The 72,089-nt window shown below is 44.3% G+C and overlaps 1 protein-coding gene across 2 annotated transcripts; it reads left to right on the top strand.

The window, feature by feature from the left end:
- Positions 1-35,457: 35,457 nt before the first annotated feature.
- Positions 35,458-71,670, top strand: LOC123427232 (beta-glucosidase 16-like). 2 transcript variants are annotated; one of them, XM_045111229.1, is made up of 12 exons: positions 35,458-35,619; positions 35,705-35,771; positions 64,929-64,990; positions 65,092-65,167; positions 65,274-65,348; positions 65,518-65,605; positions 65,739-65,991; positions 66,103-66,218; positions 68,994-69,246; positions 69,338-69,440; positions 69,571-69,673; positions 71,292-71,410. In XM_045111229.1, exons 1-12 carry the CDS (start codon positions 35,467-35,469, stop codon positions 71,317-71,319), a joined length of 1,377 nt encoding a protein of 458 aa, XP_044967164.1. In that variant the 5' UTR covers positions 35,458-35,466; the 3' UTR covers positions 71,320-71,410. The 2 variants fall into 2 exon arrangements, with proteins under 2 accessions (XP_044967164.1, XP_044967163.1); XM_045111228.1 differs by having other exon boundaries at positions 35,459-35,619; positions 71,303-71,670.
- The last annotated feature ends 419 nt before the right edge of the window (positions 71,671-72,089 follow it).

Here is a 72,089-nt window from a genome sequence, read left to right as displayed (position 1 = left end):
AAGGCTCCAAGGCCACGGGGAAAATCCTTTGCATATTTGCCTAGGAAGTCCCTTAATGCGTAGCCGTAGCAGAAGGATTCCTAGTGCCGTAACACGCCTATTTCTGGCGCTATTGGAAGGTCTTTTGTTGCAGTAGCAGACATCACTAGTGAACGTCATGTGACTCCGCTCCATATCACCATCATTGTTTACACCTCCATCATTTACCGCTTTCATTTACTTTTCTGTTGCAATCACTATTACCTTCCCGCTTGTGTTTTGATCCTTTGCAAACTACAAGGCCGAAGAGATTGACAACCTCTCTGTACTCGTTGGGAGCAAAGTTATTTGTTGTGTGTGTAGGTCCATGTCTTCTACTAGCGCCAGGGTGGAAGACACCTACTTGTTGAGCCTAGGAGTCCTCCTTGTTTGATAAACCTTACTGTCTCTATGTGAGGGAAGTTTGCTGTTGACTACATCCCCACCTTCCACTTGGGGTAACCAACGAGGGGAGAGAAGTATATACATCATCTCGTCATCACTACCCCAACAGTGCCTACTACTACGTGAAGGCCGCTGACAACCAAGAGTAGTTTAAGAGGTTCCCAGGCAGGTGGCCTCGCCTCTTTTGTGCTAGCCTTCTTTAAGGGATGACCTTGTTTTATGTCTGTATTCACATATTTTTGTTTCGATGATGCGTATGTTTCTTGAGCTTCTGTATTTTATCCCTCGAGGCCCGTGGCTTGTAATATGAAGCTTGTATGCTTTTATTTGTGTGTAGAATTTTTTTGTGATATCTTCCCATGAGTCCCTAATCTTGGTCGTACGCATTGCGTGTATGATTAGTGTACAATCAAAATCAGGGGCATCACAAGTTGGTATCAGAGCCGACTACCTGTAGGTATCCCCATTTCCAACTCCTTGGCTAAAGTTGAGTCTAGTACTTGAAAAACATTTACTAACTTTGTTGTGTGGCTTACGGGCCCACATCTCAATTGGGTGGTATTAGGATATTTTACTCCTCTTCTATACTCCCGATTCTGATCTCTCTTCTCTTCCGTGTTAAACATTTTGCTAACTCTAACTCTAGGTTCTCGTAAATACTTCCTCCCGTGGAGCCCCTCATTCCAGACGATGGCTTTATTTGTGAGAAGACTCTAGAGATACTCTCTGATGTTCTCTCGAGAACTTGTGCTCATCGTTTTGTGTGATTCCCTTCCATCGTCAACCCCTATGGACGATAGCATACAATTGTCGCTCAAACTTTAATTTTTTACTTGCTCTTGTTATTACAGGGTACATTAAATTATCCTATCAGGGATCCATTCATCCTTAGTTTTCATGGGTTTTGCGAGTCCTTTGAATTGCTAATTCAATATTCCAAAATCCTCAGTAGCCTATTCTCTTGACCTTTCTCACCTGCTTGCATTATGGTTAATTCCATATGTCTAGCAACATTCATTAAATCCTTTGTGATTGTCCTTTGATCTTATTGATTTAATTTTTCTGTGAATGCACGCAATCATCACTTCATCCTCATAAATTATTTGTCCGTCTCTGACGATTTTCGAAACATGAGTTGGTTCTCGACAAATCAACTTTGGTTGATTGTCCATGTAAGTCCATTCAACTTACTTGTATTTGATCGGAGCATCTGATTATATTACACCAACCTGGGAATCATAATTCCTTTGGTATTTAAGTAGCAAAATTATTCAAATGTTCTATAATCTGATGCCTTGCATTATATCTTCCTTTGATTGAGTACCAATACTCACATCAGGTCCTTTGTGGACTGCCAGACCCATTGTTGGGTTATTATCCGATGGCATCCCTTACGTTAAAAATTCTTGTGATATTCTTCCTATGATGCATGATGCCATTTGGTACATTGTGTCTTCTCCCTCTGATAAATTGTATCTTATGCTTTTGTCAGCCATGCTCTTCAAGAATGTGTTAATTACTCTTGAAGTTTGTGGTATATGTTCATAAGATGCCCCGACGGGTTGAACCTATGCCTTCCTAAATTCGTGTGATCCCAAGAGTTTTCATGAGTCTTACTCTTCTCGTGTTTTGCTAGGTAAACTTTCAAAAATACAACTTCATTAAAGGTGAGGATTAAATACTAGCCGATACATTGATGAAGTGGGAGTCGACCTTGAACTTTGTGTTCATGCGCAAGGACCCGATGCATGACTTATCATGGAAGCTCCTCGTAACAATGAAATTCCCTAGGTATAATTTCATCTAGCATATGTGATCTTGTCCTTTTCAATTGTGGTTCTGACCATGTTATTCTACCTTGATTTCATTCTCACACGAGTTAAAGTGCTTGTCTTCCAGAGATCGATACAATAATCTAACCTCTATTCTAATCTACCTCCGAGTATTATCCCTGGTATCTCGAGAATATCACGGAGCTATGTAACTTGTTGTGAGCTCCTCATCCACTATGATATTTCGTTTATTCTACTTTCCTCGTGTTTTGAGTTGTTGGACACTCAAGGACATCGATAACTGAATCGAGTACACATTACGATTCAACAACTCTTAATAATATTCTTTGATTATGAGTTTCTACTTATCATGTCATTCCAAGCTGTTAGGCTACATCATCATCATCATTCTAGAGCTTGGCCATCCTATCTCTGTCCATCATCCCCTGAACATATTTCCAACTCTGTGTTAAGCTTACATCGAGCTTTTGACACCATGTTTGTTGTCTTGAAAAGCAATTATGATTCTGAGCTAGCAATCTTATTTGTGGTTCCAACAACCTTTCTCTTCACCATTCCTTTGCTTGATGTCGTCGCTGATCGATTACATCTTCATGAAACTTCTCAATAAATGTGTCGTGGTTATCATCAGCATTCTGAGCTCTTCTCGCATATCGATCGAGCTCATGATGAGAAATACCATCCTTTCCCCTCGATGATTAGTATTGTCATCAACATCCTTGTTGCCTACCCTCCAACACAAACGTGTTCATGTTTTGTTTTGTCCCTTGAGTTCCTTGCTATTTAGCTTATGTTATGTTCTACCTTGGAGTATTAATATCCTTTATGTCAAGAATGTCGTGAGGATTGCACACGTTTTAAGAATTCTTGATATAGTCATACGTTTCTCCATCACCATTCATTTCTTGGTCCCCATGTTGTTTCTAACTGGAATACCGACAAGTGAACTCTGAGGTGTGATTCCAATACTTCTAGCAACCCTATTGCTTTGAAGTTAATAACTGATTGTTTCATTCTTAGTGTGTTAGTTGTTGACTCACCACTTTAGCCTTGGTCATGCTACTCAGTCTGTATTTTTGAGTGCACCCTTCGACCAATTATTAATTGTTGATGTTCCCTCGAGCATACGTCGTTATATCATTTGATCAGACAAATGCTATCTCCTTATCCGTATAATTTTGGAAATTCATCCCTATCTAAATCTTGAGGGATTGTTGTTGAGCCCATCAGCCAAACCCTCAACTTCTCCTTGTTCCATGATGAAGTTATTGAAAGCATTTTCTTTGTGCCTAGCTCATGAAGGATAAGTTTGATAGGAGATGTTTTCCCAAAGTTCACGTGCATTCTCTTCGTCGTGAATGTGAGAAAGTTTTGTTTCGCTACCTCTAGGGTCTGTTGGAAATATGCCCTAGAGGCAATAATAAAATGGTTATTTTCATATTTCCTTGTTCATGATAATCGTCTATTGTTCATGCTATAATTGTATTAACAGGAAACAGTAATACATGTGTGAATAAATAGATCACAATGTGTCCCTAGCAAGCCTCTAGTTGGCTAGCTTGTTGATCAATAGATGATCATGGTTTCCTGATCATGGGCATTAGATGTCATTGATAACGGGATCACATCATTAGGAGAATGATGTGATGGACAAGACCCAATCCTAAGCATAGCACTAGATCGTATTGTTCGCATGCTAAAGCTTTTCTAATGTCAAGTGTATTTTCCTTCGACCATGAGATTGTGCAACTCCCGGATACCGTAGGAGTGCTTTGGGTGTATCAAACGTCAGAACATAACTGGGTGACTATAAAGGTGCACTCCGGGTACCTCTGAAAGTGTTTGTTGGGTTGGTACGAATCGAGATCGGGATTTGTCACTCCGCGTGACGGAGAGGTATCTCTGGGCCCACTCGGTAGAACATCATCATGAGCTCTATGTGACTAAGGAGTTAGTCACACGATGACGTGCTACGGAAAGAGTAAAGAGACTTACCAGTAACAAGATTGAACAAGGTATAGGTATACCGACGATCGAATCTCGGGCAAGTTCTATACCGACAGACAAAGGGAATTATATACGGGATAGATTGAATCCTTGACATCGTGGTTCATCCGATGGATCATCGTGGAGCAAGTGGGAGCCACCATGGGTATCCATACCCCGCTGATGGTTATTGGCCGGAGAGGTGTCTCGGTCATGTGTGCCTATCTCCCGAACCCGTAGGGTCTACACACTTAAGATTCGATGACGCTAGGGTTAGAGGGAATTGTTATACGTGGTTACCGAAGGATGTTCGGAGTCCCGGATGAGATCCCGGCCGTCACGAGGAGCTCCGGAATGGTCCGGAGGTAAAGATTGATATATAGGATGGATGGGTTTGGACGCCGGAAATGTTTCGGGCACCACCGGCAAAGTGCCGGGACCACCGGAAGGGTTCCGGAGGCCCACCGGGAGGGGCCACAAGCCCCGGAGGGCTACATAGGCCAAGTGCGGGAGGGAACTAGCCCCTAGGTGGGCTGGTGCGCCCCCACACCCAGCCCATGCGCACCAGAGAGGGAGGGAGGGGAAACCCTAGCGCAGGGGAGGCCCAAGGCATACCTAGGGCGTCGCCCCCCCCTTTCCCTGCCCTAGCCGCCGCCCCCCTCTCCCATCTGGGCTGTCGCACCACCTAGGGTGGGAACCCTAGGGGTGCCGCACCCCCTCCACTCCTCCTATATATAGTGGGAGTTTTGGGGCTGTTTCGCACACAGTTTTCCCTCTCCCTCGGCGCAGCCCTGTCCCCCTTCTTCCTCCTCTCCCACGGTGCTTGGCGAAGCCCTGCCGGGAGACCTCGTCTCTCCATCGACACCACGCCATCGTGCTGACGGAGATCTTCCCCAACCTCTCCCTCCTCCTTGCTGGATCAAGGTGCGGGAGACGTCACCGGGCTGCACATGTGTTGAACGCGGAGGTGCCGTAGTTCGGCACTACATCGGAATCACACCGCGATCTGAATCGCTGCGAGTACGACTCCATCAACCGCGTTCTAGCAACGCTTCCGCTTAGCGATATTCAAAGGTATGAATATGCACTCACCCCTCTCTCGTTGATGTTCTCTCCATAGGAAGATCTAAATATGCGTAGGAAATTTTTTTGAATTTATGCTACGTTACCCTACAGTGGCATCTGAGCCAGGTTTTCTATGCGTAGATTCTATGCACGAGTAGAACACAAAAGGTTGTGGGCGATGATTTGTCAATTCCTTGCCGCTACTATTCTTATTCTTTTCTGGCGGTATTGTGGGATGAAGCGGCCCGGACCGACATTACACGTATGCTTACGTGAGACTGGTTCCACCGACAGACATGCACACCGTGCATAAAGGTGGCTAGTGGGTGTCTCTCTCTCCTACTCTAGTTGGATTGGATTTGATGAAAAGGGTCCTTAAAGGGTAAATAGCTTTGGCATATCATCGTTGTGGCTGTCACGTAGGTAAGAAAGCGTTCTTGCTAGAAACCCAAATCAGCCACGTAAAACTTGCAACAACAATTAGAGGACGTCTAACTTGTTTTTGCAGGGTTTGACATGTGATGTGATATGGCCAAAGTTGTGATGTTGCATTTATGATGTATGATATGATCATGTTATTGTAATAGGTTTCACGACTTGCATGTCGATGAGTATGACAACCGGCAGGAGCCATAGGAGTTGTCTTAATTTATTGTATGAGATGCAATGTCATGTGCTTACTACTTTTACTTCATTGCTAACGGTTAGTGCTACTGCAACAAAAGACCTTCCAATGGCGCCAGAAATAGGAGTGTTGCTTGATACTCCTCAGCAACGGCACCAGGAATCCTTCAGCTGCGGCTACACCTTAAGGGACTTCCTAGGCAAGTATGCAAAGGATTTCCCCCGTGGCCTTAGAGCCTTGCGTTGGTGTTCCCTCGAAGTGGAAAGGGTGATGTAGCATAGCGGTGGTAAGTATTTCCCTCAGTTTGAGAACCAAGGTATCAATCCGGCGGAAGAGTATCTCAAGATCCTGCATAAACACAAAATCTTGCACCCAATGCTATGAAGGGGTTGTCAATCGCTTATAGATTGTTTGCCAAGTGAGAACTGAAAGCAACAAAGTAACAAAGCAAAGTAAAAGCGGAGGTGTAAACGATGGATGTGAATAGACCCGGGGGCCGTAGTGTTTACTAGTGGCTTCTCTCATGAAAGCAAGTAGACGGAGGGTGAACAAATTACTGTCGAGCAATTGATAGAACTGTGCAGAGTCGTGACGATATCTATGCAATGATTATTTCTATAGGCATCACGTCCGAAACAAGTAGACCGATACTGTCTGCATCTACTACTATTACTCCACACGTCGACCGCTATCCAGCATGCATCTAGTGTATTAAGTCCATAAGAACAGAGTAACGCCTTAAGCAAGATGACATGATGTAGAGGGATAATCTCAAACCAATGATAAAAACCCCATCTTTTTACCCTTGATGGCAACTGCTTGATGTGTGCCTTGTTGCCCCTACTGTCACTGGGAAAGGTCACCACATGGCAGAACCCAAAACCAAGCACTTCTCCCATTGCAAGAATCATAGATCTAGTTGGCCAAACAAAACCCAAGACTCGGAGAGACTTACAAGGATATCAAATCATGCATATAAGAAATCAGCAAAGACTCAAATATATATCATAGATAATCTGATCATAGGACCACAATTCATCGGATCTTGACAAACACACCGCCAAAGAAGATTACATCGGATAGATCTCCATGAAGATCATGAAGAACTTTGTATTGAAGATCCAAGAGAGAGAAGAAGCCATCTAGCTACTAACTAAGGACCCATAGGTCTGAAGTGAACTACTCACGAGTCATTGGAGGGGCGATGATGATGATGAAGAAGCCCTCCACCTCCATAGTCCCCTCCGGCAGGGCACTGGGAAGGGTCTCCAGATGAGATCTCGCGGAAACGGAAGCTTGCAGCGACGGAAAAGTATTTTCGGGGCTCCCCTGATTTTTTGCGGAATATTTGGGAATGTATAGGCGCAAAACCTAGGTCAATAGGCGGCCAGGGAAGCCACAAGCTTGCCCACTGCCGCCTCCCCCTGGTGGCGTGGTGCAAGCTTGTGGGCTCCCTAGGGCCCACCTGGCTTGGCCCAAAGGCTCCCTGGTCTTCTTTCGTTCGGGAAAAATCATTTCGGGGATTTTATTCCGTTTGGACTCCGTTCCAAAATCAGATCTGAAAAGAGTCAAAAACACGGAAAAACAGGAATTGGCACTTGGCACTGAATCAATAAGTTAGTCCCCAAAAAGTTATAAAAAGGTACATAAAACATACAAAGAAGACAAGATAACAGCGTGAAACCATCAAAAATTATAGATACGTTTGAGACGTATCATTAGCTATAATATTAGTGATAGTAGTAGTTGGCGTGACGACTTCATGGAGACACGATGATGGAGATCATGGTGTCACGCCGGTGACAATGATGATCATGCGATGCGTGAAGATGGAGATCGAAAGAGCAAAGATGATAATGGCCATATCATGTCACTATATGATTGCATTGTGATGTTTATCATGTTTTTCATCTTATTGCTTAGAACGACGGTAGCATAATAAAATGATCCCTCTTAAAATTTCGAGAACGTATTCCCCTAAGTGTGCACCGTTGCGAAGGATCGTTGTCTGGAAGCACCACGTGATGATCGGGTGTGATAGATTTTAACGTTCGCATACAACGGGTGTAAGCCAGATTTACACACACGAAACACCTAGGTTGACTCGACGAGCTTAGCATGTACAGACATGACCTCGAATACAAGAGACCGAAAGGTCGAAAGTGAGTCATATGGTTGAATACGATCAACATGAAGTTGCTCACCATGATGACTAGTCCGTCTCACGTGATGATCGGACATGGGATAGTCAACATGGATCATGTATCACTTAGATGACTGGAGGGATGTCGATTTAAGTGGGAGTTCATACTTAATTTGATTAAATGAACTTAATTGTCATGAACTTAGTCTAAAAGTTGTCTTTATAAATATTGTAGATGGCCAACGTCAACCTCAATTTCAACACATTCCTAGAGAAAAACAAGCTGAAAGATGATGCTAGCAACTATGCGGACTGGGTTCGCAACTTGAAGATCATCCTTGAAGCAGCTAAAAAGGTTTATGTCCTTGATGCACCGCTAGGTGACCCTCCCGCTCCCGCAGCAGCCCAAGACATTCTGAACGTCTGGCAAACGCGGAGTGATGACTACTCTCTGGTTAGGTGTGGCATGTTATACAGTTTGGAAACGGGGCTCCAAAGGCGTTTTGAGCAACACGGTGCATATGAGATGTTCCAAGAGCTGAAGCTAGTTTTTCAAGCTCATGCCCGTGTTGAGAGATATGAAGTCTCCGACAAGTTCTTTAGCTGTAAGATGGAGGAGAACAGTTCTGTCAGTGAGCACATACTCAAAATGTCTGGGTTACACGGTTGTCTGACTTCACTTGGAGTCGAACATCCGGATGATGCTATAATTGACAGAATCCTCCAGTCTCTCCCACCAAGCTACAAAGGTTCTGTGCTGAACTACAACATGCAAGGGATGGAGAAGACCATTCCCGAGTTGTACTCGATGCTCAAGTCTGCAAAAGTAGAAATCAAGAAAGAGCATCAAGTGTTGATGGTCAACAAGACCACTAGTTTCAAGAAGGGCAAGGGTAAGAAGAACTTCAAGAAAGATGGCAAAGTCGTTGCCGCGCCCGGTAAGCCAGATGCCGGGAAGAAGAAAAAGAATGGACCCAAGCCTGAGACTGAGTTCTTCTATTGCAAGGGAAAAGGTCACTGGAAGCGGAACTGCCCCAAATACTTAGCGGACAAGAAGGCCGGCAACATTAAAGGTATATGTGATATACATGTTATTGATGTGCACCTTACCAGCGCTCGTAGTAGCTCCTGGGTATTTGATACCGGTGTTGTTGCTCACATTTGCAACTCAAAGCAGGAACTGCAGAATAAGCGGAGACTGGCCAAGGACGAGGTGATGATGCGCGTCGGGAATGGCTCCAAGGTCGATGTGATCGCCGTCGGCACGCTACCTCTACATCTACCATCGGGATTAGTTTTAAACCTTAATAATTGTTATTTAGTACCAGCTTTGAGCATGAATATTGTATCAGGGTCTTGCTTAATGCGAGATGGCTACTCATTTAAGTCAGAGAATAATGGTTGTTCTATTTATATGAGTGATATGTTTTATGGTCATGCTCCGCTGGTGAATGGTTTATTTTTGATGAATCTCGATCGTGATATTACACATATTCATAGTGTGAGTACCAAAAGATGTAAAGTTGATAATGATAGTCCCACATACTTGTGGCACTGCCGCCTTGGTCATATCGGTGTTAAGCGCATGAAGAAGCTCCATACTGATGGACTATTAGAGTCTCTTGACTTTGAATCATTTGACACATGCGAACCGTGCCTCATGGGCAAGATTACTAAGACTCCATTCTCCGGAATAATGGAGAGAGCAACCGACTTATTGGAAATAATACATACTGATGTGTGTGGTCCAACGAATGTTGAAGCTCACGGTGGCTACCATGTTCTCACTCTCACCGATGATTTGAGTAGGTATGGGTATTTCTACTTGATGAAGCACAAATCTGAGACGTTTGAAAAGTTCAAGGAATTTCAGAGTGAGGTCGAGAATCAACGTGACAGAAAAATTAAGTGTCTACGATCTGATCGTGGAGGAGAATATTTGAGTCACGATTTTGGCATACACCTAAGGAAGTGTGGAATCGTTTCACAACTAACGCCGCCTGGCACACCGCAACACAACGGAGTGTTTGAACGTGGTAATCGCACTTTATTAGATATGGTACAATCTATGATGTCTCTTACCGACTTACCGCGATCATTTTGGGGATACGCATTAGAAACTGCAGCATTCACTTTAAATAGGGCACCGTCTAAATCCGTCAAGACGACACCGTATGAACTATGGTTTGGCAAGAAACCTAAGTTGTTGTTTCTCAAAGTTTGGGGCTGCGATGCTTATGTGAAGAAACTTCAACCAAAAAAGCTCGAACCCAAAGCAGAGAAATGCCTATTCATAGGATATCCTAAGGAACCTATTGGGTATACCTTCTATCTTAGATCCGAAGGTAAAACCTTTGTTTCCAAGAAGGGATCCTTTCTAGAGAAAGAGTTTCTCTCGAAATAAGTAAGTGGGAGGAAGGTAGAACTTGATGAGGTAATTACACCCCCTCTCGAACAGGAAAGTAGCGCAGCGCGGGAAATTGTTCCTGTGTCGCCTGCACCAACTGAAGAGGAAGTTAATGATAATGATCATGAAGCTTCGGATGAAGTTACTACTGAACCACGAAGGTCCACAAGGGCACGCTCCGCACCAGAGTGGTACGGCAACCCTGTGATGGAAATCATGTTGTTAGACAACAGTGAACCTTCGAACTATGAAGAAGGGATGGCGGGCCCGGATTCCAACAAATGGCTTGAAGCTACGAAATCCGAGATAGGATCCATGTATGAGAACAAAGTATGGACTTCGGTGGACTTGCCCGATGACCGGCGAGCCATAGAAAATAAATGGATCTTCAAGAAGAAGACTGATGCAAACGGTAATGTAACCGTTTATAAAGCTCGACTTGTCGCAAAGGGTTTTCGACAAATTCAAGGAATTGACTACGAAGAGACTTTCTCTCCCGTAGCGAAGCTGAAATCGGTCCAAATCATGTTAGCAATTGCCGCCTTTTATGATTATGAAATTTGGCAAATGGACGTCAAAACAGCGTTCCTTAACGGGAACCTTAAGGAAGAGTTGTATATGATGCAACCAGAAGGTTTTGTCGACCCTAAGGGTCCTAACAAAGTGTGAAAGCTCCAGCGCTCCATCTATGGGCTGGTGCAAGCATCTCGGAGTTGGAACATTCGCTTTAATGAGGTGATTGAAGCGTTTGGGTTCATACAGGTTTATGGAGAAGCCTGTCTGTACAAGAAAGTGAGTGGGAGCTCTGTAGCTTTCCTCATACTATATGTGGATGACATATTATTGATGGGGAATAATATAGAGATGTTGGAGAGCATAAAGGCCTATTTGAACAAGAGTTTTTCAATGAAGGACCTTGGAGAAGCTGCATACATATTAGGCATCAAGATCTATAGAGATAGATCGAGACGCCTCATAGGTCTTTCGCAAAGTACATACCTTGACAAGATATTGAAGAAGTTCAATATGGAAAACTCAAAGAAAGGATTCTTGCCAGTTTTGCAAGGTATGAGATTGAGTAAGACTCAGTGACCGACCACGGCAGCAGATAGAGAGAAGATGAGTACTGTCCCCTACGCTTTAGTCGTAGGCTCTCTAATGTATACCATGCTGTTTACGAGACCTGATATAAACCTTGCCATAAGTTTGGTAGGGAGGTACCAAAGTGATCCCGGTATGGAACACTGGACAGCGGTCAAGAATATCCTTAAGTACCTGAAGAGGACTAAGGAGATGTTTCTCGTTTATGGAGGTGATGAAGAGCTCGTCGTAATAACACTAGGGCCATTGCCATAGCCAAGGAGCCCAGGTTTCACCGGAAGACCAAGCACATCAAATGCCACTACAACTCCATCCAGGACCATGTCTAGAGTGGGGTAATAGAGATTTGTAAAGTACATACAGATCTGAATGTCGCAGACCCGTTGACTAAACCTCTTCGACGAGCAAAACATGATCAACACAATAATGCTATGGGTGTTCGATACATCACAATATAACTAGATTATTGACTCTAGTGCAAGTGGGAGACTGTTGGAAATATGCCCTAGAGGCAATAATAAAATGGTTATTATCATATTTCCTTTTTCATGATAATCGTCTATTGTTCATGCTATAATTGTATTAACAGGAAACAGTAATACATGTGTGAATAAATAGATCACAATGTGTCCCTAGCAAGCCTCTAGTTGGCTAGCTCGTTGATCAATAGATGATCATGGTTTCCTGATCATGGGCATTAGATGTCATTGATAATGGGATCACATCATTGGGAGAATGATGTGATGGACAAGACCCAATCCTGAGCATAGCACTAGATCATATTGTTCGTATGCTAAAGCTTTTCTAATGTCAAGTGTATTTTCCTTCGACCGTGAGATTGTGCAACTCCCGGATACCGTAGGAGTGCTTTGGGTGTATCAAACGTCACAACGTAACTGGGTGACTATAAAGGTGTACTACGGGTACCTCTGAAAGTGTCTGTTGGGTTGGTACGAATCGAGATCAGGATTTGTCACTCCGCGTGACGGAGAGGTATCTCTGGGCCCACTCGGTAGAACATCATCATGACCTCAATATGACTAAGGAGTTAGTCACATGATGACGTGCTATGGAACGAGTAAAGAGAGTTACCGATAACGAGATTGAACAAGGTATAGGTATACTGATGATCGAATCTCGGGCAAGTTCTATACAGACATACGAAGGGAATTGTATACAGGATTGATTGAATCCTTGACATCGTGGTTCATCCGATGAGATCATCGTGGAGCAAGTGGGAGCCACCATGGGTATCCAGACCCCGCTGATGGTTATTGGCCGGAGAGGTGTCTCGGTCATGTGTGTTTGTCTCCCGAACCCGTAGGGTCTACACACTTAAGGTTCGATGACGCTAGGGTTATAGGGAATTGTTATACGAGGTTACCAGAGGATGTTCGGAGTCCCGATGAGATCCCGGACGTCACAAGGAGCTCCGGAATGGTCCGGGGGTAAAGATTGATATATAGGATGGATGGGTTTGGACGCCGAAAATGTTTCGGGCACCACCGGCAAAGTGTCGGGACCACCGGAAGGGTTCCGGAGGCCCACTAGGAGGGGCCACAAGCCCCGGAGGGCTACATAGGCCAAGTGCGGGAGGGAACCAGCCCCTAGGTGGGCTGGTGCACCCCCCACACCTAGCCCATGCGCACCAGAGAGGGAGGGAGGGGAAACCCTAGGCGCAGGGGAGGCCCAAGGCCCACCTAGGGCGCCGCCCCCCCTTTCCCTGCCCTGGCCGCCGCCCCCCTCTCCCATCTGGGCTGCCGCACCACCTAGGGTGGGAACCCTAGGGGTGGCGCACCCCCTCGCCTCCTCCTATATATAGTGGGGGTTTTGGGGCTGTTTCGTACACAGTTTTCCCTCTCCCTCGGCGCAGCCCTGCCCCCTTCTTCATCCTCTCCCACGGTGCTTGGCGAAGCCCTGCCGGGAGACCTCGTCTCTCCATCGACACCATGCCGTCGTGCTGCCGGAGATCTTCCCCAACCTCTCCCTCCTCCTTGCTGGATCAAGGTGCGGGAGACGTCACCGGGCTGCACGTGTGTTGAACGCGGAGGTGCCGTAGTTCGGCACTAGATCTGAATCACACCGCGATCTGAATCGCTGCGAGTACGACTCCATCAACAGCGTTCTAGCAACGCTTCCGCTTAGCGATCTTCAAAGGTATGAAGATGCACTCACCCCTCTCTCGTTGCTGGTCTCTCCATAGAAAGATCTGAATATGCGTAGGAATTTTTTTGAATTTATGCTACGTTACCCAACAGGGTCATCCCAAATCATTCACGCATGTGTGAGGTGTTATATGTTTTTAAGATTGCTATATTCACTTCATATGACTTCTCTTAGCACCCCAAGCCACTGACTGATTTGATCATGGAAAATAAGTTCCTTCATAAGAGCTAACCCAGGCTTACACAAGGACCTTTATATCTTGGATGATGGTTCCTAAAGTAGAACTCGAATGCATTTCATGGTAAGAATCCCACGTGGGAACGAATGTCTTGACATTGTGTTCACGTGTCTTACAATACAATTCAGTATTCAAGACTTGCTACCGTAATTCATATCCCGAGAATCCTGCATCATCATCTCGTCAATTTCTTTGTTGCCCCCTTTTTCTTCTCAGACATCCTGAACCTGAGGTGTCTTGACACCAATCAGATTTGAATCTCGGGAATATATAATGGTTGGAACATTTTCAAATAATTATAACTTTGGTATTTATGTAACATAGTATGGTGATGTCTTGTCTAGCGCACCGGGCTGAAGGACCTATTGTTACATTATCTTCCATATGTAAGGTTATACATTCTTTCATGTGGAAATTGTACGAGTTAAATTATAGGTTGTTCATGTTGGATCCTTTGTGCACCCATAGTCCGACCTGATATGATGACCTTGTCAATGCTACCTCGAAGCATGAATGTCGTACTTCAAATTTCAACAAGAACATTGGAAGCGTCATGGTAAAATGTTCTTTGTCAATTATCCAAATAGTGTTGTATGGGTAAAGATCATGATTCTCCTTGCCCTTTTACCTAAATGATTATCTACTTGATATCCTTTCATGGACACCATGCTCTGCTTGTCCTTGAGACGGTTATACTCGTGATAATTTTGTTTAAATGCAATTCCCCTTCCATTAGTTTGTTTAACCTATCTTGAAATCTAAACTTATGTGAGGAGTGGTAATTCCCTGCTTTGGTAAAACCCTCTGTGTCACAACAGTCAGTAAGACCCTGTTATTATTGTGGATAACATTTCGGTAGCAGTTGGTGGACGAGAACTTTGCCAATTGGCCTGCCTCATTTCAACGAGCAGGAAAATGGTTCTATTCGTCCCCCGCCCTTGGTACCGACATTGTTGCCGACATAACTTACACGCTATCCTCTGACATGTCTTGCTACCAAGACCATACAAAATGTCACCGCTCTGCCTACCCATAACCCACATGGTGGGCCCATAAGCCAAAGTTCCACACGATCAAAACCTGACTCTCATGTACACCTTTTATTCCAAAAGTATCCTTTGCACTTGGCTTCATATGTAATTCCCGAGCCACCGCCCAAGTAATGGTCTATTATTTTAATAGGCACAATATTTAATTTCGTTGCCCTAAACCCCTTTTCACCTTGGTTTAGGCATCAACGATTGCCTAGCCATTTGAAACCTTGCTGCCATCGCACGTTACTCTCAATAAATTCCGTGAGTTACATCTTCAGGAATAATTGATGTCCTCTTCCTTGAGTTCGCCATCAGATGCCCAATATTTTGTAGCTACGTTCTTCAAAGTTTTCCCTATTAAATAATTCGTAGGACGATGAAGATCCCGAAGGAAGGATGACGAATTCATCAAGATAACCTGAAACAGAGAATTGAAGACATCAACAATAGGGATCAACTTCTTCGAGAAGAGAAACGAAGACCGAGGTGACTCGTGAGAATTTCGTAACCAAACGTTTCACCCTTAACCCTACCTCTTAATTCTCGGGATGATAATTTCTTTTAGTGGTGGAGTAGTGACATCCCCGAATCATGCTACATTAATCATCGTAATCAAGCTACAGTAACAGGAGGACTAAGCTAATCCAAATATGATCACTGTTGGAATCAGACCCTAATTCAATTTATTTTGCAATTCAATTCATTTGAAGATTTTATAAAATTGCAACTCATAATTTTGTGAAGTGTTTTAGTACCTCAAAATAAATAAAATAGAGACCAATTCATTTTTGTAAATACCCCTTTTGAATTATGTGGTTTTCAAATAATTTCAAAAGAACCCTAAAACATTTGTGGGAGTGTAAAAATAAAATGGCATTAATGGAGCAAGTCCCATATTTTTACAAAAGTATTTTCTGGCTAAAATAAATAAAAACGGGAAATAAATTACCCCCCTCCTTGGTGGGCCTCGGCCCAGGTAGTCGGCCCACCCGAGCCACCCACAGTCATCCCCCCCCTCGCCGGCCTCATCGCCCCCTCGCCAAAGGCTCCACCGAGCATCGCCGCCCCTCTCCTCAGCAATGCTGATGAGACCCGGCGCGACCCCCCTCTCCCATTCCCCTTTGGCGAGCCCCGACCACCCCTGCAATCTCGAGCCCCTCTGGCTGGCCCTACCAAATCTCCCGCGCGTCAGCCGCGCCCGGCCCCGTGTGATGTCGCTTTAACTACATCGGTATTTTCCACAAAGAGGAAGGGATGACGAAGCACAACAACCGTAGGTATTTCCTTTAGTGATGAGTTCAAGGCTATTGAACCAGTAGGAGAATCATGCAATACTATGTAGACGAAGCCTGCACACAAATAACAAACACTTGCAACCCGATGTAAGAGAGGGGTTGTCAATCCCTCACGGGTAAAAAGATAGATAGTTTGATGATGGTTTGGTTAAATAGATATCTCATAAATGCGAAATAAAAGAAGTAACAAAAAAGTGCAGCAAGGTATTTTTTGTGTTTTTGATAATATATATCTGAAAATAAAAGTTGCAAATAAAGGAAAAGGCAAATAGCAACATGGATCTGAAAGTATATAATGATGAAATAGAAAATAGCAACGGTGGGCGAACAAATTACTGTTGGGCAATTGATAGAACAAAAAATAATTATGACAATATCCAAGACAATGATCATGTATATAGGCATCACGTCCAACATTAGTAGACCGACTCCTGCTTGCATCTACTACTATTACTCCACACATTGACCACTATCCAGCATGCATCTAGTGTATTAAGTTCATGGAAAACGGAGTAATGCAATAAGAACGATGACACGATGTAGACAAGATGTATTCATGTTGTTGGGGAACGTCGCATGGGAAACAAAAAATTTCCTACGCGCACGAAGACCTATCATGGTGATGTCCATCTACGAGAGGGGATGAGTGATCTACGTACCCTCGTAGACCGTACAGCAGAAGCGTTAGAGAACGCGGTTGATGTAGTGGAACGTCCTCACGTCCCTCGATCCGCCCCGCGAACAATCCCGCGATCAGTCCCACGATCTAGTACCGAACGGACGGCACCTCCGCGTTCAGCACACGTACAGCTCGACGATGATCTCGGCCTTCTTGATCTAGCAAGAGAGACGGAGAGGTAGAAGAGTTCTCCGGCAGCGTGACGGCGCTCCGGAGGTTGGTGATGATCTTGTCTCAGCAGGGCTCCGCCCGAGCTCCGCAGAAACGCAATCTAGAGGAAAAAACCGTGGAGGTATGTGGTCGGGCTGCCGTGGCAAAGTCGTCTCAAATCAGCCCTAAAAACCTCCGTATATATAGGTGGGAGGGAGGGGGCCTTGCCTTGGGGTCCAAGGACCCTCAAGGGGGTCGGCCGAGCCAAGGGGGAGGACTCTCCCCCCCAAACCGAGTTGGACTAGGTTTGGTGGGAGGGAGTCCTCCTCCCTTCCCACCTCCTCCTTTTTTTTTCTTTTCCTCTTGATTTTTCTTCTCTTGGCGCATAGACCACTTGTGGGCTGTCCCACCAGCCCACTAAGGGCTGGTGTGTCTCCCCCAAGGCCTATGGGCTTCCCCGGGGTGGGTTGCCCCCCCCCCACCCGGTGAACCCCCGGAACCCATTCGTCATTCCCGGTACATTCCCGGTAACTCCGAAAAACCTTCCGGTAATCAAATGAGGTCATCCTATATATCAATCTTCGTTTCCGGACCATTCCGGAAACCCTCGTGATGTCCGTGATCTCATCCGGGACTCCGTACAACATTCGGTAACCAACCATATAAGTCAAATACGCATAAAACAACGTCGAACCTTAAGTGTGCAGACCCTGCGGGTTCGAGAACTATGTAGACATGACCCGAGAGACTCCTCGGTCAATATTCAATAGCGGGACCTGGATGCCCATATTGGATCCTACATATTCTACGAAGACCTTATCGTTTGAACCTCAGTGCCAAGGATTCGTATAATCCCGTATGTCATTCCCTTTGTCCTTCGGTATGTTACTTGCCCGAGATTCGATCGTCAGTATCCGCATACCTATTTCAATCTCGTTTACCGGCAAGTCTCTTTACTCGTTCCGTAATACAAGATCCCGCAACTTACACTAAGTTACATTGCTTGCAAGGCTTGTGTGTGATGTTGTATTACCGAGTGGGCCCCGAGATACCTCTCCGTCACACGGAGTGACAAATCCCAGTCTTGATCCATACTAACTCAACTAACACCTTCGGAGAAACCTGTAGAGCATCTTTATAGTCACCCAGTTACGTTGCGACGTTTGATACACACAAGGCATTCCTCCGGTGTCAGTGAGTTATATGATCTCATGGTCACAGGAATAAATACTTGACACGTAGAAAACAGTAGCAACAAAATGACATGATCAACATGCTACGTCTATTAGTTTGGGTGTAGTCCATCACGTGATTCTCCCAATGACGTGATCCAGTTATCAAGCAACAACACCTTGTTCATAATCAGAAGACACTGACTATCATTGACTAACTGGCTAGCCAACTAGAGGCATGCTAGGGACAGTGTTTTGTCTATGTATCCACACATGTAAATGAGTCTTCATTCAATACAATATAGCATGGATAATAAACTATTATCTTGATACAGGAATTATAATAATAACTATATTTATTATTGCCTCTAGGGCATAATTCCAACAGTCTCCCACTTGCACTAGAGTCAATAATCTAGCCCTCACATCACCATGTGAATTACATTGTAATAAATCTAACACCCATACAGTTCTGGTGTCGATCATGTTTTGGCCGTGGAAGAGGTCTAGTCAGCGGGTCTGCTACATTCAGATCCGTGTGCACTTTGCATATATTTACGTCCTCTTCCTCGACGTAGTCGCGGATGAGGTTGAAGCGTCGTTTGATGTGTCTGGTCTTCTTGTGAAACCGTGGTTCCTTTGCTAAGGCAATGGCACCCGTGTTGTCACAGAACAAGGTTATGGGATCCAGTGCACTTGGCACCACTCCAAGATCCGTCATGAACTGCTTCATCCAGACACCCTCCTTAGCCGCCTCCGAGGCAGCCATGTACTCCGCTTCACATGTAGAATCTGCTACGACGCTTTGCTTGGAACTGCACCAGCTTACTGCACCCCCATTAAGAATAAATACGTATCCGGTTTGCGAATTAGAGTCGTCCGGATCTGTGTCAAAGCTTGCATCGACGTAACCTTTTACGGCGAGCTCTTCGTCACCTCCATATACAAGAAACATCTCCTTAGTCCTTTTCAGGTACTTCAGGATATTCTTGACCGCTGTCCAGTGATCCACTCCTGGATTACTCTGGAACCTACCTGCCATACTTATGGCCAGGCTAACATCCGGTCTAGTGCACAGCATCGCATACATGATAGAACCTATGTCTGAAGCATAGGGGACGGAGCGCATATGCTCTCTATCTTCATCAGTTGCTGGGCACTGAGTCTTACTCAATCTCGTACCTTGTAAAACTGGCAAGAACCCTTTCTTGGACTGTTCCATTTTGAACCTCTTCAAAACTTTATCAAGGTATGTGCTTTGTGAAAGTCCTATCAGGCGTTTTGATCTATCCCTATAGATCTTAATGCCTAGAATGTAAGCAGCTTCTCCTAGGTCCTTCATAGAGAAACTTTTATTCAAGTAACCTTTTATGCTCTCCAAAAGCTCTACGTTGTTCCCAATCAGTAATATGTCATCCACGTATAATATTAGAAACGCCACAGATCTCCCACTCACTTTCTTGTAAATACAAGATTCTCCAACCACTTGTATAAACCCAAATGCTTTGATCACCTCATCAAAACGTTTGTTCCAACTCCGAGATGCTTGCACCAGTCCATAAATGGATCGCTGGAGTTTGCACACCTTGTCAGCATTTTTGGGATCGACAAAACCTTCGGGTTGCATCATATACAACTCTTCCTTAAGGAAACCGTTAAGGAACGCCGTTTTGACATCCATCTGCCAGATTTCATAATCGAAAAATGCAGCTATTGCTAACATGATTCTGACGGACTTAAGCATCGCTACGGGTGAGAAAGTCTCATCGTAGTCAACTCCTGGAACTTGTGAAAAACCCTTTGCCACAAGTCGAGCTTTCTAAACGGTCACATTACCGTCAGCGTCCGTCTTCTTCTTAAAGATCCATTTGTTCTGAATAGCCTTGCGGCCCTCAGGTAGTATCTCCAAAGTCCACACTTTGTTCTCATACATGGATCCTATCTCGGATTTCATGGCTTCCAGCCATTTGTTGGAATCTGGGCCCACCATTGCTTCTTCATAATTCGCAGGTTCATTGTTGTCTAACAACATGATTGATAAGACGGGATTACCGTACCACTCTGGAGCAGCGCGTGATCTCGTCGACCTGCGTGGTTCAACAGAAACTTGAACTGGAGTTTCATGATCATCATCATTAACTTCCTCCTCAACCGGCGTCGCAACGACAGAGGTTTCCCCTTGCCCTGCGCCACCATCCAGAGGGATGAGAGGTTCGACAACCTCGTCAAGTTCTATTTTCCTCCCACTCAATTCTCTCGAGAGAAACTCCTTCTCGAGAAAAGCTCCATTTTTAGCAACAAACACTTTGCCCTCGGATTTGAGATAGAAGGTGTACCCAACTGTCTCTTTTGGGCAACCTATGAAGACGCACCTTTCCGCTTTGGGTTCCAGATTTTCAGGCTGAAGCTTTTTGACATAAGCATCACATCCCCAAACTTTAAGAAACGACAATTTTGGCCTCTTGCCATACCACAGTTCGTATGGTGTCGTCTCAACGGATTTTGATGGTGCCCTACTTAAAGTGAATGCAACTGTTTCTAATGCATAACCCCAAAATGATAACGGCAAATCAGTAAGAGACATCATAGATCGCACCATCTCTAACAAAGTACGATTACGACGTTCGGACACACCATTACGCTGTGGTGTTCCAGGCGGTGTTACCTGCGAAACAATTCCACATTGTCTTAAGTGAGCACCAAACTCGAAACTCAGATATTCACCCCCACGATCAGACCGTAGGAACTTGATCTTCTTGTTACGATGATTTTCCACTTCACTCTGAAATTGCTTGAACCTTTCAAATGTTTCAGACTTGTGCTTCATCAAGTAGACATAACCATATCTACATAAATCGTTAGTGAAGGTGAGAAAATAACGATATCCACCGCGTGCCTCTACGCTCATTGGACCACACACATCGGTATGTATGATTTCCAACAAGTCACTTGCATGCTCCATTGTTCCAGAGAACGGAGTCTTAGTCATCTTGCCCATGAGGCATGGTTCGCACGTGTCAAGTGAATCAAAGTCAAGTGACTCCAAAAGTCCATCAGCATGGAGTTTCTTCATGCGCTTTACACCAATATGACCCAAGCGGCAGTGCCACAAAAATATGGCGCTATCATTGTTTACTCTAACTCTTTTGGTCTCAATGTTATGTATATGCGTATCGCTATCAAGATTCAATATGAACAATCCTCTCACATTCGGTGCATGACCATAAAAGATGTTACTCATAGAAATAGAACAACCATTATTCTCAGACTTAAAAGAGTAACTGTCTCGCAATAAACAAGATCCAGATATAATGTTCATGCTCAACGCAGGCACTAAATAACAATGATTTAAGTTCATCACTAATCCCGATGGTAGCTGAAGTGACACTGTGCCGACGGCGATTGCATCAACCTTGGAACCATTTCCAACGCGCATCGTCACTTCGTCTTTCGCCAGCCTTCGTCTATTCCGCAGTTCCTGCTTCGAGTTGCAAATGTGAGCAACAGAACCGGTATCGAATACCCAGGCACTACTACGAGAGCCGGTTAAGTACACATCAATAACATGTATATCAAATATACCTGATTTTTCTTTGCCCGCCTTCTTATCTGCCAGATACTTGGGGCAATTGCGCTTCCAGTGACCCATACCCTTGCAATAGAAGCACTCTGTTTCAGGCTTAGGTCCAGTCTTGGGTTTCTTCGGCGGATTGGCAACAGGCTTGCTGCTCTTCTTCGAATTGCCCTTCTTGCCTTTGCCGTTTCTCTTGAAACTAGTGGTCTTGCTCACCATCAACACTTGATGCTCTTTACGGAGTTCAGACTCTGCGACTTTCAGCATCGCAAACAACTCGCCGGGAGACTTGTTCATCCCTTGCATGTTGTAGTTCAACACAAAGCCTTTATAGCTTGGTGGCAGTGATTGAAGGATTCTCTCAGTGATAGCTTCTTGCGGGAGTTCAATCCCCAGTTCAGCTAGACGGTTTGAGTACCCAGACATTTTGAGCACATGTTCACTGACAGACGAGTTTTCCTCCATCTTGGAAGCATAGAATTTATCGGAGGTCTCATACCTCTCGATCCGGGCGTTCTTCTGAAAGATAAACTCCAACTCCTGGAACATCTCAAATGCTCCATGACGCTCAAAGCGACGTTGAAGTCCCGGTTCTAAACCATACAAGACTGCACATTGAACTATTGAGTAGTCCTCCTTACGTCCTAACCAAGCGTTCTTAACATCCTGATCAGCCGTAGCGGGTGGTTCATCTCCTAGCGCAGCATTAAGGACATAATCCTTCTTCCCAGCTTGTAAGATTAGCTTAAGATTACGAGCCCAGTCTACAAAGTTGCTTCCATCATCTTTCAACTTAGCTTTCTCTAGGAACGTATTAAAATTCAGGATGACAGTCGCGTGAGCCATGATCTACAACACAAATATATTCAAAGTGGACTTAGACTATGTTCAAGATAATTAGAGTTCAACTTAATCAAATTATATGCTAAACTCCCACTCAAAAAGTACATCTCTCTAGTCATTTGAGTGGTTCATGATCCACTTACACTATCCCAAGTCCGATCATCACGTGAGTTGGGTATAGTTTCAGTGGTAAGCATCCCTATGCTAATCATATCAACTATATGATTCACGATCGACCTTTCGGTCTCATGTGTTCCGAGGCCATGTCTGCACATGCTAGGCTCGTCAAGCTTAACCCGAGTGTTCCGCGTGCGCAACTGTTTTGCACCCGTTGTATGTGAACGTTGAGTCTATCACACCCGATCATCACGTGGTGTCTCGAAACGACGAACTGCAGCAACGGTGCACAGTCGGCGAGAACACAATTTCGTCTTGAAATTTTAGTGAGAGATCACCTCATAATGCTACCGTCGTTCTAAGCAAAATAAGGTGCATAAAAGGATTAACATCACATGCAATTCATAAGTGACATGATATGGCCATCATCACGTGCTTCTTGATCTCCATCACCAAAGCACCAGCACGATCTTCTTGTCACCGGCGCCACACCATGATCATCCATCAACGTGTTGCCATCGGGGTTGTCGTGCTACTTATGCTATTACTACTAAAGCTACTTCCTAGCAAAATACTAAACGCATCTGCAAGCACAGACGTTAGTATAAAGACAACCCTACGGCTCCTGCTGGTTGTCGTACCATCGACGTGCAAGTCGATATTTCTATTACAACATGATCATCTCATACATCCAATATATCACATCACATCGTTGGCCATATCACATCACAATCATACCCTGCAAAAACAAGTTAGACGTCCTCTAATTTTGTTGTTGCATGTTTTACGTGGTGACCAAGGGTATCTAGTAGGATCGCATCTTACTTACGCAAACACCACAACGGAGATATATGAGTTGCTATTTAACCTCATCCAAGGACCTCCTCGGTCAAATCCGATTCAACTAAAGTTGGAGAAACCGTCACTTGCCAGTCATCTTTGAGCAAAGGGGGTTACTCGTAACGATGAAACCAGTCTCTCGTAAGCGTACGAGTAATGTCGGTCCAAGCCGCTTCAATCCAACAATACCGCGGAATCAAGAAAAGACTAAGGAGGGCAGCAAAACGCACATCACCGCCCACAAAAACTTTTGTGTTCTACTCGAGAAGACATCTACGCATGAACCTAGCTCATGATGCCACTGTTGGGGAACGTCGCATGGCAAACAAAAATTTTCCTACGCGCACGAAGACCTATCATGGTGATGTCCATCTACAAGAGGGGATGAGTGATCTACGTACCCTCGTAGACCGTACAGCAGAAGCGTTAGAGAACGCGGTTGATGTAGTGGAACGTCCTCACGTCCCTCGATCCGCCCCGCGAACAATCCCGCGATCAGTCCCACGATCTAGTACTGAACGGACGGCACCTCCGCGTTCAGCACACGTACAGCTCGACGATGATCTCGGCCTTCTTGATCCAGCAAGAGAGACGGAGAGGTAGAAGAGTTCTCCGGCTGCGTGACGGCGCTCCGGAGGTTGGTGATGACCTTGTCTCAGCAGGGCTCCGCCCGAGCTCCGCAGAAACGCGATCTAGAGGAAAAACCTTGGAGGTATGTGGTCGGGCTGCCGTGGAAAAGTCGTCTCAAATCAGCCCTAAAACCTCCGTATATATAGGTGGGAGGGAGGGGGGCCTTGCCTTGGGGTCCAAGGACCCTCAAGGGGTCGGACGAGCCAAGGGGGAGGACTCTCCCCCCCCCAAACCGAGTTGGACTAGGTTTGGTGGGAGGGAGTCCCCCTCCCTTCCCACCTCCTCCCTTTTTTTTCTTTTTCCTTTGATTTCTTATCCTTGGCGCATAGGCCCCTTTTGGGCTGTCCCACCAGCCCACTAAGGGCTGGTACGCCACCCTCATGGCCTATGGGCTTCCCCGGGGTGGGTTGCCCCCCCCCCCCCGGTGAACTCCCGGAACCCATTCGTCATTCCCGGTACATTCCCGGTAACTCCGAAAACCTTCCGGTAATCAAATGAAGTCATCCTATATATCAATCTTCGTTTCCGGACCATTCTGGAAACCCTCGTGACGTCTGTGATCTCATCCCGGACTCCGAACAACATTCGGTAACCAACCATATAACTCAAATACGCATAAAACAACGTCGAACCTTAAGTGTGCAGACCCTGCGGGTTCGAGAACTATGTAGACATGACCCGAGAGACTCCTCGGTCAATATCCAATAGCGGGACCTGGATGCCCATATTGGATCCTACATATTCTACGAAGATCTTATCGTTTGAACCTCAGTGCCAAGGATTCGTATAATCCCGTATGTCATTCCCTTTGTCCTTCGGTATGTTACTTGCCCGAGATTCGATCGTCAGTATCCGCATACCTATTTCAATCTCGTTTACCGGCAAGTCTCTTTACTCTTTCCGTAATACAAGATCCCGCAACTTACACTAAGTTACATTGCTTGCAAGGCTTGTGTGTGATGTTGTATTACCGAGTGGGCCCCGAGATACCTCTCCGTCACATGGAGTGACAAATCCCAGGCTTGATCCATACTAACTCAACTAACACCTTCGGAGATACCTGTAGAGCATCTTTATAGTCACCCAGTTACGTTGCGACGTTTGATACACACAAAGCATTCCTCCGGTGTCAGTGAGTTATATGATCTCATGGTCATAGGAATAAATACTTGACACGCAGAAAACAGTAGCAACAAAATGACACGATCAACATGCTACGTCTATTAGTTTGGGTCTAGTCCATCACGTGATTCTCCCAATGACGTGATCCAGTCATCAAGCAACAACACCTTGTTCATAATCAGAAGACACTGACTATCATTGATCAACTGGCTAGCCAACTAGAGGCATGCTAGGGACGGTGTTTTGTCTATGTATCCACACATGTAAATGAGTCTTCATTCAATACAATTATAGCATGGATAATAAACTATTATCTTGATACAGGAATTATAATAATAACTATACATTTATTATTGCCTCTAGGGCATAATTCCAACAATTCTTACTAAAGCATTAATACTCATCAATATGACTCACATATCACTATCATCATATCTCAAAACTATTACAAGGAATCAAGTTTAATTTGTCCAATGTTCTTCATGAAATTATTATATCCCTCTTGAATGTCTATCACTTTGGGACTAGTTTCATATATTGCTATTGCTTTTGACAAGCTCAAATAATTTAAGTGAAGATCATGAGCATAAAAAATTTCATCTCTCAAAATAATCTAAGTTAAGCATGAGAGGATTTATTAAAAATTACTAACTCTCACATAGATCTAAGTGAAGTATGAGAGAATTTCTTCAAAAATGATAAAGCACACCGTGCTAAAAAAGATACTCCTTCCGTTCCTAAATATAAGACCTTTTAGAGATTACACTATGAACAACATACAGATGTATATAGACATATTTTAGAGTATAGGTTCATTCATTTTGCTCCGTATGTAGTCCATAGTAGAATTTCTAAAAGGTCTTATATTTAGGAACGGAGGGAGTATAAGTGAAGCACTAGAGCAATTTCATAGCTCTAAAAGGTTTAAGTGAAGCACATAGACCAATTCTAACAAATCGTAGCATATTTTGGATCTCTCAAATAGGTGTGTACAGCAAGGATACAAATGAAAAACTAAAAATAAAAACAAGCAAAGACTCATATCATACAAGACGCTCCAAGAAAAACACATAATATGTGACGAAAAAATATAGTTTCAAGTAGAATACCGATGGTTGTTAGAATAAAGAGGGGATGCCACTCGAGGCATCACCAAGCTTAGTTGCTTGATACATCTTGAATATTGTCTTGGGGTGAATCAAGCATCCCCAAGCTTAGGATTTTGCACTCCTTATTCCTTCATCCATCGTGATCTCACCCAAAACTTGAAAACTTCAATCACACAAAACTTAACAAAATTTTCGTGAGATCCGTTAGTATAATAAAGAAAATAATAATACTCTCTTGAGGTACTGTTGATAACCCATTTATATTTTCATAATGCATTATATCTACTGTATTCTAACTTTACCATGGCTTATACCGACCAACACAAGTCATAGTTTCATCAAAACAAGCACACAATGCAATGAAAACAGAATCTGTCTTAAAGAGAACAATCTGTAGTAATCTGTACTATAACCATACTTCTATAACACTAAAAATTATGAAACATTAGGACAATGTAAAGAATTCTTAGCAAAATGTTGTGTTAATATTTCAGATCATTATCACGCTCCAATAAAAAATGAAAATTAGTGCACTCGAGACCAAGTTTCAATTTCAAGTTCAGTATTGTTTCTACTCATCTTACGAATCATCCTAAAGGTCTTACTTGGCACAAACACTAAATAGAACATAAAACACACAATCATAAAAGAAGCATAATTGTGCAAACACTCAAAAATAGAAAGCAAAAGGCAAAAAATAAATTGTATTCATTGGGTTGCCTCCCAATAAACGCTATCGTTTTACGCCCCTAGCTAGGCATATATCATAGATTTCAAGTATTGTCGTCCTTGGAGGATGATACGTAGGTTGCCCTCATTATAGATTCATATGGCATTTTAATCTTGGTTCTAGGAAAGTGTAACATACCTTTTTTAGTGGAAACTAAAATGTAATATTCCCTTCTTTCATGTCAATTACGACACCTATAGTACGTAAAAATGGTCTACCAAGTATAATGGGACAAGACGGGTTACAATCAATATCAAGGACAATAAAGTCTATGGGCACATAATTCATATTTTCAAGAATAAGAACATCATTAATTCTTCCCGATGGCTTAGTAGAATCCGCCAAGAGCAAATTAAGAGAACATTCTTCAATATTGGTAAGACCAAGCACATCACAAAGAGACTTAGGAATTCTGGAAACACTAGCACCCAAATCACATAAATAATTGCACTTATAATTTTTTTATATTGATTTTTGTGGTAGGTTCCCATTCACCATACAATTTCCTAGGAATAGAAACTTCTTATTCCAACTTGACTTCAAAAGCTTTCATCCTCGCATCAACAATATGTTTAGTAAAAGCTTTATTTTGTTCATATGCATGAGGTGAATTTATCATGGATTGCAACAAAGAAATAGAATCAATCAAACATCAACTATCATAATTAAAGTCTTTGTAAGCCAAAATAGTGGGCACGTCACTAGTTAAATTCTTGACGTCTCCAAACCCACTTTTATCAAACAAAATCACAACACTTTCACAATCTGAATTATCGGGATGCCTTCTGGCTAAAATTGACTTATCTCAAGTCCCTTTTTATTCAATCTTAACATTAATAAACAAGGAATCAATAGAATAAACACCAATCATTTTAAGATCTTCATCTTTTTTTATGAAAGCAATCACTAGAAAACTTTCTTTCTAAAAATTCTCTTTTAGCTCAAAGCATGGCGATTCTTTTCTCACTTTCATGCATAGAAACCTATAAAGCTTTAATTGATTCCTCTACTTTAGGCACAAAAAATTTCAACTTGAGAATTTCCACATCATTAGAAATTCTATCAATACTTCTAGCCATATCATCAATCTTACTCAATTTTTCTTCTACCGTAGTGTTGAAAACTTTTTGAGTATTGATAAATTGTTTAATATTATTCTCAAGATCACAGGGGTAACTATTATTATTATAAGATGAATTACCATAGGAATTGCCATAATTATTAGAGGAATTTTCACGAAAAGACCTAGGATTGAAGTTTCCTCTATAAGCATTGTTGTTGAAATTGTTTCGCGAGATAAAATTCACATCTATGGCATCACTATTTTTCTCAATCAAAGTAGACAAAGGCACATCATTAAGATCAATAGGAGCATTTTTATTAACAACCATTTTCAAAAGAGCATGAACTTTTTCACTCAACGTACTAATTTCTTCTACCAAATTAACCTTTTTTACTAGTAGGTGCCCTTTCAGTATTCCATTGTGATTAATTTGCCATAATATTATATAGCAACTTGGTAGATTCACGCAAAGTAATATCCATAAAAGTACCACCCACGGCGGAATCTAAAATATTTCTAGAAGCAAAATTTAATCCCACATAAACAATTTTTATGATCATCCAAAGATTTAACCCATGAGTTGGACAATTCCTGAGCATCAATTTCATTCTTTCCCAAGATTGCGCAACATGTTCATTCTCAAGTTTCTTAAAATTTATGATTTGAGTTCTGAGATGAATAATTTTTGCGGGCAGAAAATACTTAGTGATAAAAGCATCTTTGCACTTATTCCAAGAATCAATACTATTGCAAGGCAAAGATGAGAACCAAATTTTAGCACGTTCAAGCAAAGAAAACGGAAATAACTTCAACTTCACAATATCATTGTCCACATCTTTTTGTTTTGCATATCGCATAATTCTATGAATGTGTTTACATGGGACGCGGCACCCTCATTAGGAGTGCCAGAAAATTGCTCCTTCATAACAAGATTCAACAAAGCGGTATTAATATCATAAGACGCCGCACTAGCGGCGGGAGGAACAATCGGAGCGCCAATAAAATCACTATTGTTGGTGCTAGAAAAGTCACGCAACTTGGTGTTCTTTTGGGTCATCGTGACTATGCACTCAAGAACAGATCTGACGAGAAAATGACAATTTTTTTGTGAAGTGTGGGAGATAAAAAGGAGAGGCAAAAGGCAAATAATGTAAATTGGAAGGAGATGAGATTTGTGATTAGGAACCTGATAATGTTGATGATGTCTCCTCGGCAACGGCGCCAGAAATTCCTTTTGATGTCACTTGATCTACGTCGGTATTTTCCCCAAAGAGGAAGGGATGATGCAACACAACAATGGTAGGTATTTCCCTCAGTGATGAGATCAAGGTTATGGAACCAGTAGGAGAATCACACAACACTATGTAGACGGCGCCTGCACCAAATGACAAACACTTGCAACGCGGCGTAAGAGAGGGGTTGTCAATCCCTCACGGGTGAAAAGATAGATAGTTTGATAATAGTTTCGATAAATAGATCTCTCGTAAACGCGAAATAAAAAAGTAACAAAAAAAGTGCAGCTAGGTATTTTTTTTGTGTGTTTTTGATAATATAGATCTGAAAATAAAAGTTGCAAATAAAGGAAAAAAGGCAAATAGCAATATCGATCTGAAAGTATATGATGATGAAATAGACCCGGGGGCCGTAGATTTCACTAGTGGCTTCTCTCAACAAAATAGCAACGGTGGGTGAACAAATTACTATTGGGAAATTGATAGAACAATAAATAATTATAACGATATCCAAGACAATGATCATGTATATAGGCATCACATCCAAGATCAGTAGACCGACTCCTGCGTGCATCTACTACTATTATTCCACACATCAACCACTATCCAGCATGCATCTATTGTATTAAGTTCATGGAAAATGGAGTAAAGCAATAAGAACGATGACATGATGTAGACAAGATCTATTCATGTAGGAATACATCCCATATTTTTATCCTTAATAGCAACAATACATACGTGCCTTGCTGCCCCTTCCCTCACTGGGAAAGGACACCGCAAGATCGAACCCATAACAAAGCACCTCTTCACATTGCAAGATAAATAGATCATGTTGGCCAAAAAACCAAATATCAGAGAATAAATACGAGGCTATAATAATCAAGATTCGATATAAAATTGAAGGGAAAATATGATCATAAACTCATTGTTCATCGGATCCAACCAAACACACCGCACATAAGCATTGCATCAAATAGATCTCCAAGGGACCATTGTATTGAGATACATAAAGAGAAGAAGTCATCTACTTACTGCCTATGGACCCGTAGCTCTGATATGAACTACTCACTCATCATCGAAGATGTACCAATGAGGATGATGAACCCCTCCGTGATCGTGTTCCCCTCCGGGGGAGTGCCGGAATTGGGCTCTAGATTGGATCTCGTCATTCTCGAACTTGCAGCGGCTGGAATTGTTTTTCATCGACTCTCTTAGGGTCTCTAGAATATTGGAGGATTTATAAGGCGAAGAGGAGGTGGAGGAGGCCACCGAGGAAGGCACCACCCACTATGGCGCACCTAGGCTACTTGGCGCGCCCATGTGGGTGGTGCTCCCCTTGGAGCCCCCCTCTCGTACTTCTTTGGCCCATCCTTTGTCTTGTGGCCGAGAAAAATTCTCCAAAAAGTTTTGATGCATTTGGACTCCATTTGCTGATTTCTTGCGAAGTAAAAAAACAAGCAAAAAACAGCAACTCACACTAGGCACTATGTCAATAGACTAGTCCAAAAAAATGACATAAAGTTGCTATAAAATGATTGTAAAACATCCAATATGGTAATATAAGAGCATGGAACAATAAAAAAATTATAGATACATTCAGCTCCCCCCCCCGCCAACTGATGCCTCCTCCGGCCTCGCCCGCTGGCTTAGCCAGGGGCCGCTGGCATGGCTAGTTCGGCCTCGGCCCCGAGCCTCCCTCTGATTTGGGTCAGTGGGGATTAATCCCCCCCCCACTTACCACAATTAGCCGTCCGAGTGAATGACATGTGGGGCCAGCCCCTTAAACATTTTAAAGAAAATAATAATGTAAATATAAAAAAAATACTAAATAAAAGGAAATAAATAATATTAAATTAAATTAATTAATTAACTAGTTAATTATTTAGTTAATATGTAATTAGTCAGCTAAATTAACTCTTGATTAATCTACCTAATTAATTAAGTTAATTAAACCTAATCTAATTAAGTTAATTTTGTTAATTAAATTAGAGGGTATGACATGTGGGACCCCTGTTTATTTTATCTAATTAAATTAAATTAAACTGAATTAAATTACTAGTCAATAGGACTATTGAGTAGTGATGTAACCATGACATCATGCTGATGTCATAATTACATTTATTAATTGAAATTATTCTATTTAATTTCAAAATAATAATAAAACTTTTATAAAATTATATAAAATAATTCATAAGTCACATGAAAGTTGATGAGAAAAATGAGACGAACCGACATACGCTATTCGTTCGTGTGTCACGTGTCCCTAGCATAGCGAACATGAAACTTTTCCATCGTTTTCGCCTGACGAGAAGTAGCCAGAAACCCGACAAATATTGTCAGATATTTTCCTAATCCGTCCATGACGTGTAGTACTGTCTTAGCTCATGACTAGCACTGCATGTTGTCATGCCATGCAGCATGATGCACGTGTCTTTTGTTATTTATTGTTTCTTCCCCCTCTTCTCTCTGGTAGACGCCGACGCTCATGATGGTGCTGGGTACGACTACACGCTGACGACAACCTTTTGCCGCACAGCAACAAGGCAAGCAACCCCCCTTGATCTTTCCTATATCGCACATTCTTTCTCCCTCATGCTTGAATTAGATTTTGCTACTATTGTACATAGCTCCTATTCTGATGCATAGCTTATTTCTGATAAACTGTTATTATACTCTGTTGTACATTAAATGCTTAGTATAGGTGGCTCAGTGATCCCCATTGACCCCCTTAGTCCCATTTGCCCCCGCTTTATCATTGAAGTCTCGATCTATTGATTGACGAGCCAAGACATGTCACATCACTCACCCCCCTTGTCGTACGACGCTGGAGAGCTACTATGGAGTACCGAGGGTGACACCTCGTTACGTAGTCCTAATGCTAGCTATGAAGTGTAGTTAACCGGCGGTGGTCCACAGAGAGTGATTCCTCCCTCACCACTTCCGATAACGACTCTGTCGTACAACCCCTCAAGCGTGGACCATCGAGGGTGATTCCTCCCTGGTCACCTTAATGGTTACATTGTTTGGGATCCATAGAGGGTGATACCTCGGATCCCTCTGATGTTACAGCCACACAGTTACTTGACCTTGCTACTCGATACATGATGAGGTGTGTTGCGGGTGGATTCCCGTGTGGATGTGGCAAGGCGTTGTCGGGCATTCTTGGCCCTTGCCACACATCCTCGAGACGGGGCGACGGGACCAAATAGGATGGATTGATGATCGTTGTCGCAATGTTAATTAAAATGCTAATGGTATTTGGTTATTTGATCTGACTTGGTCATAGAACTTTTTGCACTAACCTTCACGTGGGAGAAGTTATGGATAGTCGATGTCATAGTATCAGCCTAAGCTCTTCAGACGTCAGCAATGGAGCGGCGCGCGCCCGAGTGGTCCACGTAAGCATTGTTCTTGTATAAGAGATGCCAGGACTGACATCGGCCGCCCACGATTATACAAGAGTGCAAAGGGTGATGGGCCCATGACCCCTGGGTGTTTACGACTTAGACCGGCGGGCCGGCCTCTTCGTTAAGCCTAGGTAGGGGCGTAGGGTTGTGACGTGTTGATGTTCTGAAGTCAAGCATGACCCAGAAAAGTGTGTCCGACGAGAATTTATCAAGCATGTTGGGTAATTTGGTTTATCCTTGCGGGGATGAAAATTAACTATTCGAATAGACTTGTCCACGGTTACAAGACGACTTGGCATTGTATCCCCATCTAATACAACCAGAACTATTACTTAACAGGAATGTTTGGTTCTGAGATTGCTTCCTCGCAGGGAGCCGGGGAAGAATCTCTGGGCGTGACTTAATTAAATTTGCTGCAACAATATGACTATATATGTGCTATTGTTCTGTACTCTTCTAATGGTGCAAGACACTAAAGATGCTAGTCTCCGATAGGACTAGTCCTTTCTCTCTATTCTCGCATTGCTGCAGTCAATCCAGATATAACCCTCATTTCTTTGATAGTAATGCATACTTAGCATAGTTCTGATGTTAGTTTTGCGAGTACTTTGTATGAGTATTCACCGTTGCTTTGCTTCCCTTTTTCCATTGATACGATTTCCACAACCAGATGATGGAGTCCAGGAGATGGCATATCCCACCGACGACGTCTACTACCCCGAGGGTGCCTACTACTACGTGGAGGACGCTGACGACCAGGAGTAGTTCAGGAGGTTCCCAGGCAGGAGGCCTCGCCTCTTTCGATCTATGTATCTTTTGTGCTAGCTTTCTCTAAGGCATGACCTTGTTTTATGATTGCACTCACATATTTTTTTCTTCCGCTGACTGGTGTCTTTCTCGAGCTTCTGTATTTGAGCCCTTGAGGCCCCTCGCTTGTAATATGAAGCTTGTATGCTTTTATTTGTGTCTAAAGTTGTGTTGTGATATCTTTCTGTGAGACCCTAATCTTGGTCGTACGCACTGCGTGTATGATTAGTGTACGATCAAAATCGTATGTGTCACACTGAGGGAGAAAGGTCGGGGGTCGGTGTGTTGTCGTCTAGCTGGGCGTGAGGCGGGGAGGGGCGGGCCGGTGGGCTATGTAATGTGCCATTGATGTGCCTCGGGAGCCGGCGAGACATGCCGCCATTGATGCACCACGGGAGCTGGCGGGTGCGGTCACATCACGTTACGTCGCGTTGACGCGTCGTGTCATGCAGGACCGGTGTTGGGTGGCAATGTGGTGGCCCACCCTGCCACGCGGTGTTAGTGCGGCTCAGAGCGCCTCCTCCCGCCACGGTATAGTGCGGCTCGATGCGGCTCCTCACGCCATGGTTCGGGGCGGCTCGGCGTGGACGGTCGGTGAAGGGATTTCTTTTTAATATGACCATCATGCCCCTTCTTACGTAGGGGTATGGGCTAATCTCAGCTCTTGATGTGTTTAGGTGATGTATCGAATCAAAAGTATTTGCTAAGTCATAACTATGCTTTTTTTAGTATCACCTAGGGCATGTACAATGCATAGCCTCAGGGTGATGCCCCGTATGTCATGTAGGATCGGATGTCACAAAAAGGTGGTTCGGATAAAAAAGCGGGATCCTATGCACAAGACGGGTGCTTGAAGAGAAAAGGTGGTGGTCTGGTGTAAAAAGCTAAAAAAGTTAGAGCGGAAAGTAGAGATGCATATGTATTAGAGTTTTTATTTTTTATTTTCTTTGATGAGGCATCCTGATGATAGCTTGCATTGAAGAGAAAATTTTAATATAAATATCTCAAGCTACTTTTTATTATGAAAAATTTGTATCCATATGCCACTGTTGTAGACATATGCGAAACGCGGCAATATATCTTTAATCAAGGGGCTCGGCGCTTTGGTAAAGCTAAGTCATAGCTCAGGGGAATGGACATCATCTACTCCGCCTAGCAAGAGTCATTTGTGGTTTTTTTATACTAAATCGGCGACACTTAATATGGCTTGGAGGATAACTTTTTTTGTTTTTTGAGGAAACCCATTTGTGGTAGCTTATGATTAATTTTGGTTCATTACTGCCCTTCACACGTCGTTTTCGCGTGCAGTACGTGGACCTTACTTATTCAAGCAAACCTTGGCCGGGTGTATGCGGGCCTGCTATGCTGAGCCATGGACGCCACTATTCCATAAGGGCATCTCTTGTTAGTTAGCTTGTTGGTAAAATATACTATGTCATCAACTAACGCTTTAACATACAACTACTTTAATTAATTGTGTCTAAATAAGATGCGAGGTATTTGTGCAAGGGTGTTGGTTAATTTACATACAACCTTATTCTCTTTCTTCATTTATTGCATGACACAGTATTAAAAATTCTTTGTGTCAAAATTACCAACAACTATCTTACAACCATTGAAGTACATCGTAGTGACGGCGACCTGATTTACTTCTGCTGTTTGCCATTAAAATCGGAGGGTCCTAGACCAGAAGGGCAGCCCTCATAAAGCCGAAGATGCGTCGCCTTTCTAGCTTCTTCCTTGAGGAGATGGCCGCGGCGACTGTCATGATCCTGCTGGCGGCGCTCCTCCCGCCATCCGCGCGAGGGCTCGACCGCGCCGACTTCCCGCCGGGGTTCCTCTTCGGCGTCGCGACGTCTGCTTACCAGGTTAATGGAGCTCGGCATCGTCTTTCTTTGCTTGCTGCTCGGTCGGTCCCAACTCCAACGCATGCACTATGACTTCTGCTTCCAGATCGAGGGCGCGTACCTGGAGGACGGCAAGGGCCTCAGCAACTGGGATGTCTTCACCCACACACAGTGTAAGCCATCATCCCCCAAATCCAATTTTTTTTCTTCTCCATTGTCTTTTTTTTCTATGATCCATGTTGCCGCCGGTTTCCTGCTCTGCGAAACAGAGAGATGGCGATGGCTCATAAGGCCGTATATAACAAACATTTCGGCGAATCAGCGAAAACCAAAGTTGGACCGAATGCCTCTACTAAGTAACTTACCATGTATGGTAATCATGCGGTTGGATTACTTTACTGCTAGCACATTATCAACAAGATATAGATTCAAGCCACTTCCTAGTAAATCTATCTACTCCCTCCAGTCTCAAAATAAGTGACTCAACAAGACAGTACTGGGCGCCGGCCCGAGCGCTCGAGCCAATCGCAGCCCAGTCACCGTTAGATCTCTCATGCAGCAAAAATCCCTCGATGCGGTAAATTTAGGCCACGATGCAGTAAATTTCGTCCACGGTTGTAACAAAAATATGATTGTAGCAAAAAAATATCAACATGGTCGTACCAAAAAAATGACGTTGATCATGCGTGGTATCAAAACAAAATATGGGTTGTAGCAAAAACAATTTGGTGAAGTCGGGTTGCAACTCTCACGAACGTGTATGTAACTTTTTTAATGAACGGTTACAGCAAAAATAATATCATTGTAGCAAAAATTAACACGGTTGTAACAAAAATCAAACGCCGGTTGTAACAAAAAAAATTCAACAAACTCGAGTTGCAACTAAACGTGAATGTAACTTTTTAATGGACAAATTATAGCAAAATGAGAAACGGTTATAGCAAATTTAAACGTGATTGCAACAAATCTGGACGAAAAAATGTTGCAAGCCCTGGCCAGCCAGCCGTGCGGGCCGCGAGTGACCGGCCGAACGATTCGGCCGGCGCGCCGGCTAGAAGCGTTTTCCAGTCAAAAATAACTCAGTTTTGTTTTAGGACGGAGGAAGTACCTAACACTAGAGTGCAAAAAGGTTCAAGGTAAGATTCAATTTCGAGCACTAAGATCCCTAGGTCGGTCTGGGTATAATGTGTCCCATACTCCCATCTCCTCGCCCTCCATAGCGAGTTTGGGCAGGGAGAGTTTTTCTTTTTAAACGGAAACAAAAGATTTGCCTCATCCATTAAATAAAAGGAGAATAGAGTTTTACAACTGCACAATAATTGCGGCATGACAATCACTCGTGACCGACTATAAGCCGTAATTTCTTAGCATCCGCCGTCATCCAAAGATTAGCCTCGTCGTCGACGTTTTTTATGAGGACTGGCAGTGGCGTGCTCTTGCGTCGGAACACCCGTGCGTTTCTCTCATTCCAGATTGTCCAGGAGAGGAGCATGGTTAGGGAGGCCATAGCCTTCCTATAGGGATTTGTCATGTTAGTTCTTTTATCCCATCATTCGAGGACGGATTCTTCGAGGTGCCAGTTAGTAGTGTCCATATGCGCTAGCCCAAACCTTTGAATAACCAACTGCCAGAGCCTCATAGTGAAGCGGCACTTGGCAAAAAGGTGAATTCCCACTCTTGCTCCCGCTTGCAAAGTGGACAGAGTCCATAGTTCGTCCATCCACGTTTCTCCAAACGGTCAGCGGTCTAAATCCGGTTTTGCAATGCCAACCATGCAAAGAATTTAACCTTTGGCTATGCCGAAGCTTTCCTGACCATGGTATCCATGGGTGAGAGAGTCGGCCCAAGGGATTGTGCCTTGTAAGCAGAAGCCGGCGAGTAAGCCCCATCAACAGAGTGTTTCCAAACAGTCTCATCATCGACATTTCGATCAAGCTGAAAGTCATGAACCAACATCCAAAGGGTGAAGAGGTCCTGGATATGGTCACCGATGATGACGGTGGCGCGGTTGATCCTCATCATCCATGCATTCCCATTGAGTGCGTCCCTCACTTTCCAATTCTTTCTCATTGAGGCTTCATGGATTAGTGGTGCAATATCCTTCAGCTTGTGACCAAGTAGCCACGGAGAGTCCCAGAAGGGCGTTCTAGCCTCATTACCGACAACGATGGTGGTGGAGGCATAGAAGAAATCGATATCTTCCTCGGTGCATGGGTTGCCCAGTCCCACCCAAAGCCTGTTTGGTGCCTTTCACTCATACCACAACCATCTCAATCACAGTACTAAATTCATTGGTGTTAAGGACCCCTAGGTCGCCGTAGTCCTTTGGGCGGCACACAACTTCCCAATTGACTTTGCAATTTGCATCGGTTGTCCTGTTTGAACCAGACTAGAGGAACACCCTCTTAGTCTTAGTCAGATTTTGGAGAGAGCCCTCTCGCATGATGAGGGGAGTGATGGAATAAACCGCCTGAGAGGTGATGACCGACCTGACAAGCGTCGTACGCCTAATGGTAGTGATGCTCTGTCCCTCATAGGTTACCAATTTACTCGCTGCTTTGTCTTCAAGGTATTGAAAGTCTACCTTCTGAGCTGCCGTACTGAAAGCGAAAGACCCAAGTATTTTATGCTGAAAGATGCCCGTGTCGCCGGGATGCTCCGGAGGATGGAACCGATCTGTAGGTGGCTGCACCGAATTGTCACAACAGAGCTTTTGTGAAAGTTTGTGCAAAGCCCCGTGGTGTCGCCAAATGCCTGCAAAATGCGAGACTGGTTGTCAATTTCCTTCTTGATCAGGGCCATAAAGATGACCGCATCGTATGCATATGGGGATGTTCCAACCATGGCGCCTAGGCCGCAAATATTGTGAAGGATGCCTTTTTGAGTTCCAAGGTCGATGATTTGGTGAAGCGGGTCGATTGCAAGGATAAAAAGCAAGGGGGAATGGGTGCTCGTGCTTTAGACATTGGCTATGCTTGACTAGTCGACCTGGTAGCCCGTTGAGAAGGCAACGCGAAGAGGACGAGGACAACAGGGCAGCAATCCAATTCCGGAACTTGCAAGGGAACCGCTTGCGTTGCAATAAGTCTAGGATATATTCCCACTCGACAGAGTCAAAAGTCTTTTTAATGTCGAGTTTGAATAGAAGGGCAAGAGTCTTGCTTTCGTGGAGTCGGCGAGCAAAGTTGCGAACATTCATGAAGTTATCATGGATGCTCCTCTTTTGAATGAAAGCACTCTCGGCATTGGAGACAAGGGCGTCCATATGAGGGGCTAGCCGTAAAGCAAGGATCTTGGCGATGATTTTGTTGAGGAACGTTGCATGGGAAACAACAAAATTCCTACGCACACGAAGACCTATCATGGTGATGTCCATCTACGAGAGAAGATTAGATCTACGTACCCTTGTAGATCGCTCAACGGAAAGCGTTAAGAAAGGCGGTTGATATAGTGGTACACCTTCATGATTCAAATCACCGTCTCCCACGATCCGTCCCACGAACGGTTCCGATCTAGCACCGAACGGACGACACCTCCGCGTTTAGCACACGTACAACTCGACGATGATCTCGGCCTTCTTGATCCAGCAAGCAAGACGGAGAAGTAGATGGGTTCTCCGGTAGCGTGACGGCGCTCCGGTGGTGGTGACGATCTACTCCTAGAGGGCTCCGCCCGAGCTCCGCCGAAATCCGATCTAGAGGTAAAACTATGTGGAATAGCCTTGAGTTGCGTGTGGCAAAGTTGTGTCTTAAAAAGCCCTAAACCACCAATATATATAGGAGGAGGGGAGGGGCTAGCCTTGACGCACAAGGGCCTCAAGGTGCGCCGGCCTCCAGGGAGGAGGAGGACTCCTCCTCCAATTCGGTTTGGGAAGGACGAGTCCTCCTCTTCCTTCCCACCTCCCTCTTTTCTTTTTTCTTCTTCTTTTCCTTTGGTATTTTTACATGTGGCGCCATAGCCCTCCTGGGCTGACTCCACCAGCCCAATAAGCACTTGATGCGCCATCCTAGGATCTTGGGCTCACTCTCGGGTGGGTGGGCCTCTCCCGGTAAACACCCGGAACCCATTCGTCACTCTCGGTACACTACCGGAATTGCCCGAAACTATCCGGTGACTAAATGAAACCATCCTATATATCAATATTCGTTTCTGGATCATTCTGGAAACCCTCGTGACTTCCGTTATCTCATCCGGGACTCTGAACAACATTCGGTAACCACACACATAACTCAACTATACTAAAACGTCATCAAACCTTAAGTGTGCAGACCCTGCGGGTTCGAGAACAATGTAGACATGACCCGAGACACTCCTCGGTCAATATCCAATAGCGGGACCTGGATTCCCATATTGGATCCTACATATTCTCCGAAAATCTTATCGGTTTAACCTTAGTGCCAAGGATTCATATAATCCCGTATGTCATTCCCTTTTTCCTTTGGTATGTTACTTGCCCGAGATTCGATCTTCGGTATCCGCATACCTATTTCAATCTCGTTACCGGCAAATCTCTTTACTCGTTCCGTAATACAAGATCCCGTAACTTATACTTAGTCACATTGCTTGCAAGGCTTGTGTGTGATGTTGTATTACCGAGTGGGCCCCGAGATACTTCTCCGTCACACGGAGTGACAAATTCTAGTCTTGATCCATACTAACTCAACGGACACCTTCGGAGATACCTGTAGAGCACCTTTATAGTCACCCAGTTATGTTGCGATGTTTGATACACACAAGGTATTCCTCCGGTGCAGTGAGTTATATGATCTCATGGTCATAGGAATAAATACTTGACACGCAGAAAACAATTGCAATAAAATGACACGATCAATATGCTACGTTCATAGTTTGGGTGTAGTCCATCACATGATTCTCCTAATGATGTGATCGAGTTATCAAGTGACAACACTTGCACATAGTGAGAAAACCTTGACTATCTTTGATCAACTGGCTAGCCAACTAGAGGCTTGCTAGGGACATTGTTTTGACTATGTATCCACACATTTATCTATGTTTTCCTTCAATACAATTATAGCATGGATAATAAACGATTATCTTGTAACAGGAAATATAATAATAACTATTTATCATTGCCTCTAGGGCATATTTCCAACAATCTCCCACTTGCACTAGAGTCAGTAATCTAGTCCCTCACATCGCCATGCGATTTACATTGTAATAAATCTAACACCCATACAGTTATGGTGTTGATCATGTTTTGCCCGTGGAAGAGGTTTAGTCAGCGGGTCTGCTACATTCAGATCTGTGTGCACTTTGCAAATATTCACGTCCTCTCCTTCGATGTAGTCGCGGATGAGGTTGAAGGGTCGTTTGATGTGCCTGGTCTTCTTGTGAAACCTTGGTTCCTTTGCTAGAGCAATGGCACCAGTGTTGTCACAGAACAGAGCTATTGGATTTAGTGCGCTCGGCACAACTCTAAAATCCGTCATGAACTGCTTCATCCAGACACCCTCCTTTGTTGCCTCCGAGGCAGCCATGTACTCTGCTTCACATGTAGAATCTACTATGACGCTTTGCTTGGAACTGCACCAGCTTACCGCACCCCCATTAAGAATAAATACGTATCCGTTTTGCGACTTAGAGTCATCCGGATCGGTGTCAAATCTTGCGTCTACGTAAACCTTTACGACGAGCTCTTCGTCACCTCCATAAACGAGAAACATTTCCTTAGTCCTTTTCAGGTACTTTAGAATATTCTTGACCGCCGTCTAGTGATCCACTCCTGGATTACTCTGAAACCTGCCTGCCATACTTATGGCCAAGCTGACTTATGGTCTAGTGCACATCATTGCATACATGACAGAACCTATGGCTGAAGCATAGGGGACGAAACTCACTTGTTCTCTATCTTCCGCAGTTGCTGGGCACCGAGTCTTACTCAATTTTATACCTTGTAACAATGGCAAGAACCCTTTCTTGGACTGTTCCATTTTGAACTTATTCAAAAAATTATCAAGGTATGTGCTTTGTGAAAGTCCTATCAGGCGTCTTGATCTATCCCTATTGATCTTAATGCCTAGAATGTAAGCAGCTTCTCCTAGGTCCTTCATAGAGAAACTTTTATTCAAGTAATCCTTTACGCTCTCCAAAAACTCCACATTGTTTCCAATCAGCAATATGTCATCCACATATAATATTAGAAACACCACAGAGGTCCCACTCACTTTCTTGTAAATACAAGATTCTTCAACCACTTGTATAGACCCAAATGCTTTGATCACCTCATCAAAGCGCTTATTCCAACTCTGAGATGCTTGCACCAGTCCATAAATGGATTGCTGGAGCTTGCATACTTTGTTAGCATTCTTTGGATCGACAAAACCTTCGGATTGCATCATATACAACTCTTCCTTAAGAAAACCATTAAGGAACGTCGTTTTGACATTCATCTACCACATTTCATAATCGAAAAATGCAGCTATTGCTAACATGATTCGGACGGGCTTAAGCCTCGCTACCGGTGAGAACATCTCATCGTATTTAACTCCTTGAACTTGTGAAAAACCCTTTGCCACAAGTCAAGCTTTATAAACGGTCACATTACCATCTACGTTCGTCTTCTTCTTAAAGATCCATTTGTTTTCAATAGCCTTGCCGCCCTCAGGTAGTACTTCCAAAGTCCACACTTTGTTTTCATACATACATCCTATCTCGGACTTCATGGCCTCCAGCCATTTGTTGGAATCCGGGACCATCATTGCTTCTTCATAATTCGCAGGTTCATTGTTGTCTAACAACATGATTGATAAGACGGGATTACAGTACCACTCAGGAATAGTACGTGATCTTGTCGACCTGCGAGGTCCGACAGGAACTTGATCCAAAGTTTCATGATCATCATCAATAACTTCCTCCTCAACCGGCGTCGCAACGACAGGCGTTTCCCCTTGCCTTGCGCCACCATCTAGAGGGACTAGAGGTTCGACAACCTCATCAAGTTCTATCTTCCTCCCACTCAATTCTTTCGAGAGAAATTCCTTCTCAAGAAAAGCTCAGTTTTTAGTAACAAACACTTTGTCCTCGGATTTGAGATTGAAGGTGTAACCAACTGTCTCCTTTGGGTAACCTATGAAGACGCACTCTTTTGCTTTGGCTTCCAGCTTTTCAGGCTGAAGCTTTTTGACATAAGCATCACATCCCCAAACTTTAAGAAACAACAACTTCGATCTTTTGCCATACCCTAGTTCGTATGGTGTCGTCTCAACGGATTTTGATGGTGCCCTATTTAAAGTGAATGCAGCTGTCTCTAATGCATAACCCTAAAATGATAACGGCAAATCGGTAAGAGGCATCATAGATCGCACCATTTCTAACAAAGTACGATTACGATGTTCGGACACACCATTACGCTGTGGTGTTCCAGGCGGTGTCAACTATGAAACAATTCCACATTGTCTTAATTGAGCACCAAACTCGAAACTCAGATATTCACCCTCACGATCAGACCGTAGGTACTTGATCTTCTTGATATGATGATTTTCAACTTCACTCTGAAATTCCTTGAACTTCTCAAACGTTTCAGACTTGTGCTTCATCAAGTAGATATATCCATACCTACTCAAATCGTCAGTGAAGGTGAGAAAATAACGATATTTGCCGCACGCCTCCACACTCATCGGACCGCACATATCGGTACGTATGAATTCCAACAAGTCACTTGCACGCTCCATTGTTCTAGAGAACGGAGCTTAGTCATCTTGCCTATGAGGCATGGTTCGCACGTGTCAAGTGATTCAAAGTCAAGTGACTCCAAAAGTCCATCAGAATGGAGTTTCTTCATGCGCTTTACACCAATATGACCTAAGCGGCAGTGCCATAAAAACATGGCGCTATCATTGTTAACTCTACATCTTTTGGTCTCAATGTTATCTATATGTGTATCATCGCTATCAAGATTCAATATGAACAATCCTCTGACATTGGGTGCATGACCATAAAATATATTACTAATAAAAATAGAACAACCATTATTCTCTGACTTAAACGAGTAACCATCTCGCAATAAACAAGATCCAGATATAACGTTCATGCTTAACGCAGACACTAAATAACAATTATTTAAGTTCATAACTAATCCTGATGGTAACTTAAGTGAAACTGTGCCGACGATGATTGCATCAACCTTGGAACCATTTTCCACGCGCATCGTCACTTCATCTTTCGCCAGCCTTCGTTTATTCCGTAGTTCCTGCTTCGAGTTGCAAATATGAGCAATAGAACCGGTATCGAATACCCAGGCATGACTACGAGAGTTGGTTAACTACACATCAATAACATGTATATCGAATATACCTGATTTTTCCTTGGCTGCCTTCTTATCAGCCAAATACTTGGGGCAGTTGCGCTTCCAGGGACCCAGTCCCTTGCAATAATAACACTCTATTTCAGGCTTAGGTCCAGCCTTGGGTTTCTTCATCGGATTGGCAACAGGTTTGCCGCTCTTCTTTGAGTTACCCTTCTTGCCTTTACCGTTTTTCTTGAAACTAGTGGTCTTATTGACCATCAATACTTGATGCTCTTTCCGGAGTTCTGACTCTGCGACTTTCAGCATCGCGAATAACTCGCCGGGTGACTTGTTCATCCCTTGCATGTTATAGTTCAACACAAAGCTCTTGTAGCTTGGTAGCAGTGATTGAAGAATTCTGTCAGTGATAGCCTCTTGCGAGAGTTCAATCCCTATCTCAGCTAGACGGTTTGAGTACCCAGACATTTTGAGCACATGTTAACAAACAGACGAATTATCCTCCATCTTGCAAGCATAGAATTTATCGAAGGTCTCATACCTCTCGATTCGGACTTTTTTTAAAGATAAACTTCAACTCCTAGAACATCTCATATGCTCCATAACGCTTAAAGCAATGTTGAAGTCCCGGTTCTAAGCCATACAAGACTGCACATTGAACTATTGAGTAGTCCTCCTTACGTCCTAACCAAGCGTTCTTAACATCCTGATCAGCCGTAGCGGGTGGTTCATCTCCTAGCGCAGCATTAAGGACATAATCATTCTTCCCAGCTTGTAAGATTAGCTTAAGATTACGAGCCCAGTCTACAAAGTTTCTTCCATCATCTTTCAACTTAGCTTTCTCTAGGAACGTATTAAAATTCAGGATGACAGTCGCGTGAGCCATGATCTACAACACAAATATATTCAAAGTGGACTTAGACTATGTTTAAGATAACTAGAGATTAATTAATCAAATTACTAATAAACTCCAACTCAAAAAATACATCTCTCTAGTCATTTGAGTGGTATCCAAATTCACTAACTCAAGTCCGATCATCACGTGAGTTGAGAATAGTTTCGGTGGTAAGCATCTCTATGCTAATCATATCAACTATACGATTCATGCTCGACCTTTCGGTCTCATGTGTCCCTAGGCCATGTCTGCACATGTTAGGCTCGTCAATTTTAACCCGAGTGTTCCGCGCGTGCAACTGTTTTGCACCCGTTGTATGTGAACGTTGAGTCTATCACCCCCGATCATCACGTGGTGTCTCGAAACGACGAACTGTCACAACGGTGCACAGTCGGGGAGAACACAATTTCGTCTTGAAATTTTAGTGAGAGATCACCTTATAATGCTACCTTCGTTCTAAGCAAAATAAGGTGCATAAAAGGATTAACATCACATGCAATTCATAAGTGACATGATATGGCCATCATCTTGTGCTTCTTGATCTCCATCACTTAAGCACCGGCATGATCTTCTTGTCACCGGCGCCACACTATGATCTTCATCAACGTGTCGCCATCGAGGTTGTCGTGCTATCTATGCTATTACTACTAAAGCTACGACCTAGCAATATAGTAAACACATCTGCAAACACAAACGTTAGTTTAAAGACAACCCTATGGCTCCTGCCGGTTGCCGTAGCATCGACGTGCAACTCGATATTAACTATTACAACATGATCATCTCATACATCCAATATATCACATCACGTCATTGTCCAAATCATATCACAAGCATACCCTGCAAAAACAAGTTAGACGTCCTCTAATTTGTTGTTGCATGTTTTACGTGGTTGCTATGGGTATCTAGTATGATCGCATCTTACTTACGCAAAAATCACAACGGAGATGTGCAAATTGCTATTTAACCTCTCCAAGGATCACCTCAGTAAAAACCAATTCAACTAAAGTTGAAGAAACCGACACCCACCAGTCATCTTTATGCAACGAGGTTGTATGTCAATCGATGAAACCAGTCTCTCGTAAGTGTACGACTTATGTCGGTCCGGGCCGCTTCAATCCAACAATACTACCGAATCAAGAAAAGACTACGGAGGGCAGCAAATCGAACATCACCGTCCACAAAACCATTTGTGTTCTACTCGAGATAACATCTACGCATGAAACTAGATCATGATGCCACTATTGGGGAACGTTGCATGGAAAACAAAAAATTTCCTACGCACACGAAGACCTATCATGGTGATGTCCATCTATGAGAGGAGATTAGATCTATGTACCATTGTAGATCGCTCAGCGGGAAGTGTTAAGAAACGTGGTTGACGTAGTGGTACATCTTCGTGATTCAAATCACCGTCGTCCCATGATCCGTCGCACGAACGGTTCCGATCTAGCGCCGAACGGACGGCACCTCCGCGTTTAGCACACGTACAGCTCGACGATGATCTCGGCCTTCTTGATCCACCAAGAAAGACGGAGAAGTAGTTGCGTTCTCCGGCAGCGTAACGGCGCTCCGGTGGTGGTGACGGTCTACTCCTGGAGGGCTCCGCCCGAGCTCCGCAGAAATCCGATCTAGAGGTAAAACTATGTGGAATAGCCTTGAGTTGCACGTGGCAAAGTTGTGTCTCAAAAAGCCCTAAACCACCAATATATATAGGAGGAGGGGAGGGGCTAGCCTTGAGGCACAATGGCCTCAAGGTGCGCCGGCCGCCAGGGAGGAGGAGGACTCCTCCTCTAATTCGGTTTGGGAAGGAGGAGTCCTCCTCTTCCTTCCCACCTCCCTCTTTCCTTTTTGTTTCTTTGGTATTTTTACATGTGGCGATAAGGACTTGGTGCACCACCCTATGGTCTTGGGCTCACTTCCGGGTGGGTGGGATCCTCCCACTAAACACCTAGAACCCATTCGTCACTCTCGGTACACGGCCGGAATTGCCCGAAACTTTCCGATGACCAAATGAAACCATCCTATATATCAATCCTCGTTTCTGGACCATTCCGGAAACCCTCATGACGTCCGGGATCTCATCCGGGACTCCGAACAACATTCGGTAACCACACATATAACTCAACTATACTAAAACATCATCAAACCTTAAGTGTGTACACCCTGCGGGTTCGAGAACTATGTAGACATGACTCGAGACACTCCTCGATCAATATCCAATAGTGGGACCTGGATGCCCATATTAGATCCTACATATTCTCCGAAGATCTTATCGGTTGAAGCTCAGTGCCAAGGATTCATATAATCCCGTATGTCATTCCCATTGTCCTTCGGTATGTTACTTGCCCGAGATTCGATCGTCGGTATCCGCATACCTATTTCAATCTCGTTACCGGCAAGTCTCTTTACTCGTTCCGTAATACAAGACCCCGTGACTTATACTTAGTCACATTGCTTGCAAGGCTTGTGTATGATGTTGTATTACCGAGTGGGCCCCGAGATACCTCTCTGTCACACGGAGTGATAAATCCCAGTCTTGATCCATACTAACTCAACGGATACCTTCAGAGATACATGTAAAACACCTTTATATTCACCCAGTTACGTTGCGACGTTTGATACACACAAGGTATTCCTCTGGTGCCAGTGAGTTATATGATCTCATGGTCATAGGAATAAATACTTGACACACAGAAAACAATAGCAATAAAATGACACGATCAATATGCTACGTTCATAGTTTGGGTTTAGTCCATCACATGATTCTCCTAATTATGTGATCCAGTTATCAAATGACAACACTTGCACATAGTTAGAAAACCTTAACTATCTTTGATCAACTGGCTAGCCAACTAGAGGCTTGCTAGGGACATTGTTTTGTCTATGTATCTACATATGTATCTATGTTTTCCTTCAATACAATTATAGCATGGATAATAAACGATTATCTTGTAACAGGAAATATAATAATAACTAGTTATCTTTGCCTCTAGGGCATATTTCCAACAGATTTTTGCAACTGCATGGATGAGGCTAATAGGTATGTAGTCAGAGATGCATTTTGCCCCTTCCTTCTTAGGCAGGAGCACCACATGAGCAGAGTTGAGCCATTGCAGGTGGGAAGTGTGTAGGGAGTCAAAGTTGTGAATTGCTCCCATGAAGTCATGCTTGATTACACCCCAACACCTTTTGAAAAAAAGGCCCGTGAAACCATCCGAACCGGTGGCCTTATCCCCTCGCATATCCTTGATCGCTGATAACTCACAAGTACAGGGGATCGCAACAGTTTTTGAGGATAGAGTATTCAACCCAAATTTATTGATTCGACTCAAGGGGAAGCCAAAGAATATTCTCAAGTATTAGCAGTTGAGTTTTAAATTCAACCACATCTGAAAGATTTAGTATCTGCAGCAAAGTATCAGTAGCAAGGTAGTATCATAGCAGCAGTAGCAACAGAGTAGCAATAGCAGAAGCGACAGCAGTAGCGGCAAAGTAACGTAGCAACGACCAGCAGTAAAAGACTCGTAGGCATTGGATCGGTGATGGATGATTATGCCGGATGCTATTCATCATGCAACAGTTATAACACGGAGAGATATGTAACTAGCTCCAGTTCGTCAATGCAATGTAGGCATGTATTCCGTATGTAGTCATACGTGCTTAGGGAAAAGAACTTGCACGACATCTATTGTCCATCCCTCCCGTGGCAGCGGGGTCCTAATGGAAACTACGGGATATTAAGGTTCTCCTTTTAATAAAGAACCGAACCAAAGCATTAACACTTGGTGAATACATGAACTCCTCATACTATGGTCATCTCCGGGAGTGGTTCCGGCTATTGTCACTCCGGGGTTGTCGGGTCATAACACATAGTAGGTGACTACAACTTGCAAGATAGGATCAAGAACACACATATATTGGCGACGACATAATAGGTTCAGATCTGAAATCATGGCACTCGGGCCCTAGTGACAAGCATTAAGCATGGCAAAGTAGTAGCAACATCAATCTCAGAACATAGTGGATACTAGGGATCAATCCCCGTCAAAACTAACTCGATTACATGATAGATCTCATCCAACCCATCACCGTCCAGCAAGCCTACGATGAGATTACTCACGAATGGTGAAGAGCATCATGGAATTGGCGATGAATAAAGGTTGGTGATGAGGATGGCAACGATCTCCCCTCTCCGGAGCCCAGAACGGACTCCAGATCTGCCCTCCAGAGGAAGAACATGAGGTGGCGGCGCCTCCGTATCGTAAAACGCGATGAACTCTTCTTCTTGATTTTTTTTGGACGAAAGAGGCTAAATAGAGCTGAGATTGGAGGCGGAGGAGCTCTGTGGGCCCCCACAAGCCTGCGAGACGCGGCCGGGGGGGGCCCGCGCCTGGTAGCCTTGTGGGCTCACAGCTCCACTTCCTCCGTTGATTCTTGTGCCAGTATCTTTTATATATTCCACAAAGATTCTCCATAAATTTTCAGGTCATTCTGAGAACTTTTATTTCTGCGCAAAAATAACACCATGGCAATTATGCTGAAAACAGCGTTAGTCCGGGTTAGTTCCATTCAAATCATGCAAATTAGAGTCCAAAACAAGGGCAAAAGAGTTTGGAATAGTAGATACGACGGAGACGTATCAATCCCCCAAGCTTAAAACCTTGTTTGTCCTCAAGCAATTCAGTTGACAAACTGAAAGAGACAAAAGAAAAACTTTTACGATCTCTGTTTGATCTTGTTGTTGCAACTATGTCTAACTCATAACCAGAATTTCAGCAAGATCACAAGCAAACCACATAAGCAAATGACATCTAGGTCTCACGGTAAACTCATATCAGTGGCATAATCAACTAGCGAGCAAATAATAATAAGTCTCAAACGTCAACACTTCAATCAGAACAATCATGAAGCAGTACGAACAGATGGTATCTCGCTAACTCTTTCTGAGACCGCAAAACATAAATGCAGATCACCTTCAAAGACCAAGGACTGACTAAACATTGTAATTCATGGCAAAGAAGATCCAGTCACAGTCATACTCAATATCAGTAAAAGCAAAGCATAAAAATGACAGAGGTGCTCTCTAATTGGTGCTTTTATAAGAAGACGATGACTCAACACGAACATAAATAGAAAGTCCCTTCGCAGAGGGAAGCATTGATTTGCAGAGGTGCCAGGGCTCAAGCTTTGAAAACAGAGATAATAATTTTGGATGGCATGCTTTCATTATCAATGCAATGACCAAGAGTTCTCACCATCTTCCACGCTACACATGCTATAGGCGGTTCCCAAACAGAAAAGTAAAGTTTTGACTCCCCCACCATCGATCAATCACACTCCACGACTAGTCGAATACTCGGGTGCCGTCCATACCAACATCAATCCAGGGTGAGTTTTGTTTGCAATTATCTTTTCGGTTTGAGCATGGAACTGGGCATTCCAATTACCGGCCCCTTTCTCGTGAATGATAGTGAATAAACATATATCGAGGATAACACGCCTAGCATGGAAGATACTGATAGCCCCCTATCACCACATGAGCGGTTCGGGCATGCAAAACAGATTATTTCTTGAAGGTTTAGAGAGTGGCACATGCAAATTTACTTGGAACGGCAGGTAGATACCGCATATAGGTAGGTATGGTGTACTCATATGGAACAACTTTGGGTTTATGGAAGTGGATGCACAAGCAGTATTCCCGCTTAGTACAAGTGAAGGCTAGCAAAAGACTGGGAAGCGACCAACTAGAGAGCGACAACAGTCATCAAAATGCATTGAGATTAACCAACATTGAGTGCAAGCATAAGTAGGACATAAATCACCATGAACATGAATATCATAGAGTTTATGTTGATTTTGTTTCAACTACATGCGTGAACATGCGCCAAGTCAAGCCACTTGAATCATTCAAAGGAGGATACCATCCTATCATACTACATCATAGTCATCTCAAAATTCATGTTGGCATCCAAGGCAAACCATTTTAAGCTCCTAGCTAATTAAGCATGGCATCAGAAACTATGATCTCTAAGTTGTCATTGCAAACATGTTTCTCTCACAACAAAGCTGAATCAGGAACGATGAGCTAGTCATATTTACATAAACCAAATAGATCGAGTTCATACCAGCTTTTCCAGGCTCGGTCACTTCATCATATATCGTCATTATTGCCTTTCACTTGCACGACCGAACAATGTGAACAATAATAAGAGTACTCGTACATTGGACTAAGCTAGAATCTGCAAGCAAACACAAAGGAGAAGAGAAAGTAATATGGCTATTTGACAGATAAACAGATATGCATGCGAGAGCCACTAAACATTATAACCATGGTCTTCTACCTTGACCCAAAGAAAAGAAAACTAATTACACGGGAAAGATCCCAACAAGCAAAATAAGAAAAAGGAAATCTTTTTGGGATTTTCTCAAACTAGACAAACACACGAAAAGAAAACGAGAGAAAGAAAATAAACTAGCATGGATGTTACAGTGGCAAAGTGTGAACACCGACTAACAAAGTGAAAGCGTAAGCAAGAATATAAAGTCGGTGAGAAACACGTACCCCCCCAAGCTTATGCTTTTGGCCTAAGTTGGTCTACTCCCAAGAAGGGAAATAACCAGCTCTGGGGTACTCCGGAGTGTACTGAGGGTGCCACTGCTGTGTGAGCTTCTTTGGCTCCCACTGATAAACTGGCGTCTGGTACCTCGACTGGTGGCTCGGGCACGGGCACCTGTGGTTGGGCTATGCCCCAATATGCGTAGATGTCCGAGGGCATAATAATGTACCTGCGTGCATGAAGATTGAACAAAGAAGGAGCAGGCAAAGTAATAGTCTCACGAATACCCTGACTAAATACCAGGTTATAAATTATCCTTCTATTTATATCTCTATCAAGAAAGTCATGGCGAACCATGCTATCATAATCTAGATATCTCTCGGGAAGAATAATCTCTTCTTCCTCGTCCAGTCTAATGGGTATCTCAAAATGTCTGGCAAGACGGGTAGCATAGATACCTCCATAGACAACGCCTTTAGAACGGTTCGTGTTCAACCGTTGAGCTACTATAGCGCCCAAGCTATAAGTTTTATCATTATAAAGGGCTTCGCGTAAGACCGCAAGATCTTGGGAGCTAAGGAACCCAGCTTTCCCACAACCAAGCAAACATTTTCCCACGAATAGTGAGAAGTACCGAAGCACGGGAAAATGTATGCTAGCAGCTCTAGCGCAAGACACTCCTCTCTCCTCTCCTACAACAATAGTATCTATGAAACCCTCCAAGTCCCATGGACGAGGTTCATGAATATCCCCAACAAAAGGCAATTTGCAAACATTGCAAAAATCCTGGAGTGACATGCGCTAGGGGATATCATATAATTTGAACTCAATCATAGGAGGATTCTTCCTTGGATAGAAGTTAAAGCTTTGCACGAAAATATTAGTGAGGAGGAGTTATTGCGGAAACTTATCTTCAACGAAGGCAGTAAGGCATGCGTTCTCCACCAAGTAATAAGAGTCCTCATAAAGTCCGACGGCGCGTAAGAACACATCGCTTGGCCACTCGCACGCTCGAACTTCTGCAACTCGGGGGACCGGATACTTGGGTTTCTTCTTCTCACTTCCATCATCCTTGGGGTCATGGCTTGAAGAGCCTCTTAAGAACCTCCTCATCTTTTCCCTTTTCTACCTCTGAAAATTTCTGAAATTTTTAGTGACTTTAAGGAAAAGTGAACAAGGCCCAACGAAACTCGTAGCAACTACTCCCACAAGTGCCTAGAAGTCATATCATGCATCAAAACTACTTGGGACCAGCTAAAATTAGCATGCAAAGCTCAAGAACAGGGTCACCAAGGCAGTAAAAATACGCGAAGTATAAGGCACTAGATCAAAAACTAATTGATCAATGGAGGAGTCACTTCCCAAGGAGCAATTTCCCCAAAACAGTTTGGTGAATGGTGCTTTGCACAAGGAGATCGAAAATCCCACCAAGAAGAACAAGAACACGGGTTTGAGCTGCGAAACGATTTTTTCTGGAGGTAGGAGGAGCAGATGGGAGCTAGAATAAGTGGAGGGGGTACACGTGGGCCCCACAAGCCTGGTAGGCGCGACCATGGGGGTGCCCGCGCCTCCAGGGCTTGTGGCCCATTGGTGCAACCCCCTGACTAGCTCTCCATCTCAGTATTTTTCAAAAATTCCAGAAAAAATCATACTTGATTTTCAGGACGTTCGGAGAACTTTTATTTTTGGTGTATTTTTCTACGGGACGCTAAAAGCAGAAAAAAGGGAAAAATAAACTAAATCTATCATTTTTCTTCTAAGCAACCGAAGGTGAAAGCTTGGAACAGAGGTTTGTGACTCCTCGATTCATCCATCTCATGGTCATCGAAAGAAATTTGTCAATGAGGTTGATCAAGTCTCCTTGACAAACTTTTTCGAATCGCAAAAGAGAACGGAGAATTTTCGAATAGTCACTAGGTTACCTCAATGGGGATGTGAATATCCCCAACAAGCAAATCATACTTCATCTTAACAGGAGGAATAGGGCATTCAAAGCTCCCAATAAGAATCGATGAAGTTTTTTCGATAGCATTCATGCAATGTACTCGATATTGTTTCTTCGGAAAGTGCACTGTATGCTCATTACCGTTGACATGGAAAGTGACATTTCCTTTGTTGCAATCTATAACAGCCCCTGCAGTGTTTAAAAAGGGTCTTCCGAGGATGACCGCCATAGCATCGTCCTCGGAAATATCCAGAATAACAAAGTCTGTTAAGATAGTAACGTTAGCAACCACAACAGGCACATCCTCGCAAATGCCGGTAGGAAAAGCAGTTGATTTCTCGGCCATTTGCACAGAGATTTCAGTGGGTGTCAACTTATCCAGTTCAAGCTACGATAAAGAGAGAGAGGCATAACACTAACACCGGCTCCAAGGTCGCATAAAGCAGTTCTAACATAGTTTCCTTTAATGGAGCAAGGTATAGTGGGCACTCCAGGATCACCTAGTTTCTTAGGAGTTCCACCATTGAAGGTATAGTTAGCAAGCATGGTGAAAATCTCAACCTCAGGTATCCTCCTCTTATTAGTCACAATATCCTTCATGTACTTAGCATACGGAGACATCTTGAGCATATCTGTCAAACGCATTTGCAGAAAGATAGGTCTAATCAATTCAACAAATCGCTCAAAATCCTCATCATCCTTTTTCTTGGATGGTTTGGGAGGAAAGGGCATGGGTTTCTGAACCCACGGTTCCCTTTCTTTACCATGCTTCCTAGCAGCAAAGTCATTCTTATCGTATCTCTTATTCTTAGGTTGTGGGTTATCAAGATCAATAGGTTCAATCTCCACATCCTTATCATTGCTAGGTTGAGCATCATCATGAACATCACTATTGATATCATCATTAGTCTCATGTTCATCACTAGATTGTGTTTCGGCATCAGAGACAGAGACATCGTTTGGACTCTCAGGTGTAGCGGCAACAGGGTTGCTAGCGTGCAAAACCCTATCATCTTTCTTCTTCTTTCTAGGATGACTAGGTGCATCAGTGCTAACTCCTTGAGAATCTTGTTCAATTCTCTTAGGATGACCCTTAGGATACAAAGGTTCCTGAGTCATTCTACCACCTCTAGTGACGACTCTGACAGAATTGTCATTCAACTCATTGAGCAAGTCATTCTGAGCTTTAAGTACTTGTTCTACCTGAGTAGTAACCATAGAGGCATGTTTACTCAAGACCTTAAGATCATTGACATTTCTGTCCAAACAAGCACTTAAATGACTAAGCATACGAGCATTCTGTTCCAATTGTCTGCTAACATAATCATTGAGACTCTGTTGTTTGGCAACAAAGTTATAAAATTCATCCAGGCATAAGCTAGCAGGTTTATCAAAAGGAATATCACTCTCATTGAATCTACGAAGAGAATTTACTTCTACTACCTGTATCAGGTTATCAAGACCATGGATCTCTTCGATTGGTGGTAGATTTTTGACATCTTCAGATTTAATGCCTTTCTCTTTCATAGATTTCTTAGCTTCTTGCATATCTTCAGGACTGAGAAATAAGATACCTCTTTTCTTGGGAGTTGGCTTAGGAGGTGGTTCGGGAATAGTCCAAGCATTCTCATTGCACAAGATGTGATTCAATAGGATCTCAGCTTGTTCTACGGTTCGTTCCCTAAAAACACAACCAGCACAACTATCTAGGTGGTCTCTAAAAGCATCGGTAAGTCCATTATAGAAGATATAAAGTATTTCATTCTTCTCAAGAGGGTGATCAGGCAAAACATTCAGTAGCTGGACGAGCCTCCCCCAAGCTTGTGGGAGACTCTTGTTCAACTTGCACAAAGTTATATATTTCCTGCAAGGCAGCTTGCTTCTTATGGGGAGGGAAATATTTTTCAGACAAGTAGTAGATCATATCCTGGGGGCTACGCACACAACGAGGAGCAAGAAAAGTGAACCAAATCTTAGCATCATCCTTTAGCGAGAAAGGAAACAGCTTGAGGATATAGTAGTGGCGGATCTTTTCCTCACTCGTGAATAGGGTGGCTATATCGTGCAGTTTGGTAAGATTGGCTACAACCGTTTCAGACTCATAAACGTGAAAAGGATCAGATTCGACCAGAGTGATTAACTTAGGGTCGACAGAGAATTCATAATCCTTATCGGTCACAAAGATAGGCAAAGTAGCAAACTTCGGGTCGTATTTCATCCTAGCGTTGAGAGATTTTTCTTTCCACTTGCGCAGTAATTTCTCAACATCATAGCTATCCTTACACGCAAGAAAATCCTCATCTATCTCTCCCTCCATAATATAACGCTCAGGCATATCAGGCAAGTCATATCTAGGAGAGCTAGTTCTATCAGGCAAAATAGCAGGTTCTACTTCAATAGTATCATCAGTTTCAGAAGTATCATCACATCTAGCAGCAACTCTAGCAATTTGTGCATCAAGGAATGCACCAAGTGGCAAAGCAGTATCAAGCATAGCACCATCATAAGCATCATGGGCAGCAGAAGTAGCATCATCAAGCACATGCGACATATCAAGATTTCTAGCAGGAGGTGGTGTCGCAAACTTACTCATAACTGAAGGTGAATCAAGTGCAGAGCTAGATGGCAATTCCTTACCTGTCCTCGTAGTTGAGGGCAAGACTTTAGTTCTTGGATCTTTCAGATTGCTCATAGTGATTAGCAGACGTAAATCCCAAGTGACTCAGAGAATATAGATGTGTTTTCCCGGCAACGGCGCCAGAAAAAGGTCTTGATAACCCATAAGTATAGGGGATCGCAACAGTTTTCGAGGATAGAGTATTCAACCCAAATTTAATGATTCGACTCAAGGGGAAGCCAAAGAATATTCTCAAGTATTATCAGTTGAGTTGTCAATTCAACCACACCTGAAAGATTTAGTATCTGCAGCAAAGTATCTGTAGCAAGGTAGTATGATAGCAGCAGTAGCAACAGAGTAGCAGTAGCAGCAGTGACAGCAGTAGCGGTAAAGTAACGTAGCAAGGACCAGTAGTAAAAGACTCGTAGGCATTGGATCCGTGATGGATGATTATACCGGATGCTATTCATCATGCAACAGTTATAATACGGAGAGATATGTAACTAGCTCCAGTTCGTCAATGTAATGTAGGCATGTATTCCGTATGTAGTCATACGTGCTTAGGAAAAATAACTTGCACGACATCTATTGTCCATCCCTCCCGTGGCAGCGGGGTCCTAATGGAAACTACGGGATATTAAGGTTCTCCTTTTAATAAAGAACCGGACCAACGCATTAACACTTGGTGAATACATGAACTCCTCATACTATGGTCATTTCCGGGAGTGGTTCCGGCTATTGTCACTCCGGGGTTGCCGGGTCATAACACATAGTAGGTGACTACAACTTGCAAAATAGGATCAAGAACACACATATATTGGCGACAACATAATAGGTTCAGATCTGAAATCATGGCACTCGGGCCCTAGTGACAAGCATTAAGCATGGCAAAGTAGTAGCAACATCAATCTCAGAACATAGTGGATACTAGGGATCAATCCCCATCAAAACTAACTCGATTACATGATAGATCTCATCCAACCCATCACCGTCCAGCAAGCCTACGATGAGATTACTCACGAACGGTGAAGAGCATCATAGAATTGGCGATGAAGAAAGGTTGGTGATGAGGATGGCAACGATCTCCCCTCTCCGGAGCCCATAACGGACTCCAGATCTGCCCTCTAGAGGAAGAACAGGAGGTGGCGGCGCCTCCGTATCGTAAAACGCGATGAACTCTTCTTCTTGATTTTTTTTCCGGGCGAAAGAGGCTAAATAGAGCTGAGATTGGAGGCGGTGGAGCTTTGTGGGCCCCACAAGCCTGCCAGGCGCGGCCTGGTGGCGCGCCTGGTGGGCTTGTGGGCTCACAGCTCCACTCCTCCGTTGATTCTTGCGCCAGTATTTTTTATATATTCCACAAAAATTCTCCGTAAATTTTCAGGTCATTCCGAGAACTTTTATTTCTACGCAAAAACAACACCATGGCAATTCTGCTGAAAACAGCGTTAGTCCGGGTTAGTTCCATTCAAATCATGCAAATTAGAGTCCAAAACAAGGGCAAAAGAGTTTGGAAAAGTAGATACGACGGAGATGTATCAATCGCCGTCCAAACCTCGGACTCGGTGATGGGGTCATCAAGTTTCAGCAAGTCATGGGTTTGGATGTTAAGCTCATCCCAATTAAAACCTAAGCTGCTCGTGGCCCCTCTTACCATGACCTCGGAGAAGTGCTCATGGATGATCTTTTCCTTTTTCTTATGGTCAGTCACCCATCCCTGCCCATGCTTGATTAGATGTATGTGATTTTTCTCCGTCTCGCATTAACCTTGCGATGAAAGAATTTTGTGTTTGCGTCACCATCCTTAAGATTTGCGATCCTTGCACATTGATCATTCTTGCCCTTTGAAGCACGGCGAGAGGCGGGGCGAGTTTAGCTGTGTTGTATATTTCATTCGAGGCGGGCACCCATGTCTCTCTACTTTGGAAACCATGCTCACGCCATCTAGTCGTTCGTGTTATATGATGCACTCTTCTGTATATCCAGTACATATTAACAACAAATCCGGAATTTAAGATTTGGATGCCCACACCCATCTCATTGTGTTTTTGGAAAAGGAGGATAATTTATGATCTCTACATCATTCTGATGCACACAATCATAATATTGTCTTTTCCTTTGTTAGGTTTTCCTTGAGTTAAATTTGAAAGAAGGGACCGACTAAGGACAGGTTTCCTCAAAAAACAATTTGTGTAAATTGACTTTCTCTTGGAAGAAAAATCGATTAGCACCAATTTGTGTAAGACGGCATTTTCTGAGAATCAAAATTGACAATAAGTCGTTTTCTCTGAGAATCAAGATCGATTTGCACCAATTTGGGTAAGTCAACTTTTTTAGAGGGGCATTTGGCTCTTTGAAACAATAAAACAATAGTCCACCACATGTTTTGGCCTGGTCAAATATATAATAAAAACATGTTCGATAAAATAAAAACAAATAATGTTGTTTTCTAAGAAAGAATGAATTATTGGCATTGGTATCACCTTTAAGAAGAAAAGGTGAAAAAAATAATGATAAAATTTTATACCAAAATTATACATTTTCATATGATGAAAGAATTAACACATGATAGTGTAGTTTTCGCGAACATGGAGCTTCCTAAAGGAAAGCTATATATAAAGAAGTGCAAAATACCAATTGCACATTTCGTTTTTGCGTTAGTGCAATTGGTATTTTACCCATTAAAGAAGAAAGAAAATGAAATACAAAATAAAATAATAAATTTTCCAAGGAAAATAAATTAGTGGCATTGTTATTATGCTTTAAGAATTACAAAAATTAAGAAAATAATGACACAATTTGACATGAATTGTGCTATTTCATCATATGCACAAAGATGCATATAATAGCGCAATTTCCCCAAAAAAATCATAAGAAAGAACGAATTAGTTGCATTAGTATTACCCTTAAAGAAGAAGGAAAATGTAATAAAAACTAACAGGAAAATTATATGTAAGGAAAGTTCCTAAGAGGGAATGAATTAGTAGCATTCCTATCACCCTTAGAGGAAGAAAAATAAAAAGAATGAAACAAATAGAAACCAAATCTTAAAATAATTTACATAAAATTGTGCTTTTTTATAATATAAGAATAATTATGTAATAGTGGAGTTTTGCCAAAAGTATTTCATGAGAAATTAAGAAAGAAAAAATAGGGGCTCTTGTGTTACCCTTACAGAAAAAGAGAGTAAACTAAAATCAAAATAATGCAGTTTTGTAAGAAAGAATTAATTAGTGGCATTCGTATTACCCTTTAAGAAGAAAGAAGAAGAAAATCTTGCACACACCGTTGCACTGAAATTGCACTTGTTTAATATGCAAAGAACGAACGTATAATAGTACTTCAAATTATTATAATGCATACACATATTTTATAAAAACCTGTGTGTATTCATTCCACTCATCCACAATACCCATGAAAAAATGATTATTTTTTAAGACAAAAGAAAAAAAATAAAATTGCATACAAACAAAGCAACCAGCAATGGGCAATGGGCTTCAAGCCCAATAGAAAATTCGGCTTATCCCCAATATGCACAAGTAAAAATTCAGTATAAGAAAAAAATCAACTTACCCCAAATAGGAGCAAGGTAAAATCCAGCCCAAGAAGTCCATGAAACAACACAAGGAAATAAAACATCACAAATCTTCACAAAAGAATCAACATTCAGAAAGTCGACTTATCCAAAGTTAAAACTGAAGCAGCATACATATAGATAAAGCGTTGAAACAAACGTGTCTAAAAATGGTGTTGAAAGAAACGTGTTTATTTATTTTATACTCTCTTGCAGCTGGGTTCTGAATATTTTCTGTTCAGTAGATGTGTAATCTTATGAGACAGTGATGCGTCAACTGTCCCCCCCCCCCCTTCCCCCCCTTCGTTATCCATGTACTGTATGGTCATTTCTGATGTTTTTCTTTTTGATGGACATTTTCGTTTCATATATATGGAGATGATACATGTTCGAGTAATCCAAACAGTGAGTGGTTTAGAACATTTTCAATAGATGGTCTAAAATTTGGCAGTCCAAAATCGAAGATGTAAAATTTGGATCGCCAAAAAGTATGTTTTGAAGCTTCGAAAAAAGCTCAACTCCAACAGATGGTCCAAATTGATGGTTCAAAAAGACAACTCCAATAGATGGTCCAAAATGAAGATGTAAAATTTCTTAAAACGACAAACTACTAGTCCATTCATACATAGTTCAAACATCAAATTCTACATAGTTTCATACATGAACTTATGAGCGGACGGAGCCGGGCGGGGCGGAGCTGCGGGGCGATGGCGGATGGAGCCGGGCGGGGCGGAGCTGCGGGGCGGTGGCGGACGGAGACGGGCGGGGCGGAGCTCAGGGGCGGCGGACGGGGCGGGGCGGCGACGCACGGGGCGGGTCGGAGCTACGGCGGGCGGGCCGGGGCCGAGCGGAGTTGCGGCGGACGGACGGGGCGGGGCGGACGGGGCGGCGGTGCACGCTGCGGCTGCGGCCGGATCCGCGGCGGGCGGGCGGCGGGGCGTCGGGGGGCGGGGCGGGGCCGGATCTGATGCGGGCGGCATGCGGGGGGGGGGGGGGGGGGGCGGGTTGTGAGGGGCGGCGGCGGCGGACGGGCGGGAGGTCGCGAGCGTGCGAGCGGGAAAGAAAATGAAGTGGCGGTTGGGTGTTCGCTGGCGACGGCTGGTTTTGGACCAGATGCATCTCGTGATGTAATTTTGCACCGCGAGGTGTTGCATTTTACATCACGAGGAGGCTGCGGTCCAATTTTTTTTATATATGGATCGTTTGTTGGAGCTGCCTTTTTTTGGCCTCGGACGGTTTAAAAGTTAATTACTTTTATATTTAAACCATCTACTATTAGAGATGCTTTTAGTCTTGTGGTAGTTTGATACGTGTTGGCCTAGGTGTTTAGGCCGAGTCCGGTACTGCGGTATGGACTCTTTGTGTCCGGCTACTAGTAGTAGTTAGCCTTGTAGTCCATGTACAAGTCCAGGTAGGCTTACTTTGTACGTGAGTGCTATTTGGACCGTGTTCTTATTAGCTTTGCTAGAGTCCGTGTCGGTATAGGTCAAGCTCAGGTCGGTTGGCTGTGCTATATATGCACAACCTTAGCGTAAGATTTGTAACAATGTTACCAATTTAGAGGGTACGAGACGTATCTTTGACTATCGAATTTTGTGCGCGCGTGTTTGTCGTGACTTAATGTGATAGATTTTAAGAGACGAAACCCAGAAGTTACTGCCCCGCTGCTTGGCCCGTGACGCTCCCCATGAGCGTCCCGGACGCACTCCAAATCGCCGCCGTCGGCCACCACCTACTACTCCCCTCCTCACCTAGCCGCCGTCGGAGGGCGCCGCTGGCAAAGTCCGCGCGGCATCGGCGGCGGCGGGGCTCTCCTCCCTCTTGCTAGGCGCACGTGCAGCGCGGGGCAGCTCGGCCTGTGAGAGCCCGTGACTCGGCGTGGAGGCGCCAAGCCGCACCGCGACACAATGGAGCTAGGTGGTTCCTGCGTAGTATGGGCGGCGCGGGTGGCACGCAGGAGGCGGTGGCGGCGTATCCGGCGTTGTGCAAGCGCGGTGGATCTGGCGGGTGGGCGCAGGGAGGTCTGGGCGGAAGGTGCGGCGGCTGGCGGGTGGCTATGGGCTCGCTGCGTGCGTGCTAAGGGGTCAGGCGCGGATCTGGCGCTTCGGCTGGTGCGAGATCGTCTGACTTAGATGAATGTATTGAAGAGGGAAGTAGTACGCCGTGCGCCGTCCGTTGACGATCTAACGACATTCTCTGTGGGGTACAACCAAAGCGCTCAAGCGGTCAAATCCTATGGCACCCACCGATTTTTCGTTAGCCTAAGCTCTCGTCTCACTTCTAACAAAACTCTCGCCTGGCCTTAGGTTCGCCGACGGGGGCGACAAGCTTCGGCAGGACGTGAGGCCGCCCAGCCGTGAAGGAGGCGGAGCCAGCTGCTACCCCGTCGAGGGTGTGACGCCGCCTAGACGTGGAGGCAACTAAGCCTCGGAGCCGTTAAGGCCGTGGAGTTGCAGATCCGGCGCCGTCGAGGTCGTGGAGCTGCGGAGCTGGCGCCTCGACGTCGCTGAGCTGTCGAGGCCACGAATGGTTTCGGAGGAACAAGAGAGAAGCTCTCTATAACTGAACTAGTGTTCTAGTTTATACTGCTACATGTGCAGAATTGATCAGATTTGAATGTCACTTGTACATGTGCAGAGTTGAACAGATTTGAATGGCAAATGTTCATGCTTTCTTGAATGTTTGTTATGACTAAAGAATAGTTCCAGTAAACTACTTGTGCCTATGCAGAAAAGAACAAACAATTTGTGTGTGTGTCATAAGTATTACTCCATGCCTGGGAAATAAGCACATGACAGGACAACAATGTATCTCTAGAAGCTTCAGATTTCACTACTTTGTAGGGAATCTACAGATTTCACCACTATATCAAACTGTATCAAACTTCAGAAGGACAAGGAAAAAAATCAGGAAAAATTACTTATTGAAATTAGAATCATGATGGGATGTGTTAGCCTCGTCTTCCACTAGTTGCTTCTAGTTCTATCAGAAAAAGGGGTGCCTGATCAGATTCAGCAGGTTGCTCTTTCATAGCAAAAGGGAAACTGAATCAGGTTCTAAAGTAATCAGATGGTGGCTTTGGGCCGCATGGGCCGATAGTTTTGCTGGCGAACTGGGCAACAGAGCTTGTTCTACATTCTAGCCATCGGATGGCCGACGGACGGCGCATGGCGTACTACTTCCCTCTGCAGTACATTCATCTAAGTCAGACGATCTCGTTCCACGGCAGGGGGCGCGGTGAGGCAACCGGTGCTGGTCGGCGGCCTCCGCAAGGTGCGGCTGGCGGCTCCGGTGATGGGCCTCTTCCGCTGCGAGTTGGCTCGATGGTGGTAGGCCGTGGATCTGGTGGCTTCGGTTTGTCGCATGAGGGTCGCTACGGGCGCGCGCAGGGTGCATCGTGGCCACGAAGGGAGCTTCGATTGGTGCATATCTGGTGCTTGGGGACGCGGCCCGATGGTCCAGGATGGCGCGGTGAGGTGACCTACTTCGGCAGGGTGGATGGTTGCCGTGGTGCTGGTGCTCTGGCGGCGTTGCTGCCATAGCAGAGCCAGGGCGGAGGGGCTGTAGCGGCCGGTACGGCTCTCGAGCGGCGGCTTCGGTCGTGAGGAGCGCGCGGTTGGTGTGTGCCTATGCGGTCTGGGGTCGCGTGGACGCCCCTGGGGTGCACGGATCGGAGGCCCATGGTTACGAGGAAGAGAGCTCCGACGACGTGTCATGCAGATCTGGTCTCCGGTCGTTGGTGGTCTCCGCGTGGTGCGGCTGGTTGTGGCGGATCCTAGTTCTTCTTCGTCGATGGGCAGCTTCGATGGTGGTGATGTTTGGTGGGCTTGCCGATGCCAATGCGGGATAATGTGTGGTGAGGTGGTGTGGAGCTGGGTGAAAACCATGTCTTGGCTTTGTGTCTTGACCAGCGATGGCGGCGGCTGTGGCCATCGTTTACCTTCTTGGAGGCATTGTTGCTTCGTTCTCCCACGCCTCCTGCGCGGATATGGCTAGTTCGGCCTCTCCGAGGAAAACCTTAATCTCTGATCGGACGATGGCGCCACCTTCATGTCGTATTTCCTGTTGAGGACTTCGTCCTAGGAGCTTGGCATCGGCGAGCGGGACCGGTGGATGGTGGTTGGCGGCGGGTGTGCCGTCTAGGCTTCTGTGGCAACGATGATGGTGAGAGTGATGTGGACGACACGGCAATGGTTGCGGTAGTCGGCTCTTCTTCAGCGTGTCCACGGTTTTATCTCGGTTTGTTTGTTGCTACGGAGTCGAAGATGCAGCGGCGGGGCCCTGTGGTATACGATGACTGGCTGCAGGTAGCCCATTCGGCAATCTCCCGTGGCGCCAGCCGTGTCTGGTTTTGTCCTACAGAACTCTCCGTCAGGGTCGGAGTTGCTCGTCTTAACGCGGGTGGTTGAGCTTTTGACATAGATCTTCATGCAGCTTCACGTGTCCTCTTCAGTGTGAGTTTAGTCGACGATCGCTACAACGGAGACGGAGTCGTTTGCTCAAAGTGTAGGTATGGCGAGGACGCCTCTAGGGGAGGAGTGATGATGATGACGCATGCGTGCTGTCTCGCCGTGACCCTCTTTGGAGTGGTGTGCGTGGGCTTTTTTTATGTGTGCTGCTCAATGATTGTAACGATTTTTGTCCGTTTTCCATAATTAACTGGGCTACCTGGTTTTCGCTTGCTTTCCCTAATTAACTGAGCAACTCTTTTCTTCTTAATGAATACAGGATAACTGTCATTTCGAAAAAAAAGACAAACCCAACAATACAAGCATGTTTAACGAATATCCAACTCTACATACTCCCTTCATCACGGTTTAGAAGACGTGTTTGGAAATTCTCTGAAACCTGGATGTTATTGATTCGCTGTGAGATGAGCTCAAAAATATCATTCACACTATGCATGAAGATAGGAGTAATACAAGGGAGTACTAATTAGCTATTAAGAGTAATGCAATGCGCCATAACCTTGTCTATTATAGAAACATGTGTAAATTTAACTATGTTTTCTAAGAGCATCTTCAACAGTCCGTATGTTCAGTCGTTGGTATAAGTGTCCATGTCAACAACCAACAACACATCATACAAGCTCTTCAATGGAGTGTATGTTAATCGTATGTAAAATAACTAAGAGGGTCCACTAAATATGAAAGAAATAACCATACTTGCCTCGGAGCTTGTGCATGAACCGTTGCTTCAAGTTCATACGATGTCATTTTCTCTCTTCTTTTATTATACGCCATGTCATCAAAATCATCTATGTGGCAATTTTACCAACGATGATCATACGATCATTGAAGATGCCCTAAACTATGACAGAAGGAGTAACATAGTTTACTGTTGACACGTGGCTTTCGTGTGAATCAAACAAGACCAGCATGTTTGCTGAAAGAAGAGCAGTTCGCACGCGAATGTGATCATCTGCTTGTAAAAATGTTTATTAAACACCTGTTTCCCTCTTAAAAGTTTTGATTTGCTGCAGCTAGGAAAATCAAGGATGGACGGAATGGGGACATAGCGGATGATCACTACCATCGTTACATGGTAAATCACTAAATATAGTTAGCAAAGCAGCAAATCACTAGTGATTACCGTATGATGCATCTTACTGCTTGCTCGTGTAATTCTGACACTGTCTTGAGCAGGAAGACGTGGAGATAATGCATAATTTGGGGGTCGACTCCTACAGGTTCTCAATCTCATGGTCGAGAATCCTACCAAGTATGAACGCCAAGAAGAATACACGATTAGCACTAATAAGGTTGTTCCCGTTAGTTGTCATGATTAGTTGCTTATCTAACTAACTTGCATTGAATCATCGTCTCAGGAGGCCGGCTTGGGGGCGTTAATTCAGCTGGAATAGCTTTCTACGACCGCCTCATCGCTGAACTCCTTCAGAAAGGTAGTCTTACCTGCCACACCTCTGAAATGGTAGTAGATTCAGCTATAATCTACTCCCTCGCTGTTGGAAGTGACGCTGATTTAGTACAACGGAGGGAGTACGTAATCTTCAACGAGGAGCAATCCTAATGTATGTACGCGTGGTACCACCTGCCAAAAATGTCATGCAGGGATAGAGCCGTTCGTGACACTGCATCACTTTGAAATGCCGCAAGAACTGGAGACCCGGTACGGCGGTTGGCTGGGGGTTGGAATCAGGTGCACATTATTGAATTTATCCTTAGTCAATTCACTCAAAAGTCAGAAATTATAGAGAAAGGCGGACAATATGTTTTAACAGACATGCCATGCTTCTAGTTGCGTCCAACTAACTATATATTGTTCCTGCCAGGGAGGAGTTCGGCTACTACGCGGACGTCTGCTTCAAGGCGTTCGGCAACCGGGTCAAGTTCTGGACGACCTTCAACGAGCCCAACCTGTTTGCCAAGTTGGCCTACATGTTGGGCAACTACCCTCCCGCGCACTGCTCACCGCCATTCGGGAATTGCAACAGCGGGGACTCTCACCGGGAGCCCTACGTGGCGGCTCACAACATGCTGTTGTCTCATGCCGCCGCCGTGGACAACTACAAAAGGAACTATCAGGTGAAACCAGCACGCTTGCTCTTTCATAGTACGTGGTAGCCTTTTCAGTAGATCTCAAATGCTAAGGTGCCTTAATTTTTTGGCTACTTCTGATGCGTATGGACATGTCAGGCAACGCAAGGCGGATCGATCGGGATTGTGATCGCGATGAAATGGTATGAGCCGCTGACCAACTCCACGGCGGATATCCTAGCTGCAAGACGGGCGTTGTCCTTTGAGGTGGACTGGTAAGGGCATATTTAACGCTGACCCTCAATGCAAACACTGCATGTGTCCCCGAACCGGTCTGAACTTGTGTTCGGAGTTCGGACACACATATATGAGCCGGCCATTCAACATTATACCTCAAATGTCTTTGTGTTAACTTAAAAAAAATAAGTAACAACACCAACCTTCTCCCAAATTGCAGCGATCACCTAGCAAGCTTTCCGCCAAATAGTTGACCGTTGTTAGCAGGTTAGCTAAATCACAACACGGTGTTAGCTAAATCACATGTAGCAAATGTGCATCTAGCCTTCCGCCAGCATTAGAGCATCTCTAGCAGACCCCATAAAAGTTGGACCTAAAAAACGTGTTTAGAGTTTTTAGACTTAGCTCCAGATCAGATTTGCGATACGAATTTGTGCACTGTAGATCAGACACCGCACATGAAACTGTAAAATTTTAAAAAACATTCGTGGAAGAAACTTGCAACGACATCCGCATCATCCCAGCACTTCCGTAGCCGTCCATGGGTCGGAAAAGGTCGCCAGGGCTTTTTTAGGCTCGCCGGCGACAAGAGATTGGGGCGGAGGAGGAGGGGAATCGCAGTGGAGCGGCCGCGGAGACGGATAGGGTTTGGCCCGTATTCGAGCGGTAAAAGCGCATAAATAGCGATGAAGATGGTCTTTTTTCGAACCACGGTAAACTTTTTACGGACCGGACCCGGGATGCGGAGTCTGTCCTGACAAGAAAAACAAACCGAACACATATACTTACCGAAATTATACGGATGCGGTCCTTTTACGGAGTATGCTAGAGATGCTCTTAGCTAACTTTTTGTCAAATGAAGTAGGCACCTAAATCAAGTTGCATTGCAAGCATCCTTCCGCCACAGCTACATGTTAATAGTCATAGTGGCCCGCAAAGCTCGAACTAAATTGATTCCAGTTTATAGAAAACGGATGTCCGGATGCGCCGGTGGATCAATTAGGTACCGTGTTAGGATAGTAAACTGTGTCTAGACTGATCGGTCCGAACGGATGTAGACGGTTTGAGGGTCCACTTTGGGATACCCTAAGACCCTTTTTTTTAGATTCACCTCCTCTCCAACAAGAAATATTAAAATGTTCATACTAACTTTACCCAGTTATATTTCAAGAACAATTGTTAGTGTTAATAGGATGGCTATCGATAATATAATTTCGAATCTACCCCATTTCGCAAACACTTGCCTTCGTTTCAAAAAAATGAGAGAAGTTAATTTTTAATCTACTTATAGACATGAATGCATGACACAGATAGGACTCCGATAAATAAATCGGCGACGGCGGCTCTGGGTTCGGCCCAGATCTGACGCGGCTCGGTGCGTGGGGTCTGGGCCCTTGTGGTGTCGGCGCTCCGGCTCGCCGCGGGGGCTGGCTGACTCCAGTGGCCGCCCTTTGCTGCGGCGCTCCCTGGTGGTGGCGGGCCTGTCGCCCCCAGCCAGGTCCGTTCGGGGGGGGGGGGGGGTCTGGAGATGGCAGGGGCCGCGGGCCTCGGCTCGCTGGTTTTTCGGGCCGGCGTCGAGGTTTGTGGTGGCTTCTGCGTGGTCATGGCGTGATGGCTTCATGGGAGGCGTGCGGGCTAGCGGAGGTGCTGTGCGTGGGGATGTGGTGTTGGGACGTGCTCCGGGCGAAAGCTTGTCGGCCGACGGTGTCGGGGTTTAGGGTTTAGGGTTTATGGTTTTTAGGGTTTAGGGTTTTATGGTTTTTAGGGTTTAGGGTTTAGGGTATGTGGATGTTGTCTCACCTTCTTGGAGGCACCGTTGTGGAGTTCTCTTCCTGCACACCCTCGGATCCAGTTCTTCGGATGAAAACCTTAGGCCCAGTTGGGTCGGATGACGGCGTCGGCATCGTCGTTTCCTTCTTGTGGGCGTCATCTTGAAGAGCTTTGGATCTCGTTTGCACGCTCCATGGGCTGGACGCTCGCGACATTGCGGTCGGCCGGGCCCCATCCAACAATGTGGATGATTTGCGTGGCTTCTTGTGTAGTAATGATGGCTGCTTCAAGCGGAGTAGGAATTGTTGCTGAGTTTTGGTAGTCGGTCTCATTCGGTGTGTTTTCGAGGGGTCGTCGTTCCTCTCTTGTCTTTTGAAGTCGGAGTTGTTTGAGGAGAAGCCTTGCGTTGACGATGTCGTGAAACGGGTGGTCGGTTCTTGCACTGGCTCAGCGATGGTCCAGCGCTTTTTTATCCTACAATGCTCGTCGACAGAGTCAAAGCTTCCTGGTCGCCAGCGCGTGTGGTGCACTGTTTGGCTTTGTCCGACGCAGGCCTCTGCGCTCGCCTGTGGTGGAGGCTACATCGATGGTTGTCGATGGTGAAGTCGGAGTCGCCCTTACGGAGGCGTGATGACGATGAAGCCGGATTGCAACCTTGACAGAGCTCTTCCCCCTGATGGCGTGTGTGCGTTCTTGTGTAGGTTGCCAGGTCGTCGTGTGTGCCTTGTTTTGGCGGGCGCATTGTGACGGCTTTAGCCCGGTTTTCCGTTTATTAACCGGACAACTCTTTTCGACCTTTTTAATTGGATCAGCCCTAAGGGATAACGTTTCAAAAAAAATGTGAGATGAACTTATATGTTGGTCCAAAACTTTTTCCCTAGGTCGTATGGGACTAGAATCCCCGTACCTTCCACACTCCTTTGAGTTATCACCAATCTCTGAAATTTGTTTGGGTTCAATCCACTTTGAGTCAGAGGCCCAAGGGGCCATAAATTTGAACAATTGGTGCTATGAATTTTCTAACGTTTCTTTTTCCTCTTTAGGTTTTTGGAACCGATATTCTTTGGTGACTATCCCAGAGAAATGCATGAGATGCTATCATCAAACTTACTAAAGTTCACCTCAGAAGAGAAGAGGCTACTACAGAAGAACAAGGCAGATTTTATCGGGATAAATCATTACACTGCCATATATGCCAAGGATTGCATCTCTTCCCCGTGCAACGTTGAGAATTACGAGGGAAATGCACTTGTCCAAGCTTTAGGTGAAAGAGACGGTGTGGCAATTGGAAGACCAGTAAGAACTGCTTCCACTGATCTATTACTATCTTATTCACTCTCTTCATCTCTCTGTGATATGTTTGTATATATGGTGATCAACCCGGCAGACTGCATTGCATGGTTACTATGATGTTCCGGAAGGTATGGAGCTGATCGTCAAGTATGTGAATCAGAGATACAAGAACACACCTGTCTATGTTACCGAAAATGGTGAGCAGCTAGGGCATCCAGAATTAACAATGCAGTCAGTAAAGTCCGAGGAAGATTGAGAAGTTTCTAGTGCCTCCTGATTTTCCTCCATATGTTGTTAATGAACATGTGTTTTTACACTTTATTTCAGGCTACTCGCAGTTTAGTAACAACAGTATGGAGGACTTGATCAATGACGTTGGAAGGGTGAATTACCTGCAGGGTTATCTCACAAGCATCTCTTCAGCAGTCAGGTGATGTGCAACCATGACCAATGTGCATCATGCGCAAACGCATCATGGTCTTCATCCACATTACTACTCCCTCCGTCTGGAAATACTTGTCTTAGAAATAGATGTATCTAGACGTATTTTAGTTATAGATACATCCATTTTGTATATTTCTAGGACAAGTATTTCCGGACGGAGGGAGTATATCATTTACCAATGTCACCGTAATTAAAGGCCAGTGCCTGCGCCAGCTCTCGATCGGTCCCTTCCTGTCCGTAATTGCTCGCCATTCAATGTTTACAATCTGTTGGCCTCGTGGCAAGCTCCCGCTCCCCTCCCGGCACGCCCGTGTCACTCCCCTCGCAAATAGGACCAGCGTCTTTTTTTTTATTGAAAAAGAAGTTAAACCCTAGCTTCTGCATCAAGATGTATGTATCCATCTTTACTAATTACTTCACAAAGATGCGACAATAGCATACATCAATTCACGCGAAGCCATCATTACATATAAACTCGATAATATGAAGTGCTCTCACTCTTCATATCTGAAATCGGCGTCGTCGTTAATCCATCCACATAACGTATAGGGACCAACAGCCGATGCAGCATACCTAAAAGGCATACTGCATGCACACATTTTACAAGCCAAGACCCCTTCTGCCTTATTGATCCTTCGATCTCCACCACCATGACTTTTTATACCACCAACTATCCTATGAAAGTCAAGATATCAACATGTCACGTGGTGTCAACAAAAAACAGAGCATCGCGCCGCGCCTTCATGAGGCCGCGTAGGCTGATATGGAAGCACATGACTGGATTCAACTCGATCCAGATATCCTCGGACAAATTCTCTGGCATTAGTTTTGGAACATGTCGACGTCCAGATCGAGGAGGACTGATCGTGTAAATCATTCCCGTGATATGGTAAGAGCGCTAGGAATGCCACAAGACCGTTGCCTCCACCACGTCGATGCCATCGCCGCCATGGCGGAGGACACGGACGCACGCTGCCCACAACTAACGCCGCCAGCTGAAGACGGACGATAGATCAGGATGGATGCCGATCCACCGCCACCTAGAATCCCGCCGTGCGTCGTCGGTCCCGAACGCCGCGGCCATGAGGATCCAGCGCCGCACCACCGCGACTCTCGTCACCGCGGTGTCCCGGCCCAGCCACGCTACCCCCGCTACCCCGTGACGGACGCCCTATGCAAGAAAGAGACACGCCCTGCCACCGTCGACGCCGGCTCGGCTTTTCTCGATCGCGTCCTCTGGCATCAGCGAGGGTGGAGAGAGGGCGAGGAGGGTGCTCGTGGCGGTGGTTGGAGCGCCCTCCACATTGTCCACGGGAGCGACGTGGGAGGGTACAATTTCTAGATATAACTATATATCATTTAGTAGTACATACGCAATGCAATAATATTATATCTACTTCTTTATCATAATATTTTTTGTTGAAAAAAACTAGATTAGTTCTCTTCAATAACATATATTATGGTACAGAGAAAGTAGCAATTTCCTCATAATGTAAAAAGCCGGTTCAACAAGTATACCTGACAGCATGTTATTACTTTTTACTTTTTTACACGGACACGTCTGCAACTCTGAAATGTGTTAATTCTTTTTCTGACACGTGTAGCATGCTTACAGGAGAGGTGCAAACGTGAGTGGTTACTTCGTGTGGAGTCTCATGGACAACTTCGAGTGGTTTTTTGGTTTCACAGTGAGGTTCGGGTTGTATCACGTGGATTTTGAAACGTGTGAGAGGACTCCAAAGATGTCCGGGAAGTGGTACCGAGACTTCCTCACATGCTCTAGGCCGGTTGACCAAGCGCGGACGCTGAGAGCAGATTCATGATACTACTTGCAACCATTATATTGTCTGATCCAGCTACACCTGAAATCAGCGACAGAGCCAGGATTTCCTACATGGCTGTGCAAAATAAAAGAAAAATATTGCTGCACAACAATGTAAGACATAAAGAAGTTCATAATAATAACAACAAAACTATAAATTATTATACGGCTGTTATTACCTGGTTGTGCTATTGGCAACCGCAGCTCTGGAAGGTGGTTGCTCTCTTTTTGATTATGAACTTGGTTTTCAACGTCGATAGATACCGGTGTTGGTGTTGATGTCAAATTTACATTCAACGCCTTTCAAGATCTATCCCACAAATGCTTCAAATCATCACACTTGTTCTTCATGTCTCACACCTATATTAAAAATATATGCTTATGTGTTCACTTGTAAAAAAACCAAAAAATACCGCAGTTCTTCACAAATTTTATAGCGAGCCAATGCAAACCGCCCTCAATTTGACTGGATGCTACAATAAATTAATGGGAAAAAAGGGGAAAGAAGATAATCCTACTTGACTAACAATTAGGAGAAATCAAGATAAAACGCTCACAGAACAATCCCGTGGCTCCAAGT

This window comes from Hordeum vulgare, chromosome 2H, assembly GCF_904849725.1.
Source record: "Hordeum vulgare subsp. vulgare chromosome 2H, MorexV3_pseudomolecules_assembly, whole genome shotgun sequence".
Lineage (NCBI taxonomy): Eukaryota > Viridiplantae > Streptophyta > Magnoliopsida > Poales > Poaceae > Hordeum > Hordeum vulgare.
Note: the sequence above shows the minus strand (reverse complement) of the source record. Positions and strands in the feature narration are given on the sequence as shown.

Coding starts and splice junctions, on each gene's coding strand:
- LOC123427232 (XM_045111228.1), top strand. CDS start 35,467: ATGCGTCGCCTTTCTAGCTTCTTCCTTGAGGAGATGGCCGCGGCGACT. Junction 35,620..35,704: donor TCGCGACGTCTGCTTACCAG/GTTAATGGAGCT, acceptor TTCTGCTTCCAG/ATCGAGGGCGCGTACCTGGA. Junction 69,247..69,337: donor GTGTGGCAATTGGAAGACCA/GTAAGAACTGCT, acceptor TCAACCCGGCAG/ACTGCATTGCATGGTTACTA.